The 66,397-nt window shown below is 52.2% G+C and overlaps 7 protein-coding genes, 1 long non-coding RNA gene and 1 other non-coding gene across 19 annotated transcripts in view; 6 read left to right on the top strand and 3 right to left on the bottom strand.

Annotated features, from left to right (window-relative positions):
- The first annotated feature begins 4,629 nt into the window (after positions 1–4,629).
- On the top strand, positions 4,630–8,866 carry C22H19orf84 (chromosome 22 C19orf84 homolog). The gene is made up of 2 exons (XM_008988502.6): positions 4,630–6,306; positions 7,612–8,866. Exons 1-2 carry the CDS (start codon positions 6,272–6,274, stop codon positions 8,129–8,131), a joined length of 555 nt encoding a protein of 184 aa, XP_008986750.1. The 5' UTR covers positions 4,630–6,271; the 3' UTR covers positions 8,132–8,866.
- A 301-nt stretch (positions 8,867–9,167) lies between these two features.
- On the top strand, positions 9,168–18,752 carry LIM2 (lens intrinsic membrane protein 2). 2 transcript variants are annotated; one of them, XM_008988501.5, is made up of 5 exons: positions 9,168–9,222; positions 9,702–9,882; positions 15,899–16,048; positions 18,023–18,157; positions 18,400–18,752. In XM_008988501.5, the coding sequence occupies exons 2-5, from the start codon at positions 9,708–9,710 to the stop codon at positions 18,459–18,461; spliced, it is 522 nt and encodes a 173-aa protein (XP_008986749.1). In that variant the 5' UTR covers positions 9,168–9,222; positions 9,702–9,707; the 3' UTR covers positions 18,462–18,752. The 2 variants fall into 2 exon arrangements, with proteins under 2 accessions (XP_008986749.1, XP_002762473.1); XM_002762427.5 differs by having other exon boundaries at positions 9,702–10,008.
- LOC118150325 (U6 spliceosomal RNA) lies at positions 15,330–15,438 on the bottom strand. The gene has a single exon (XR_004738438.1). It is a non-coding gene; the product is annotated as a U6 spliceosomal RNA (small nuclear RNA).
- A 6,584-nt stretch (positions 18,753–25,336) lies between the features above and the next one.
- NKG7 (natural killer cell granule protein 7) lies at positions 25,337–28,229 on the top strand. 3 transcript variants are annotated; one of them, XM_002762426.7, is made up of 4 exons: positions 25,337–25,696; positions 25,773–25,919; positions 26,006–26,140; positions 26,245–28,229. In XM_002762426.7, exons 1-4 carry the CDS (start codon positions 25,540–25,542, stop codon positions 26,301–26,303), a joined length of 498 nt encoding a protein of 165 aa, XP_002762472.2. In that variant the 5' UTR covers positions 25,337–25,539; the 3' UTR covers positions 26,304–28,229. The 3 variants fall into 3 exon arrangements, with proteins under 3 accessions (XP_002762472.2, XP_078215682.1, XP_078215683.1); XM_078359556.1 differs by having other exon boundaries at positions 26,006–28,229; XM_078359557.1 differs by having other exon boundaries at positions 25,773–26,140.
- Positions 28,230–29,433: 1,204 nt separating this feature from the next.
- On the top strand, positions 29,434–31,410 carry CLDND2 (claudin domain containing 2). Of its 6 annotated transcripts, XM_035283465.3 has the most exons (5): positions 29,434–29,468; positions 29,839–30,017; positions 30,395–30,535; positions 30,841–30,960; positions 31,184–31,306. In XM_035283465.3, exons 2-5 carry the CDS (start codon positions 29,849–29,851, stop codon positions 31,255–31,257), a joined length of 504 nt encoding a protein of 167 aa, XP_035139356.1. In that variant the 5' UTR covers positions 29,434–29,468; positions 29,839–29,848; the 3' UTR covers positions 31,258–31,306. The 6 variants fall into 6 exon arrangements, with proteins under 6 accessions (XP_035139356.1, XP_035139354.1, XP_054106589.1 ...); XM_035283463.3 differs by having other exon boundaries at positions 30,841–31,410; XM_054250614.2 differs by having other exon boundaries at positions 29,434–30,017; positions 31,205–31,306.
- A 571-nt stretch (positions 31,411–31,981) lies between these two features.
- ETFB (electron transfer flavoprotein subunit beta) lies at positions 31,982–48,098 on the top strand. Its single transcript, XM_035283470.3, has 6 exons — positions 31,982–32,100; positions 35,454–35,612; positions 36,166–36,324; positions 38,345–38,407; positions 42,162–42,320; positions 47,890–48,098. Exons 1-6 carry the CDS (start codon positions 32,044–32,046, stop codon positions 48,058–48,060), a joined length of 768 nt encoding a protein of 255 aa, XP_035139361.1. The 5' UTR covers positions 31,982–32,043; the 3' UTR covers positions 48,061–48,098.
- A 35-nt stretch (positions 48,099–48,133) lies between these two features.
- LOC144580751 (uncharacterized) lies at positions 48,134–53,909 on the bottom strand. 2 transcript variants are annotated; one of them, XR_013530877.1, is made up of 2 exons: positions 51,925–53,909; positions 48,134–48,373 (listed from the first exon to the last, which is right to left on the bottom strand). It is a non-coding gene; the product is annotated as an uncharacterized LOC144580751 (long non-coding RNA). The 2 variants fall into 2 exon arrangements; XR_013530878.1 differs by lacking the exon at positions 48,134–48,373 and adding an exon at positions 51,505–51,590.
- Positions 51,709–63,019, top strand: VSIG10L (V-set and immunoglobulin domain containing 10 like). Of its 2 annotated transcripts, none has more exons than XR_013530875.1 (10): positions 51,709–51,825; positions 51,903–52,757; positions 53,223–53,516; positions 53,633–53,917; positions 54,783–55,037; positions 56,028–56,306; positions 56,773–56,890; positions 59,820–59,933; positions 60,173–60,327; positions 62,068–63,019. XR_013530875.1 is itself a non-coding variant. In XM_035283461.3 (10 exons), exons 1-10 carry the CDS (start codon positions 51,786–51,788, stop codon positions 62,137–62,139), a joined length of 2,646 nt encoding a protein of 881 aa, XP_035139352.1. In that variant the 5' UTR covers positions 51,709–51,785; the 3' UTR covers positions 62,140–63,019. The 2 variants fall into 2 exon arrangements, 1 of the variants encoding a protein (XP_035139352.1); XM_035283461.3 differs by having other exon boundaries at positions 56,594–56,890.
- Positions 63,020–64,318: 1,299 nt separating this feature from the next.
- The window catches only part of IGLON5 (IgLON family member 5), a 21,479-nt gene continuing 19,400 nt past the window's right edge, over positions 64,319–66,397 (bottom strand). The window contains exon 8 of the mRNA XM_078359554.1: positions 64,319–65,955. Within this exon, the coding sequence (XP_078215680.1) occupies positions 65,867–65,955 (89 nt within the window). The 3' untranslated portion in view covers positions 64,319–65,866. The remainder of the gene's footprint in view (positions 65,956–66,397) is intronic.

Here is a 66,397-nt window from a genome sequence, read left to right as displayed (position 1 = left end):
GGGACATCACTGAAGCACTTCAGTTGCACTCCTCACCCATGATCTGTACTTTCTTGTACTTCCTCTCCTTATGACAATGAAGAACTAAGGCTTAGGCCGGGCGCGGTTGCTCTCGCCTGCTATCCCAGCACTTTGGGAGGCCCAGGTGGGTGGATCACTTGAGTTCAGGAGTTTGAGACCAGCCTGGCCAACATGGTGAAACCCCATCTCTACTAAAAATACAAAAATTAGCCAGTCCTGGTGTCGGGCGCCTGTAATCCCAGCTACTCGGGAGGCTGAGGCAGGAGAATCACTTGAATCCAAGAGGAGGAGATTGCAGTAAGCTGAGATTGCACCATTGCACTCCAGCCTGGGCAAAAGAACGAGAGTCAGTCTCCTCAAAAACGCAAACAAACAAAGGTGACCCCCAAAACTTGATGCCTTGACGGGGCTGAGAGGGGAGAAGCTGGGTGAGGGCCAGGGCCTCTAAATGTGGGGAGATTTTAGGGAAGGAAGCAAAGATGACCTCCTAGACCTAAAAGAGGAGAGGTCATGAGGTTAGGGGAGGCAGTGGGAGGCGCCCACCTTGCCCTTGGAAGTGTCCCCAAGTGTAAGGGGTTGATTGGGAAAGAGCAGGAACCTCAGGATCTCCAAGGAAGAAGGGGGATAGGGGAGGAGGGGGAGTTAAGGAAATCTGTGAGCCCCTGCATAAGGTCGAAGCTTGGAACTTTGAGGGTCTAAAAATCAGTAGGGATGGGGTTTGGGGAGTGAAAGGAAAGGGCTGGTTCTAAGCGGTGGATGGGTCAATGGGACTCCCCATTGGGCCAAGGAGATGCAGAGAGGGATTCTCCCCTCAATAACACAGTGTCCTCTCTCCATCCAAGCTCCGCTCCGCATCTCCAGGTCTGGACCGGGTCTCCCGGACGCTGCCGTGACCACCCGGAACAAGCGCAGACAAAAACCTCAGCAAAAACGCCTGAAGAAGGCGCAGAAAGGCGCTTGCCCACCAGAGGGAGAGAGCGAGGCTGGCGGAGTCCGCCCGGTGGGGGTTCAAAAGCGACGCGACCTCTCTGGCCAATCAGAGCCGAGGATAGTGGCTCGCGTCGCCGAACAAGAAGTGGGCAGGGCTCTAACCAGTGGCCGCCGGGTTCCCTACAAATCGGAAGTCTCGCTCCCACCACCTTACGCAGAAGTTGATTGGTCGGTTTTCAGAACTAACCTGTCAATTTTGGAAGCTGAGTAAAGGGCATTTCCTTAGCGACGTAAGGTCCCGCCTCCTTTCTTCTAGCGCTGCGGGGGCCTAGGGGCCGGGGCCCGGGCAGAAAGAGCCTTAAAGGCGGAAGTACGTGGTAAGCAAAGAGGTCAGACCCTTGGTTTCCAAGTGGAGTCAGACCCTGATCTCAGTAACAGGAGACGCAGTGAAAGAGCAAGCTAGAACAACCCATGACGCTGGACTTGAGCAGTGAGCGCCATCTGCCTCTTTGGGATCTAAAGTAACCGGATGGATAGACCCAGACTTGAAATCTGAAAATCGGGGTTCTCATCCGTCTCCAGGAAAGAAAAGTAAGCCAGCTCTCTTGGCAAAAATTCTATTCCAATCAGTCGGTGCCAGCAACATCGTCCAGCATAGGGCAGTCCTGGTGCTAGGGATTTCTCCTCCTCAAAATGCAATGTTGTGGGCCAGTCATGGTGGCCCACTCCTGTAATCCCAGCATTCAAGGCGGCAGGATCACTTGAGGCCAGGAGTTCGAGAGCAGCCTGGCTAACATGGGGAAACCCCATCTGTACTAAAAATAAAAAAAATTAGCTGGACGTGGTGGTGCGCGCCTGTAATCCCAGCTACTTGGGAGGCTGAGGCAGGAGAATCGCTTAAGCCAGGGAGGCGGAGGTTGCAGTGAACTGAAATTGTGCTACTGCACTCTAGCCTTGGCGGCAGAACGAGACGGTCTCTAAATAAATAAATAACAATTTAAAAATAGCCTGTAATCCTAGCACTTTGGAAGGCCCAGGTGGGAAGATTGCATGCGGTGAGGAGTTTTAGAACAACCTGGTCAACACGGACAGACCTCTATTAAAATAAATAAACAATTCTTTTAAATGCAGGTTAAATGAATTCAGCTTATTCATTAAAATAGACCTCCAGTCTGGTCAACATTGTGAAAGCCTGTCTTTACCAAAAATACAAAAATTAGCTGGACGTGGTGAGGGGCTTCTGTAATCCCAGCTACTAAGGGAGCTGAGGCAGGAGAATCACTTGAACCGGGGAGGTGGAGGTTGCAGTGAGCTAACTGAGATAGTGCCACTGCACTCTAGCCTAGGTGACAGAGGGAGACCGTGTCTCAAAAAAAAAAAAAAAAAAAAAAACCCCTCCATTTTACAAAATAACTTACATTCCCCAACACTCAAGCTTGTGAAAAACAAGGAAAGACTTAGAGAGCACTGCATATTAGAGGAGCGTAGGGAGAGAGGATGACTAAATCCAGTGTGGTAGTCCAGATCGGATCCAGGACCAGAAACGAAGGACATTAGTGTAAAAACTGGTAAAATCCAAATAAAGCCTGCAGTTTGCCTAGTAGTCCTGTCGGTTTCTTAGTTGTAATGGACCACCACAATTTAAGATGGCAGCATTAGGGGAAGCTAGTCAGGAGTAGATGGGAACCCTCTGTATTATCTTTGTAACTTCTCTGTAAATATAAAAGTATTCCAGGCCAAGCATGGTGGCTCATGCCTGTTATCCCCTGGCACTTTGGAAGTCCAAAGCAGGAGGATGTTTTGAACCCAGGAGTTTGAGACCAGCCTAAATAAGGCATCCCATGTGGTGGTGTGCGCCTGTGGTCCCAGCTACTCGGGAGGCTAAGGCTGAGGAGGATGGTTTGGGCCTGGGAGGTTGAGGCTGCAGTGAACCATGATCACGCCACTGTACTCCAATCTGCCTGGGTGACAGAGGGAGACCCTGTCTCAAAAAAATACACAAAAGAAGTATTGCAAAATAAAGCATTTATTTAAAAATATAAAGACCTGTGCCTCTCCACTTAGCTGATTTTTTCCAGTCCCTGAATCACTATGCTTGTTTTACTTTCAGAAGCTGTTCCCTCCCCAGGAATATTCAACTTCCAGTCTTCCCCTAACAGCCTTTCCTAACCACTTTATCTCCTTTTTTTTTTTTTTTTGAGACGAAGACTTGCTTTGTAGCCCAGGCTGGAGTGCAATGGTGCTATCTCAGCTCACTACAACCTCTGCTTCCCAGGCTCAAGTGAATCTCCTGCCTCAGTCTCCCAAGTAGCTGGGACTACAGGCACTTGTCGCCATGCCCGGCTAATTTTTGTATTTTTTTAAATTTTATTTTATTATTATTATTTTTTAGATGGGGTATCACTCTCTTGCCCAGGCTAGAGTGCAGTGGTGCAGTCTCAGCTCACTGCAACCTCTACCTCCCGGGTTCAAGTGATTATCCTGCCTCAGCATCCAGAGTAGCTGGGATTACAGGCATGTGCCACCACACCCAGCTAAGTTTTGTATTTTTAGTATAGATGGGGTTTCACCGTGTTGGCCAGGCTGGTCTCAAACTCCTGACCTCAAGTGATCCAACCACCTCGGCTTCCCAGAATGCTGGGATTACAGGCGTGAGCCACCGGCTTCCGCCCCAATCACCTTATCTACTGTATCTCCCTGCCTTGGTGCCTCTATACCCCCTTGCCCTAATTTGACATCTTCAGGTATTTTACAGAATATATGCTACAGATGTCTTGTCTGCCTCCCTTACAAGCATGCAAGTTTCCGGAGGGTAGGGACCATATCTCTTCTGTCCCCAGTGGGCAGCCTGGAGCCCTGAGCATAGCAGGCATTGAATAACTATTTCTTAAATGAATGCATGTAAGAATTACAGCTTCTCAGCAAAATACTGTCACAACTACCAGCACTAACAATAAGTCTCATTTGTTCAGACTAATTGTCCAGATTCTTTGTTTACTAATTCACACATAATATCACAATAAGCTGGACAGTAAGATTAGCCCCATTTCTCAGATGGAGAAACTGAGGCATAATGACTAGGACCTAGAGTTACAAAGCAAGTTAGAGACATGGCACCTCGAATGGCTAAGACTCCCAAACCATCCACCATGGCCTCTGTCCTGGGGAGTGTCCACATGTCCAGATTTCCCTACCTAAAATGTCCCTTGAGTCCTAAAGAATGTGCCTTGAGGATATGGCAGGAATAGAGACAGAGAGAGAGAGAGGAGGCGGCCAGGGTCTCAGGACTACTGGATCTGAGAGAGGAAGGGGGCTGGGGACCCAGAGTCGGGGGTCTGAGGGAAGAGGGGCTGGAGGAACCTGGGCTCCCGGGCCTGAGGGAGGAGGAGCTGGGGATCTGGACTCTGAGGGGGGAGGAGCTGGATGGGGATCTGGACTCCTGGTTCTAAGGGAGGAGGGGCTGGATCTGGTCTCCTGGGTCTGAAGGAGGAGGAGCTGGGGATCTGGACTCCAGTCTGAGTGGGGAGGAGCTGGATGGGGATCTGGACTCCTGGTTCTAAGGGAGGAGGGGCTGGATCTGGTCTCCTGGGTCTGAAGGAGGAGGAGCTGGGGATCTGGACTCCAGTCTGAGTGGGGAGGAGCTGGGTGGGGATCTGGACTGCTGGTTCTAAGGGAGGAGGGGCTGGATCGGACTCCTGGGTCTGAAGGAGAAGGAGCTGGGGATCTGGACTCTGGGGTATGAGTGGGGAGGAGCTGGATGGGGATCTGGACTCCTGGTTCTAAGGGAGGAGGGGCTGGATCTGGTCTCCTGGGTCTGAAGGAGGAGGAGCTGGGGATCTGGACTCTGGGGTCTGAAGGGGGAGGAGCTGGATGGGGATCTGGACTCCTGGTTCTAAGGGAGGAGGGGCTGGATCTGGTCTCCTGGGTCTGAGGGAGGAGGAGCTGGGGATCTGGACTCTGGGGTCTGAGGGAGGAGCTGGATCTGGACTCCTGGGTCTGAAGGAGAAGGAGCTGGGGATCTGGACTCTGGGGTATGAGTGGGGAGGAGCTGGGTGGGGATCTGGACTGCTGGTTCTAAGGGAGGAGGGGCTGGATCTGGTCTCCTGGGTCTGAAGGAGGAGGAGCTGGGGATCTGGACTCTGGGGTCTGAGTGGGGAGGAGCTGGGTGGGGATCTGGACTCCTGGTTCTAAGGGAGGAGGGACTGGATCTGGTCTCCTGGGTCTGAAGGAGGAGGAGCTGGGGATCTGGACTCTGGGGTCTGAGTGGGGAGGAGCTGGGTGGGGATCTGGACTCCTGGTTCTAAGGGAGGAGGGGCTGGATCTGGTCTCCTGGGTCTGAAGGAGGAGGAGCTGGGGATCTGGACTCTGGGGTCTGAGGGGGGAGGAGCTGGATGGGGATCTGGACTCCTGGTTCTAAGGGAGGAGGGGCTGGATCTGGTCTCCTGGGTCTGAAGGAGAAGGAGCTGGAGATCTGGACTCTGGGGTATGAGTGGGGAGGAGCTGGATGGGGATCTGGACTCCTGGTTCTAAGGGAGGAGGGGCTGGATCTGGTCTCCTGGGTCTGAAGGAGAAGGAGCTGGAGATCTGGACTCTGGGGTATGAGTAGGGAGGAGCTGGATGGGGATCTGGACTCCTGGTTCTAAGGGAGGAGGGGCTGGATCTGGTCTCCTGGGTCTGAAGGAGAAGGAGCTGGAGATCTGGACTCTGGGGTATGAGTGGGGAGGAGCTGGATGGGGATCTGGACTCCTGGTTCTAAGGGAGGAGGGGCTGGATCTGGTCTCCTGGGTCTGAAGGAGAAGGAGCTGGGGATCTGGACTCTGGGGTATGAGTGGGGAGGAGCTGGATCTGGACTCCTGGTTCTAAGGGAGGAGGGGCTGGATCTGGTCTCCTGGGTCTGAAGGAGAAGGAGCTGGAGATCTGGACTCTGGGGTATGAGGGGGGAGGAGCTGGATGGGGATCTGGACTCCTGGTTCTAAGGGAGGAGGGGCTGGATCTGGTCTCCTGGGTCTGAAGGAGAAGGAGCTGGGGATCTGGACTCTGGGGTATGAGTGGGGAGGAGCTGGATCTGGACTCCTGGGTCTAAGGGAGGAGGGGCTGAAGAGGGCCTGGAGGCCTGAGGTAGCGGTCCTGGGGAGCTAGAGCCAGGTTCCGGCCTGCGCTCTTTCTTTCCGGGTTCTGGAGCACTCCGCGAGCCACGCCCCGTTTCGAACCCGGCCAAGCCCCGCCTCTCTCGGCCTGGGCCACTCCCCAACCTTCCCGGGCCCTGGAAGGATCTCGGAGGCGAAGTTGCTAGAAGAGACTTCTAAGGATCACAGTGGAGATGGAACAGCCGAAGGATGGGGCGGGGCCCGAAAGGTGAGACCAACGAAGACCTCCTGAGAAGGGGCACAGAGACCCAGAGAGAGGAGGAGATAGAGAAAACCCGAGGGAAATGCGCGCTAAGCAGACCCGCGTAGAGAATCAGAAAAAACAAAAAAGTCCCAAGTACCGTCCTAGAAACAGAATCTTGGTGAAAGAGTTGAACGAGATATTTAGAAACAGGCGGAGAGCTAGAAACGGATACTCATCAGACAGAAAATTTTTTTTTGTTTATTTTGTTCCCCGCCCTCCCCCCCCAAGATGGAGTCTTACACTGTCTTGCACCCGGGCTGGAGGGCGGTGACCTGATCTTGGCTCACTGCAACCTCCCGGGTTCAAGAGATTCTTCTGCCTCAGCCTCCCCAGTAGCTGGGATTACAGGCATGTGACACCAGGCCCAGCTGATTTTTGTATTTTGAGTAGAAACAGGGTTTCACCATCTTGGCCAGGCTGGTCTCGAACTCCTGACTTCAGGTGATCCGCCCACCTCGGCCTCCCAGAGTGCTAGGATTAGAGGCGTGAGCCACTGCACCCGGCCCAAACAGACATTTTAAAGAATACACCAAGAAATGTGAAGACTCCAGGGACCACCAGAGGGCTAGAGAAATCGTAGCTGTCCACTGTTTTAGCACTTACCAGACCCAGCCCTGTCATACCCACCTTTGATACCACCCAGAGCCATCTGTGGCGATAAACAAGGTTTGGAATAGGAAAACGACTTGTCCAAAGATACGTCGCCATAAGCGAGGCAACCAGAAATTGGAACCGACTTGTCTGATGCTGAAGTTAATGGCAGAGCTGTTTGTTTCTCTATAGAGAGATACAGATTAGAAAGAAAAAGGCCGGGCGCGGTGGCTCAAGCCTGTAATCCCAGCACTTTGGGAGGCCGAGGCGGGTGGATCACGAGGTCAAGAGATCGAGACCATCCTGGTCAATATGGTGAAACCCCGTCTCTACTAAAAATATAAAAAAAAAAAAAAATAGCTGGGCATGGTGGCACGTGCCTGTAATCCCAGCTACTCAGGAGGCTCAGGCAGGGGAATTGCCTGAACCCAGGAGGCAGAGGTTGCGGTGAGCCGAGATTGCGCCATTGCACTCCAGCCTGGGTAACAAGAGTGAAACTCCGTCTCAAAAAAAAAAAAAAAAGAAAGAAAAAGACAAGCGGGTGAGGAAGTCCCAGGGGGACACTGAGGATGGAGAGAGATGGCTACTCTCGGCAGAGGTCCAGAGACAGCCCAGCAGCAAGAAGGAAGGAAGTAAGGAGAGGCTGAGTCCCACTGATGTGTCTTTTTGCCTTTGTAGGAACAACCTGTCCCTGCCATCATCTGGGACTGAGCCATGGACCACTTCAACTGTCCCAGCCCTGCCACTCCTGGACGTCACAGACCCCACCCACCTGGGGCTCCCAGAGAGCGTGGCCTCTGTCACCGTGCCCATACGCCTGGACACCCTCTCCTGCCTCCTGCACAGTGCCCTGCTTGGGGTCTACACCCTCCAACAGTCCTTGCCCTCTTGCCCCTGCTATCCCCAGGCAGGCCACACCCAGCCAGGCACAGTCAGGAGGCCTTCAAGGGGACGCGGGGGCTGGGAAGTCAGGCACAGGCCAGGCTGGGGCCGGGGCCCACATCGATGGGGTCCCGGGAGAGCTGAGCAGCCAGAAAGGGGCCGGGCGGGGGGCCTTGGGGCTGGCCCCAGGACCCCGCCAATGACGCTGCCCTCACCACCAACACCATCTGCCCAGGATGGGAAGAAGGAAGCTCAAGATCCAAATCCACCCCTGGAAACACCACCAGCTGCTGAGGACTGGGAAACAGAGTACTAGGATCCCAGAGGGTCCAGCACCTGGTATCACAGTCACCCAGGAGGCTTTCCCTGGAGCCCGGAGTGACCTCAGCTCTGTCAGAAGAACCCCAAGAAACATCTTGTTCCCATCCTTCTCTGTCCCCCAAACCATGGTCCCAGGAATAGTTCCTGTGAGCCACTTGGTGAACCTGACCTAAGTCACTCGACTTAGAATCCCAAGCCAGAAGAAAACCTTGAACGCCATGCCAGGCCTGTCTCCTTGATGGCCTCAACCCCATGCCCAGTGCCATCCCCAACCACAATCACAATCCTTGCCTGATTCGCGACCCCCAGTGCTCCTCCAACCCTGTCCCCTACCCTCTTCCTAAGTCCAAAGCCACTCTGCCTCTCTTTTCCCCACTCTCAACACCCTATTCCCAAGTCCATTCATTCCCATCCCTGTCCCCAATCCCAGCTCCGCTTCTGCGCCTCAACCCAAACCCACCCTCGTTACCAACCCCTTTCTCATCAGCCCATGTTTAATGTCCTCTGAAACTACAGCCCTGAAGAGCCCCATCCTCAACCTCAGCCACAACTCTGTCCATCCTCATCTTCCTTCCTGTCCCAGCCCCAACTGTGATAGCCCCATGATGCCACCCCACAAAGAAGCCCACTCGTCCAACACATCCAGACACCTGTGACTCCCCCTGACCCCACTGCCTGCTCTTCAGGTAGGAAGCCCTGGTTGAACAATAAACACGTGATTGTCCCTGTATCTTGTGTGTCTGTGTCTGTGTGTGCATGCGCACTTACACAGCTCGGCCAAAGCCAGGATTGCTGTGAACAAGGCTGGCGATAATGGAGTGTGTCCAGGGGAGGTTCACAGAGGTCAGTGAGCAGCGGTTGGGGGCAGGGAACCCCCTGGATGCCTGCTTCAGCGAATTCCATTTGAGGCCTCTGCCACCGCTGCATTTCTGCCTGCTGGAAGCTGCTGGGTCGTGGGACCATTGTATAGGGAGGCTTAAGGGATTAGGAGAACCTAAGGGGGCCAAGAGGCCAGTGCCCAGGCTCAGCTCAGTCTGCACAGAGGGGCTGTGGCAGAAGGAGGGCTCGGCAGGCTCTGCCACTCAGGTAGGCACCAGGCATGGGAGCTGTAGCCCCCTCTTTCCCAAGTCCCAGGAGTCTGGAGCCCCAGCTCTTTCTTCTCCCAGGACCTGATGTCCCACCTGCTATCTCCTAGCTCCTTCCTTACCCAGCACCCAGGAATCCAGGTCCCTGGGCCCCTCCTCCCCTAGGACTCAGGAATCTAGGCCTCCAGCCTATTCCTTGCTCTGAACCTGGCCCCTGCCCTCTCTTTCTCAGGATGCAAGGCTCCAAGGATCCAGCCCCTCCTCCCTCTCATCTTTCCAGGATCCCTACCATCCTCCTCCCTCAGACCTAGGAGTCCAGGCCCCCAGTCCCCTCCTCTCCCAGGACCCAGGCGTCTAGGTCTCCATCTCTTTCTCCCAGGCACCCGGCATTCCATTCCCGAGCCCTCTCTTCCCCCGGTTCCTTCCTCCATCAAGTCCCAGGAATTCAGCTCCCAACCCCATCTCTCCCCTTCCCCACAGATCACCATGTACAGCTTCATGGGTGGTGGCCTGTTCTGTGCCTGGGTGGGGACCATCCTCCTGGTGGTGGCCACAGCAACAGACCACTGGATGCAGTACCGGCTGTCAGGCTCCTTCGCCCACCAGGGCCTGTGGCGGTACTGCCTGGGCAGCAAGTGCTACGTGCAGACAGAGAGCATCGGTGAGCCCCCCGGCCAGGGTCCAGGCCGCACCTGGGTAAAGAGCAGGGCGAACCTCGGGGCCCAAGGACACCTGTATTCCAGATGGAGAACTCTGCGGCTCAAAGAGGGAAAGGGAGCAGTCCAAGGTCACTCAGCATGGAGGGGGGCAGGACTGGGACTTCAGGGTTGCTTTCTAGCTGCTGTTATTGGGGTGCTGGTTTAGAGGTTAAGCTGGGAGAGGTGGCATTTTTTGACGCCTCAAAGGTGTCATGTACAGCAGTTGGGGTACTGTCACGGAGCAGCATTTTCCAAATATCTACTATGGACCAAGAACTATGTTAGGTACTGGGGGATACAGAAGAAATATGGGCCCTGAATTTGCTAAATACTGAGTAAAGTGTTTTTTCCTACTTACGGTGCTCCAGACCATAGAGAGAGATACATAGAGATATATAGTATATCGCATGCTACATAGCATCTCTAATATATTAATAAGTGAATATATACTACATTATAATATATGCAATTTATATTATTACATATAACATAATGTATAATATATGCAATATATAATGTAATATATAATGTGAGCATATTATAGCACACTTATTACATATATACATTAACAATATACAATATAGTATATATACATGCACCTATATTATATAATAAATTACTAATACATAATATATTGTATATAATATGCTACATATTATATAATGCATATATAATATATTGTATGTAATATATAATGTAGAATCCATTATATTACATATTCATTAGCTGATAGCATATATTATGCTATGTCTTGTATAATAAATTAATAATGTATATATTATACAATATATTTTATAATAAATTAATATATAATGTAGAGCATATTATATTGTACACTTGTTATATGATATGTCAATAAATTTGGCCGGGCGTGGTGGCTCACACCTATAATCCCAGCACTCTGGGAGGCCAAGGTGGGCAGATCACCTGAGGTCAGGAGTTTGAAATCAGCCTGGCAAAAAAGGTGAAACCCTGTCTCTACTAAAAACACAAAAATTAGCTGGGCACGGTGGTGCGCACCTGTAATCCCAGGAGAATTACAGGAGGCTGAGGCAGGAGAATTGCTTGAACCTGGGAGGCGGAGGTTGCAGTGGGTTCAGTTGGCATCAAGAGAATTGCTTGAACCTGGCCGAGGTAGGAGAGAATCGCTTGAACCTGGGAGTCAGAGGTTGCAGTGAGCCGAGATTGTGCCACTACACTCTAACCTGGGCCACAGAGCGAGACTCTAACTCAAAATACATACATACGTACATACATACATACCGGCAACTAATTCAGAAACTTTAAAAACACCAAGCAGACCCAATAAAACCCATCTGCACTTGGGTTTGGTCCCTGGGGAGCAAGTTAAGGCTCCTGCTCTAATTTTGGTGAGTGAATTACAGTTGGTGAGCAAATTAAGCCAGCTGTTTTGACAAATACCCAAGAATCCAGAGGACTGAGGCATGTTCCTGAAGTTTTCGGTTTTGTGGTTGTGATATTGTCCAACGGAAGGCCTTCATGGTGGCTCACGCCTGTAATCCCAGCACTTTGGGAGGCCAAGGTGGGGATCACCTGAGTTCAGGAGTTCAAGACCAGCCTGGCCAACATGGTGAAACCCCATCTCTATTAAAAATACAAAAATTAGCCGGGTGTGGTGGTGGGCGCCTGTAATTCCAACTACTCGGGAGGCTGAGGCAGGAAGAATTGCCTGAACCCAGAAGGCAGAGGTTCCAGTGAGCCGAGATTGCACCATTGCACTCTAGTCTGGACAATAGTGCAAGACTGTCAAAAGAAAGAAAGAAAGAAGGAAAGGAAGGAAGGGAGGGAGGGAGGGAAAGAAAGAACAAACAAATGAAAGAAAGAAAAAGAAAACAAAAAACAAGGAAAATGAAAAAAAGGAAAAAGCAACAAACAAACAAAAAAAAAAGAAAACAAAAAACGGAAGACCTTCACCAAGCCTCCCTGTCTCCTGCATCCTGGGGAGAGATAAGACAGGTGACTCAGGGCTGTCGCTCAGGGAATTCCCAGTGTGAGGCAGGAGAAAGGTAGAGGTGTCCGGAGTGACACAGCCAGAAATGAGAAGGAAGTGTGGAGTCAGACCTGACTCTGAAGCTTGTGGCTCCAGGCAAGCCTTTCCACTTCTCCCTGCCTCAGTCTACCCCTCCAGGAAACAGGGATCATACTGCCTCTCTCTCAGGCTTTGCCTGGTGAGACGGGTGGGCTAAGTCTCCTGTGCCTGTCACATCCAGCACAGTGGGGCTCAGCTCTTCCCCTCAACTACTCAAGTGGATGTGTGAGTTTTGAGGTCAAATCTCATGTCTCATTCTTTTTTTTTTTTTGAGACAGAGTCTCACTCTGTCACCCAGGCTGAGGTGCAGTGGCACAATCTCGGCTCATTGCAACCTCCACCTCCTGGGTTCAAGTGATTCTCCTGCCTCAGCCTCCTGAGTAACTGGGATTACATGTGCATGTCACTGTGCCTGGCTAATTTTTGTATTTTTAGTAGAGATGGGGTTTCACCATCTTGGTCAGGCTGGTCTTGAACCCCCGACCTCGTTATCCACCTGCCTTGGCCTCCCAAAGTACTGGGATTACAGGCCTGAGCCACTGTGCTTGGCCTCATGTCTCATTCTTACATACAACTGAACTACCCTTAGTGTTGTTAGGAGATGGGAGGGAGATTATCCATGTAAAGTGCTTAGAATAGCACGTAGGGCATAGTAAGCACTCAATAAATGCCAGGTATTATTATTAATAGTACTAGTAGTAATACTCAATGTATTCTATATTATTAATGAATGAATGAATGAATGAATGAATATTTTTTATTTATTTATTTTTGAGACAGAGCCTTTCTCTGTCATGCAGGCTGGAGTGCAGTGGCATGATCTCGGCTCACTGCAACTTCTGCCTCATAGGTTCAAGCAATTCTCTCCTGCCTCAGCCTCCCAAATAGCTGGAATTACAGGCACTTCCCACCACGCCCAGCTAATTTCTGTATTTTTAGCAGAGACAGGGTTTCACCATGTTGGCCAAGCTGGTCTTGAACTCCTGACCTCAAGTGATCCACCCACCTCAGTCTCCCAAAGTGCTCGGATTGATTATAGGAGTGAGCCACCGTGCCTGGCCAGTTGCTGGTATTTAAAAATCTGGAGTTTTTAACCTAAAAATCTGGATTTGCAGCTCTTTTCGGAAAAAATAAAATCCGAACTTTCATGCCACAAGGACCACATGTCAGCTGGGTATGAGCAGCAGCTATGATGCTTCCTTCAAGAAACAGAAACCACATGACAATGTGAACAGGAAAAGTTTTCTGTGATGATAGACTGATAGGCAGTACACTGGCAATCAATATGTGGGGCACACATGGCCAGTTCATCCCTCCCTCCACCCCAGCTGGTTGTGACCCCCAAGATCCCCTGCCCTGATCACAACTGAAGCCAGGCCTCAAAGCCATTTGCATTTTTCACTCTTAGCGTAACTATGGGAAACAAATAAACTGTAACGTGCCCCATAAGTCCTCCAGACTCTTAAACACCCAGAGATACCTGTATTCAGTATTTCTTTTGTTTGTTTGTTTTAATTGAGATGGAGTTTCACTATTCTCACCCAGGCTGGAGTGCAATGGTGTGATTTCAGCTCACTGCAACCTCTGCCTCCTGGGTTCAAGTGATTTTCCTGCCTCCACTTCCCGAATAGCTGGGACTACAGACATGTGTCACCACGCCCAGCTAATTTTTATATTTTTAGTAGAGATGAGGTTTCACCATGTTGGCCACAATGGTCTCGATCTCTTGACCTCATGATCCCCCTGCCTTGGCCTCCCACAGTGCTGGGATTACAGGCATGAGCCACTGTGCCTAGCCTCTTTTTTTTTAATTGAGGTGGAATTTCGCTATTGTCACCCAGGCTGGAGTGTGATGGTGCAATTCTGGCTCACCGCAACCTCCTCTTTCTGGGTTTAAGTGATTCTCCTGCCTCAGCATCCTGAGTAGCTGGGACTGCAGACATGCGCCACCTCACCCAGCTAATTTTTGTATTTTTAGTAAAGACAGGGTTTCATCATGTTGGCCAGGCTGGTCTTGAACTGCCGACCTCAGGTGATCTCTGCCTCAGCCTTCCAAAGTGCTGGGATTTCAGGCATGGGCCACCGCACTCAGCCTCATTATTTCATTTGATTTGATTTTTGTGGAGACAGCATCTCGCTGTGTTGCCCAATCTTGTTTTGAACTCCTGGCTTCGGATGGACATGGTGGCTCAGCCTGTAATCCCAGCACGTCGGGAGGCTGAGGTAGGAGGATCACTTGAGCCCGGGAGTTTGAGACCAGCCTATGCAACATAGGGATATCCCATCTCAACAAAAAATAAAAAATTAGCTGGGCATGGTGGTGTGCTCCTGTGGCCCCAGCTGCCCAGGAGGCTGAAATGGGAGGATCACTTGAGCCCGAAAGTTCAAGGTTGCAGTGAGCTAAGATGGAGCCACTACACTCTAGCCTGGGCGACAGAGTAAGACCCTGTCTCAAAACATAATAATAAGATGTAAATACTTTTAAAAACCCTCCTGGCCTCAAGCAATCTTCCTGCTTCGGCCTCCCACAGTGCTGGGATTCTAGGCCTGAGCCACCATGACCAGCCTGAATTAGCGTGCCAGGGCTGCCATGTCAAAGCCCCACAGACTGGGTGGCTTGAAAACAGCAACGTGTTGTCCCACAGTTCTGGAGGCCAAAAGCCCAAGATGAAGATGTGGGCAGAATCAGTCCCTTCTGAGGGCTGTGAGGGACAATCTGTTCCATGTCCCCCTCTCCCTGGCTACTGGTGATTTTTCTGGGAATCTTTGGTATTCCTTGGTTTGGAGATGCACCATCCCGATTCCAACCTTCCTCACACATGGCGTTTTTCCTGAGAGCATGTCTGTGTCCAGATTCCCCTTTTTATAAGGACATCATTCTTTGTTTTATGCTTTCTTTTGTTTTGAGATGGAGTCTTTCTCTGTTGCCCAGGCTAGAGTGTAGTGGCACAATCTTGGCTCACTGCAACCTCCACCTCATGGGTTCAAGTGATTCTTCTGCCTCAGCTTCCCCAGTAGCTGGGATTACGGGTGCCTGCCATCACACCTGGCTAATTTTTGTATTTTTATTAGAGATGAGGTTTCACCATGTTGGCCAGGCTGATCTTGAACTCCTGACCTCAGGTGATCCTCCTGACCAGTGGTGAAACCCTGTCTCTACTAGAAACACAAAAAATATCTGGGCATGGTGGCACACACCTATACTCCCAGCTACTCCGGACCTGAGGCAGGAGAACTGCTTGAACTCCGGAGGCGGAGGCTGCAGTGCGCAGAGATTGTGCCACTGCATTTCAGCTTGGGTGACAGAGGGAGACTCAGTCCCTTTTTTATTTTTATTTATTTATTTTTTTTTTAATTAAAAAAAATATGGAACACTTTGGGAATCTGCGTGTCATCCTTGCGCAGGGGCCGTGCTAATCTTCTCTGTATTGTTCCAATTTTAGTATATGTGCTGCCCAAGTGAGAGCAAGACTCAGTCTCTAAAAAAAGAGAGAGAGAGAGAGAGAGAATAGTAATTAGCAGAAAAACATAGGGAATCACCATTCATTCATTCATTCAACAAACATTTCCTGAGGCCAGAATGCAAACCAAATGTGTGGTGGGGTGTTTGTGACACAGAACCAACCCAGTGCCTGTCCTCAAGGAGCTATCAGGCTGGAGGGAGAGACAGACAGAGTCACAAGCCTTAGCCATGGGTGAAGATAATGACTGAGGGGTGGGTAGATCCTCCCTAGAGGAGGGGTCTTGGCAGCTCGGCTTTGGAGTATAAGTAGGAGTTTGCCAGGTGAAGAAGAGGGCATTTACAAAGAAGGGAAGGACAAGCTGGGTTAGGAATATAGAAAGGGGCAAGGCATTTTCATCTTAGAGGGAGCAGCAGATCTTACTTGGAGCAGCGGAGGCATGGGAGTGACCATGGGGTGCCCTCACAGCATACTGGAATGCCACTCGGGCCTTCATGATCCTGTCCGCCCTATGCGCCACCTCTGGCATCATCATGGGCATCATGGCGTTCGCTCAGCAGCCTACCTTCTCCCGAATCTCCCGGCCCTTCTCTGCTGGCATCGTGTTTTTTGCCTCAAGTGAGTAAGCCCACCCTCTCCCTATCCCTCTCCTTACTCTCATCTCAAACCCCAATCTGTCCCCACCCCTCAACACCGTTCTCACCCCTTACTCCTCCTCACACTCAGTCCCACCCCACCCTAATCCCAACCCCACACCCAAAACCAACCTCATGACTAGTTCCAGTCTATTCCGACACCAGCTGGTGTTCTACAGTTCAGTTCTGGTACTATTCACCTAAAATTAGTGTCAGACTCCAAAGGTTAAGAGCACAGTCCCTAGCAAGATGCCTCCACCTCAGATACAAGCTGCCAGTGGGGTCCCTGGGCCACCCATGTGTTTGATCCATTGGCTCCCAAGACCCACTCAGATTCAAAAATTTGCTGGAAGTGCGATACTTACAATGATGGTTCCATGATAGAGGACACAACTCAGGCCCAGGCAAATGAAGAGACACAGAGGGCAGAGTCTAGGAAAGGCCAAAATGCAGAGCTTCCAAGCCCTCTTCCTGTGGAACCAGGGGTCACCCTCCCAGCACACAGATGGTTTCACCAATGGGGGGCCCCACTGAGCTTCGGTATCCAGAGGTTTTTATTGGAGTCTTGTTAAACAGGCATGACTGATTGAATCATTAGCCAGTGATTGAACTCAGTTTCCAGGTTCCTTTCTTCCCCATATCAAGTGGTTCAGAGTCCCAACCCTCTAACATCGTGGTTGGCCTCCCTCCCTCCCTCCCTCCCTCCCTCCGTCCCTTCCCCTTCCTTCCTTTCTTCCTTCCTGCCTGCCTTCCTTTTCCTTTTTTGAGATGGGGTCTCGATCTGTCACCCAGGCCGGAGTGCAGTGCTGTGATCTCAGCTCACTGCAACATCCACCTCCCAGGTTCAAGTGATTCTCCTGTCTCAGCCTCCTGAGTAACTGGGATTACAGGTGTCCACCACCATACCCAGCTAATTTTTGGGTTTCTTTGTTATTTTTTATTTTTATTTTTAACTCACTCAAGTGAGATACTTTGCTATTTTTGAGACAGATTCTCATTCTGTGGCCCAGGCTGGAGTACAGTGGCATGATCTCAGCTCACTGCAACCTTCACCTCCTGGGTTCAAGCAATTCTCCTGCCTCGGTCTCCCAAATAGCTGGGACTACAGGCGCCTGCCACCACTCAAGGCCAGTTTTTGTATTTTTGGTAGACATCGAGTTTCACCATGTTGGCCAGGCTGGTCTGGAACTCCTGACCTTGGGATCCGCCCGACTCAGCCTCCCAGAGTGCGCTGGGATTACAGGTATTAGCCACTGTGTCCGGCCTGGTTGGTCTTTCTGAAGATCACACCCAACGCTGAGTCATCTCATTCATTACATAAATTCAGGTTGGGCCCAAGAGGCTCAAGAATAACAAAGATGCTCCTATTATTCAGGAAGTTCCAAATATGGATTCTCCCTCCCAGGAACCAGAGACAATGGCCAGTTATAATACAAAGCAGAAACCCCATCCCAACCCTATCCCCCAATCATCTTTACCCCTGCTTTCTTTTTTTTTTTTTTTTTTTTGAGACGGAGTTTCGCTCTTGTTACCCAGGCTGGAGTGCAATGGTGCGATCTCGGCTCACCACAGCCTCCACCTCCTGGGTTCAGGCAATTCTCCTGCCTCAGCCTCCTGAGTAGCTGGAATTACAGGCATGTGCCACCATGCCCAGCTATTTTTTGTGTTTTTAGTAGAGACAGGGTTTTACCATGTTGACCAGGATGGTCTCGATCTCTTGACCTCGAGATCCACTCGCCTCGGCCTCCCAAAGTGCTGGGATTACAGGCGTGAGCCACCGCGCCCGGCCTACCCCTACTTTCAACTCAACCCCCATCCTCACTCTTATCCTCATCCACAACTTACTTCGACCCCTTTCCCTAATCTTACTCCCCACCCCCATCGTTAGTTCCCTGCCGGTCTCCAAAACCACACCCAGCCTTAGTCCCACCTGTGTCCTACCGCCCTCTCTCCCCAGCCCTTTTTGTCTTGTTGGCCTTGGGCATCTACACTGGAGTCACCGTCAGCTTCCTGGGCCGCCGCTTTGGGGATTGGCGCTTTTCCTGGTCCTACATCCTGGGCTGGGTGGCAGTGCTCATGACCTTCTTTGCAGGTACTGGGGACAAGGGGCAGGAAGGTCAGTGTCCGGGGCAGGATGGGCAGCAGATCCAGTAGCAAGATGATAGGGTGTCTCACCTGGGTCCCACAGCACTGGGTCAGGACGAGACTCCAGGCCTCTGGAGTCTGGGGGCTGTGGATACCCAGGGAGAAAGGGAATAGAGTGTTGGGCTCTCTTGGGGTGGAAATGGGGCTGGGAGGAGTTTTGGGGGTCAACTGTAACTTTTTCTCATGCAGGGATTTTCTACATGTGCGCCTACCGGATGCATGAATGTCGGCGCCTGTCTACACCCCACTAAGCCCGATTGTGTCCCCCCCAACTTCATCTGGAAGTTAAAGTGAGGCCACTGAAGAGGAGGAGGAGGGTCTAGAGGCCTGAAATCCTGGTTCCTAGGGGAATGAAGGGGTCAGTTCTGGACTCTGGGTTGGGCGGGAGGCTGACTCCTCGTCCTAAGCTAGAAGGAGGAAGAAGGGGGCCTGTGGGAGGGAGCTGAGAGGACTCAAGTCCCCATCTGCCTGGCAGGTTGTTAGAAAAATGGAATCTCCATTAGAGCAACTTTCTGGGGTCGAATAAAACTGATGTGAAACTACTCAAGTGCTCATCCTTGAGGGACTGGGATGGGAGGAACAGCTGTGAGAGTGGTGGGTGTGGGCAGGGGTGCTGTTTTTGTGGGTGTTGTTGCTGTCATTGTTTTGAGACAGAGTTTCACTCTTGTCACCCAGGCTGGAGTGCAATGCCTTGATCTCAGCTCACTGCAACCTCCGCCTCCTGGGTTCAAGTGGTTCTCCTGCCTCAGCCTCCCAAGTAGCTGGGATTACAGGGGCCCACCCCTACACCTGGCTAATTTTTGTATTTTTAGTAGAGACGGGATTTCACCATGTTGGCCGGGATGGTCTAGAATTCCTGACCTCAGGTGACCCACCCACCTCGGCCTCCCAAAGTGCTGGGTTTACAGGCGTGAGCCACCGTGCCCAGCCAAGGGGTGCTGTATTATGGAGGTCCGAGCTTCTCAGTTTCTCCAGGGAGGGAAACAGAGCTAAATCACACAGTCCCTGCCCAGAAGCTAACCACACTTCAACTTCAGGATATGAATGTGTAAGATAATTGGACAAATGAAAAGATCTCTGAAGAAAACTCCCTGCCCACCCTACCTGCAGTTGGCTCTCCCCAGCCTCCTCTCTCCTCCCCGCATGGGCCCCCCAAAGGAAACACCAGAACCCTGAGCCTTCACCTTCTGCACCTACTCTTCACACAGTATTCCTCACTGTGATCTTCTCTTCATTCACTCATTAGTGGTTCATTCTATTGATTGATGCTGGCTGGGTTCGGTGTCTCACACCTGTCATCCCAGCACTATGGAAAACCAAGGCAGGTGGATTAATCAAGCCCAGGAGTTCCCCAGGCAACATGACAAAACCCATCTCTATGAAAAAAAATTAGCTGGGCATGTTGGTGTGTGCCTGTCCCAGCTTCTCAGGAAGTTGAGGTGGGAGGGTTGCTTGAGCCCAGGAGGTTGAGGTTGCAGTGGGCTGTGATTGCAACATTGCACTCCAGCCTGAGTGAGGGTAAAAGTGTCTCAAAATAAAAAAATTAAAAAGCAAAGTAAAATAAATGGTTGCCAACTGCCATGAGATTTACTGATGTCTATCATAAAATAAGGCCATTTCACAAGGCTGATTCTAATAATGAGACTATTTACTACAGCTATGCTAATAAATGTTACGTTTATAGAGGCTTATTCCCTAAAATAATACTTACTGGGGCATCCTCAAATAAAAATGTTACTGTATTTATAGAGGCTTTCTCTAATAACAATGGCCATTGAAGCTTTCTTTAAGAATGTATCGAGGCCTATTTAAATAGAAATATTTACTGAGCCTTATTCTAGTAATCATATTTATAGGGGCTTACTCTAGCAATAATGATATAATTATAACTCCAGACTCATGTTTCCAACTTACCTACTCAACCTACTTACTTACTCAACATTTCCACTTGAAGAGGCATCTCAAATCTCGCATATCCAAAAATAGGTTCCTGATCTCACACACACCCCATGTGTGCCTCCCATGGTCCTCCCCAGCTTAGGAAATGACAACCCATTTTTCTCCAGCTGCTCAAGCCACCAACTTTGGGATTCAATGTCGGCTCTTTTTTTTTTTTGAAACAGGTTCTCACTCTCACCCAGGCTACAGTGCAGTGGCGTAATCACAGCTCACTGCAGCCTCCACCTCCCAGGCTCAAGCGAGGCTCCCACCTTAGCCTCCTGAGCAGCTGGGACCATAGGCATGCACCACCATGCTTGGGTAACTTTTTTACTCTTTTGGAGAGACGGGTATCCTTATGTTGCCCAGACTGGTCTCGATCTTCTGGTCTCAAGTGATCCTCCCACCTCAGCCTCCTAAAGTGCTGGGATCACAGGCATGAGGCGCCCCAGCCAATCTGTGTCTGCTTTTGGTTTCCTGTAGATCCTCAGAGACAGCACCTGGCACAGGGGAATCACTCAAAAGGACATTTGTTGAACAATAAATATTTATTCAGGCCAATTGATAGTGCTGTTTGTTGGCTTACATGAAGTATTATTCATTGGGATGTACTCTAGTGATACTGAGATTTAATATATTTTTATCATTACAATAATAGCCATTAAATATTATGACTAGAGTGGGCCTCAAAAGAAATGATGATGCCTTCCATAATAACTGCTTACCGGCCAGGCGCGGTGGCTCACGCCTGTAATCCCAACACTCTGGGAGGCCGAGGCGGGTGGATCACAAGGTCAAGAGATTGAGACCACCCTGGTCAACATGGTGAAACCCCGTCTCTACTAAAAATACAAAAAATTAGCTGGGCATGGTGGCGCGTGCCTGTAACCCCAGCACTCGGGAGGCTGAGGCAGGAGAATTGCCTGAAGCCAGGAGGCGGAGGTTGCGGTGAGCTGAGATCATGCCATTGCACTCCAGCCTGGGTAACAAGAGCGGAACTCCCTCTCAAAAAAAAAAAAAAAACAAAAAAAACTGCTTATCATTATCATTCATTTCTTTAATAGAATGTAGGTTCATTGAAAATTAGTCTTTTGTTTTTTTGAGTTGGTGTCTTGCTCTGTCACCCAGGCTTGAATACAGTGTGCAGTCTTGGCTCACTACAACCTCCACCTCCTGGATTCAAGCAATTCTCCTGCCTCAGCCTCCTGAGTAAATGGGATTACAGGTGCATGCCACCACACCCAGCTAATTTTTTTTTTTTTGTATTTTTGGTAGAGATAGGGTTTCGCCATGTTGGTCAGGCTGGTCTCGAACTCCTGACCTCAAGTGATCCACCCACCTCAACCTCCCAAAGTGGTGGGACTACAGGTGTGAACCACCACACCTGGCTGAGGATGAAAGTCTTATCTGATTTGTGTAATGCTCTATACTCAAATTAATTGGGGGGACCCAAATTAATCAGATCTTGTTTCTGCCTTCAAGTTCTTGAGGTCAGAAAGAACACAAGGGAAGTGGGAGAAGAAGAGAAAGTTTGGATCAGGCCAAGAAAAAGAGGGTCCAAGAAATAATCACTGGGATACAGATGTGGACAGAGGGTCCAAGACTGGTGTGGAGTCCTGGGACTGCAGGGTGAAGACAGCAACACTGAAGACAGAACCAGCAGCAACAGAATATAGACCTGCTCTCTGGGTGTTCAGGGTGGGCCTCAGGGCTGGGCAGAACCTCAGAAACAGCAGAGCCCCTTGGAGTGACCCCCACAGGGGTCTTCCGTGGCTGATGGGGACTACTGAGGAGCTTTCAAGCCCAGGAGAGGTTGGAAGGAGCTGGAGAAAGTTGAAAGAGACCTGAGGTGATTAAAAAAAAAACTGACAGTGCTTAGACAAGACTGATAGAGACCTAAGAAAACCAACATTTTGAACTGTGTGGCCAAGCAGGTGACATGAGCTATGAACCCCAAAAATCTGAGGCAGGTCTCAGTTAATTAGAAAGTTTAGGCTGGGTGGGGTGGCTCACATCTGTAATCCCAATACTTTGGGAAGGTGAGGCTGGCGGATCATGAGGTCAAGAGATCAAGACCATCCTGGCCAACATGGTGAAACCCCATCTCTACTAAAAATACAAAAATTAGCTGGGCGTGGCGGCATGCGCCTGTAATCCCAGCTACTCAGGAGGCTGCGGCAGGAGAATTATTTGAACCCAGGAGGTGGAGGTTGCAGTGGGCTGAGATCGAGCCACCCCACTCCAGTCTCGCAACAGAGTGAGACTCCGTGTAAAAAAAAAAAAAAAGAAAGTTTATTTTGCCAAGGTTGAAGACTTTCGTCCATGACACAGCCTCAGGAGGTCCTGACGACATGTGCCCAAGGTGGTCGGGGCACAGCTTGGTTTTATACATTTTAGGGAGACATGAGACATCAATCAATATATGCAAGAAGTACATTGGTTTGTCCAAAAAGTCAAGGACAATTCCAAGCAGGGAGGGGCTTCCAGGTCACAGGTAGGTGAGAGACAAATACTTGCATTCTTTTGAGTTTTTCTTACTTTCTTCTTCTTTTTTTTTTTTAGATGGAGCCTAACTCTGTTGCCCAGGCTGGAGTGCAGTGGTGCGATCTCAGCTCACTGCAACCGCCACCTCCTGGGTTCAAGTGATTCTCCTGCCTCAGCCTCCTGAGTAGCTGGGATTATAGGCATGTGCCGCAAGGCCCAGCTAATTTTTGCATTTTTAGTAGAGAGGGGGGTTTCACTATGTTGGCCAGGCTGGTCTTGAACTCATGACTTCAGGTGATCCACCTGCCTACGCCTCCCAAAGTGTTGAATTTGGAGTAGGGTCTGGGGTTAATAATGGAGAGGGGCTGGGTTTGGAGATGGGGTAGGGTTTGAGAATGAGAATAGAGTTAGATTTGAGGGTAGGAAGGGGTTGGAGCTGGGATTAAGGATGGTGTTGAGTTTTGGAATTAGAATGGCATCAGGTTTGGGAATGGGGTCAAATTGGGGGATGGGGTGGAGGGTGTAGTTGGGACTGAGAATGGAGTTCTATTTGAGACGGGGATGGGCTTAAATGAGGGGTCAAAGCTGGGGTGGAGATTACTAACAGGGATGGGATTCGGTTTGGAGTTGTGTTCGAGAATGGGAATAGGGTTAACTCTGGGGATAGGGATGGTTTGAATTTGTGCTTGGAACTGGACTTGAGACTGAGTTTGGGATGGAGTTGGGTTTGGGGTTAAAGCTGCGGTTATGGATGGCTTTGGGTTTGGGAGGGGGTCAGGGTCACAGATGAGCTGTGTTCTCTGACTACTCACTGCACACCATGGCAGATTTCTGGAAGCCTTTCCGGACACCTGGCCCGCTCATGGCCTCTGCCACCTCTGGGAGTTTGTAATCATTAATGTGTTCTCAGAGTGGTGCAGATGTGAGTGAGGGATGAGGGCTGCCAATTGGAGTCTCTCTCATACAGGAGAGGACTCGGCCTCCCAGGTCATTTCCCATTCTCCGCATTTGCCGGCTGTCCTGGGACTGCTGGCCCAGTTCATCTTCACCACAGAGGTCTTCTTCCAGGCTGCTCCCTGTTTTAGTCCATTCTCACACTGATATCAAGAACTGCCTGGCTGGGTGCAGTGGCTCACGCTTGTAATCCCAGCACTTTGGGAGGCCAAGGCGGGCAGATCACGAGGTCAGGAGTTCAAGACCAGACTAGCCAACACGGTGAAACCCTGTCTTTACTAAAAAATACAAAAATTAGCTGGGCATGGTGGTTTGTGACTGTAATCCCAGCTACTTGGGAGGCTGAGGTAGGAGAATTGCTTGAACCAGGACCCAGGGAGGCAGAGGTTGCAGTGAGCCAAGATTGTGCCACTGCACTCCAGGCTACAGAGCAAGACTCCATCCACTCCCCTCAAAAAAAGAACTGCCAACATGGAGAAACCCTGCCTCTACTAAAAATACAAAATTAGCCGGGCATGATGGTGCAAAAAAAAAAAAAAAAAAACTGCCTGAGACTGGATAATTTGTAAAGGAAAGAGGTTTAATTGATTCATAGTTCTGCATGGCTGGGGAGGCCTCAGGAAACTTACAGTCATGGTGGGAGGTGAAGGGGAAGCAGGCACCTTCTTCAGAGGGTGGCAGGAAGACGTGTCAAGCGAAGGCAGGAGGAGCCCCTTGTAAAACCATCATGCCCTGTGAGAACCACTCACTAGCATGAGAACAGCACGGGGAAGCCATCCCATGATTCAATTACCTCCACACGGTCTCCACCTAGACACACATGAATTACGGGGATACAATTCAAGATGAGATTTGGGTAGGGACACAAAGCCTAACCATATCACCCTGTTTCACAGAGGTCAGGTTTTTCTGGGCCTTCTTCCTGGGCTGTGGCACCTTCACCTTATACCTGCTCACGGGTGAATGTCGCCAGGACCTGATGTTGGTGTGGATGGAAGAAGCTAGCGTTTGGAGGGCTGGAGAACCCTGGACTGGAGTCCTTATGTCCCCCAACAACCCCTAAGCCCCCAGTCCTGGTGATTAAAGGCCACCAGGCCCACCCAAGCAGAGATGCCACTGAATTCATTAATCAGATGAAGATGTGGGCATGTCTGCAACTCTGCAAACCTTTCAGAATTGTGAATCTCTGCTGTTTACCTGCCCTTAGCATATGTTCCAAACGGGCCCAGGATTCTGAGCTTCTGCCCGCTCCTTCCTCCCTCAGGACCTGGAGTTCAGGCCCCCAGTTCCTTCTTCCTTAAGCCCCAGGAGTTCTAACTCCCAAGCCCCCTCCTTTAGCAGAGACCCTAGACTTGGGGCCTTCCCCTCCCAGAATGGAAGACTGCAGAACCCACAGGAAAGCATGACACATCCCCAACTGTCCCCTCTGGCCACATCTCCCCACCCACTTAACACACACTCTAGCCTGGCTGGCTTCCTCCCACCTCAGGGCCCCCAAGCCTCTTTCTCTCTCTCACCTCTTCCTGGAAGCCCACACTTGGTGTTGAGGGCTCCACAGGTGGGAGTCATAGGACCTGTGACAGAGGCAAGTTCTAAACCACCACCCAAACCACTGACGATCTGACACCCTCCGTGTCCTCCCCCACCACACATGAAGGAGGGAACCGGACCCCGGGGAGGGGAGGGAGGACGTTGCCTGTGCAATCCAGGAAGGGAGGGTATGTGAAAAGAGTCAGCTACCGGGAACTGTGTGAAACCAAACCAGCCTCATTTGACAAAGCACAGGACCCCTTGCTGCCCCAAGACTGCTTCCTGGTCGCTCTTTCTTGAGCTCAGAGGACCCAGGAGTCCAGGTGCACAGCCTCCAGGTGTACAGCTTCCTCCTCTCTGAGATTCCAGTCCGATCAGCAGCCTCTTCCTCCCTCAGGACCCAGAAGCCCCGAGCTTACCCCCATGGAGCCCTTCCGGTCCCTAGCCCTGCTTACGGGCTCCCTGGGCCTGATTTTCTGCCTGATTGCTTTGAGCACCGACTTCTGGTTTGTGGCTGAGGGTCCCACCTTCTCAGCTCACTCGGGCCTCTGGCCAAATGAGCATGGGGACCCCGTAGCAGGTAAGGGGAGGGGGTGTCCTGGGGTGGGGGAGGGTTGCCAGAGGAGACGGTTGCTCAGTGGTCTCCCCGTGATCAGGCTACATCCATGTGACGCAGAGCTTCAGCATCCTGGCTGCCCTGTGGGCCCTGGTGTCTGTGAGCTTCCTGGTCCTGTCCTGCATCCCCTCATTGTCTGCTCCTGGCCGAGGCCCCCTTATCTCAACCATCACAGCCTTTGCTGCAGGTAAGGACTCTGAAGTGCACTGGGGCATTGGGAGCCAGCAAATTCCTGCCGAGGGACTGAACCATCTTTCTTGTCCTTGTCTCCAGCCCTCTCCATGCTGGTGGCCATGGCGGTGTATACCAGCGAGCGGTGGGATCAGCCTCGAAACCCCCAGGTCCAGACCTTCTTCTCCTGGTCCTTCTACCTGGGCTGGGTCTCAGCTATCTTCTTGCTCTGCACAGGTGACTATCCTGCCCACTGCCCTGGGGAGCTTGGGAGGGCCCAGCTGGGGTCGCTGAGGATGGAGGGCAGGGGGCAAGTGCTTAAACTCTTTCTGACCACCCAGGTTCCCTGAGTCTAAGTGCTCACTGTGGCAGCCCCAGGCCTGGCTATGAAACCTTGTGAGTGGAAGGCCAGAACAGCAAGACGAGTTTTGATTGCTGTATTCAAAGGCCTCATCTGGAGCCTCGGAAAGTCTGGTCCCACATCGGTCCCGCCCTTCCCCAGCCATTTCTCCTGTTTCTTCATTCATTCAACAAAATTTGGCTGGAATCTGGCTATTTGAGATTAATTCTGCCAAGACATAAGCCAACCGTCTGCCAGCTCCATGGTGGGTGATGCCAGGCACCCAGGGAAGGTGAGGGCCCACCAGGCCGACCACCTGCAGGGCGCTCCTGCCCAGCAAGAGGGCCTGACCTGTGTCTGTCTCTCCCCTTCTCCAGTGCTTTTCTTTCTCCTGGTGTCTTTCTCCCTTTAGCCGGCTCTCTTTCCTTCTCTCTCCCTCTCTGATTTCATCCCCCTTGCCAGAACTCGGTCCTTCCTTGCACTCAGTCTCTCTCAGTTCTCTTTGCACATTTCCCCATGCTGGGGACACAGGCACGGGCCAGACTCAGACCCTGCCCACCACGGGCTCAGTCTGTGAGGCAGTGGGGAGAAGGCACTTACAGACCAGAAGCAGCTAATACAGGTCAGACAGCAGGCCCAGTGCAGGCAGGACACTGGAACAAGACTGACCATATTGTGGAGGGATGGAGATGACTTCTCTGGAGAGAGAATGTTTAGGGGCTTCTTAAGGGCCAAGTAAAGGAAATATCCAGGCAGAGGGAACCAAAGATGGATGCACAGAAAGGTCAAGAATCTTGTGGGGATGAAGAATGGTAATTTATGGCCAGGACATAGAATGTAGCGGGCAGGGGATGGAAAAGGAAGAGGGAGAGGCAGGTGGGGGCTGTGTCCTCTAATGTCACACTGGACTGTCTCCTGAGTGTGATGGGGAGTTCAGAGAAAACTGGGCAGGCGAGAGACAGTGTCAGCTCTGGGTGCCAGAAAGACCCCCTTGTAGACATGGAGGGGAGGCCAGAAGGTCAGGGAGGAACCTGGCAATGTAGTAGGTGAGACAGGACAAGGCCTGACCTGGGACCAGGAAAGGAGGGAATGAGCCAGATAGATTCAAGGGCAGGAGGAGCAGGACTTGGGGACCCAAGACTTTTCAGGGTGAGAGGCAAGAAGAGGGCAAGGACAGTGCCCAAGGGTCTGGCTCAATGAACTGGATGGGACGGCAGGGCCATCCCTCATATGGTGGAAGACACTAAGCTCAATTGGGATATGGTGGACTATTAAGGCCCTGAGGGGCAGCCAGGAGCAGAACTTGAGTCTGGGGCTCATGGGAGAGACCTTGGGTTGGGGATGGAGTTTGGGAGGCTGTGACAGCATTAAGCGGCACTGAAGCTGGTGGTGAGGAGGCTTTCCTGGCAAGGGAGTTCAGGGTGGAGCTTCAAGGGATACCCAGATTTACAAGTGAAGGGGAGAAGGCAGAGGAACAGAAGTCTGTAAGACAGCTGGGGACCTGGAGAGCTTCTGGGGTGCCTGGAATGTCAAGTTTCTTTCTTTTTTTTGTTTTTTGTTGGAGTTCAGTGGTGTGATCTCAGCTCACTGCAACCTCCATCTCCTGGATTCAAGCAATTCTCCTGACTCAGCCTGCCGAGTAGCTGAGATTACAGGCATGTGCCACCATGCTGGCTAATTTTATTTTGTTTTGGCATTTTTGAGATGGAGTCTTGCTCCGTCACCCAGGCTGGAATACAATGGCGTAATCTCACCTCACTGCAACCTCCATCTCCTGGGTTCAAGTGATTCTCTTGCCTCGGCTTCCCAAGTAGCTGGGATTACAGGTAACTGCCATCATGCCTGGCTAACCTGACTAATTTTTGTATTTTTTTTTTCTTTTTTTTTGAAACAGTTTCACTCTTGTTGCCCAGGGTGGAGTGCAATGGCATGATCTTGGCTCGCTGCAACCTCTGCCTCCCAGGTTCAAGCAATTCTCCTGCCTCAGCCTCCCAAGTAGCTGGGATTGTAGGCATATACTACCATGCCTGGCTAATTTTGTAATTTTAGTAGAGACAGGGTTTCACCATGTTGGTCAGGCTGGTCTTGAACTCCCGACCTCAGGTGATCTGTCTACCTTTTCCTCCCAAAGTGCTGGGATTACAGGCGTGAGCCACAGTGCCTGGCTAATTTTTGTGTTTTTAGTAGAGACAGGATTTTGCCATGTTAGTCAGGCTTGTCTCAAACTCCTGACCTCAGGTGATTCGCCCGCCTCAGTCTCCCAAAGTGCTGGGATTACAGGCGTGAGCCACAGTGCCTGGCTAATTTTTGTGTTTTTAGTAGAGACAGGATTTTGCCATGTTAGTCAGGCTTGTCTCAAACTCCTGACCTCAGGTGATTCGCCCGCCTCAGTCTCCCAAAGTGCTGGGATTACCGACGTGAGCCGCAGTGTGCCTGACCAAGGGAAGAGAAGTTTCAAACCCATAATGTCAGCATTTTGGGAGGCTGAGGTAGAAGGATTTGAGCCCAGGAGTTTGAGACCAGCTTTAAAGACGAAGTTTCACTGTTGTTACCCAGACTGGAGTGCAATGGCATGATCTCGGCTCACTGCAACCTCCGCCTCCTGGATTTAAGCAATTCTCCTGCCTCAGCCTCCCAAGTAGCTGGGACTACAGGCATGCACCACCATGCCCAGCTAATTTTTGTATTTTTAGTAGAGATGGGGGTTTCACCTTGTTGACCAAGATGGTCTCGATCTCTTGACCTCGTGATCCACCCGCCTCGGCCTGCTGGGATTATAGGCGTGAGCCACCGTGCCCGGCAAACAAAAAATCTTAAAATTAGCCAGGTGTGGTGGCACATGCCTGTAGTCCCAGTTACTCATGAGGCTGAGGCAGGAGGATTCCTTGAACCCAGGAGTTCAAAGCTGCAGTGAGCTGTAATGATGCCACTGTACTCCAGCTGGGAGAGAGAGACACTCTCTCTAAAAAAAATAATAAAAGAAAGACTCGGCCTACCATGTAAGGGCCCTCAAGCTGCCCCCCGAGCTGCTGTCTGATTCTAAGCTGTCACTCAGTTCAGAGTTGCTGGGATGTATGTGTACTGATGGTGGGGGAGTGATTATCCCTTTAAACAATCACTGGGGGAGGGAGTTCTGGAACCCCCTGCCTCACAGAGACCCAGCCTCCCTCCCCCCATCTTTCTGGGCTCTGTTTGTCTAAGGAGCCCTGGGTGTGAGTCACTTAGGTGGGTGTATGTGGAGGGGTGTCTGGGGAGGGTACTGAACAGGCTGAAGGGGCATTCTGCTGTGTGGGAGGGTCTCTGGGAAGACAGGGTGCTCACAGCAAAGCCTGTGGTGAGGGTCTCAGGGTCCCCAGTAAGGAGAACAAGGGAGGAGGTTGTGGGTCCCCAGGCAGGGTTGTTGAGGACCTGCCCCCCCCCCAGGAGGGGCCTGGGACACCCGTGGAACTGAAGGAGGGGTCTTCAGGTCCCCAGAAGCAGGGGCCTCTCAGGCAGGAGTGCTAGGGGAGAAGTGGGGAGAAGGCGGGCTCCTAAGCTGGGGGCCTGGGGTGGGAAGGGCCTCGGCCCATCCTGCCCTTGTGGCCCCCGGCTGCAGCCTTAGCGGCATGGGGGTGAAGCGGAGCCTCCAGAGCGGGGGCATTCTGCTCAGCCTCTTGGCCAACGTCCTCATGGTGCTCTCCACGGCCACCAACTACTGGACTCGCCAACACGAGGGCCACAGTGGCCTGTGGCAGGAATGCAACCACCGCATTTGCTCCAACATCCCCTGCCAGAGTGAGGAGGCTCGGCCCGCCCGGTCAGACGGCACTTCAGACCCCCAGGGCTCAGGACACAGAACCGGGCCCACGGCAAGGCGCCCGCCCCTTCCACCTCATGCTCAGATGCAGCTGTCCCTTCTCGACCGAGGCAGCCACGAACCCCTCCCCCAGGCTTGTGGGCTAATCCCCGAACCCCTTCCCATCCCGGTAGCGGCAGTAACCGCAGGTCCTGATGTGACCTCCAAGGCCCAAACGCCTGACTCCAGGTCGGGGAAGCCGGACTCCAGGCCAAGTACCGGGTGGGGGGAGGAGCCAGGAGAGCTTCCGGTTGCCGCCGAAGCCGTCGCGGCTGGGGGCGGTACCCGCGGGGGCTGAGGCGCCCGCTCTCCTCAGCCACGCTGGCCGTGATAGCGGCGTGCATGGTGCTGGCGGCGTGCTTCGGCGTGGTGGGCATGGTGTTGGGACTATGGATTCGGTGCCACGAGGGCGAGTCGCGGCGGGGCCAGACCACGATCGCCATCCTCTTCCTCGGCGGTGAGACGGCAGCCCGCCCCAGGCGCGCAGGCAGGGGTGGGCCCGGGGTAATGGAGGGGCCTGGGTACCAGGGGCGGGGCTTGAGGAATGCGGCTGGGATTCAAGGGGCGGGGCTGGAAGAAGCCGCGAGATGGGGGCGGGGCTCGAGATGGAGTTCAGAAGCGGGAGGCGCCGGAAGGGGTCAGGGCCAGAGGCGGGGCTGAGAGGGAATAGGCGTGGTCTGACAGAAGTGGGCGGTCTGAATGGGCAAGGCCTGGGCGCAGCCCCACTTGGCCCAGCTCACACGGCGGCTGGGCGGGGCCCAGGACTGCTGCTGCTGACTGCCTTGATAGGCTACACGGTGAACAACGCGTGGAAGAACAACGTCGTCTTCTCCTGGTCCTATTTTTCTGGGTGGCTGGCCTTACCCTTCTCAATTCTCGCGGGTAACCTGGACAGAGGGAAAGGGTGGAGACTACCCAGAAGGCTCCCCAGCTGCCTTGCAGGAAACCCCGGGGACCTCTCAGGGACTCCCCAACACACTCCCGACTCCCACAGACCCGGCAGAGACCCCCCTTGGAGCCCCAAAACCCCAGTCCCCGGGGCCTGCCTGGCCATCCGCCCCAGGGCCCACCTTCCTCTTCCCGCCCCGCGCTCCCGTCCCCCCAGGCGTCTGCTTTCTACTGGCAGACATCATCATGCAGAGCACCGACGCCATCAGTGGATTCCCCGTGTGTCTGTGACCGCAGCCTGTCTGGGGCAGAATAAAGGAACGGCTTTTTTTGTTTTTTAGCGCCGTGGTTCCGCGTGCTTTTCTGGGGGCCGTGGGGACGCAGGCACGGGGTTGCATAGAGGCTCAGGGAGGACTCAAGGACATGAACCTATAGGGAACGAGGTGACACGAGTGACATGGATTGGGATGGGAACAGGGACATCGGGGAGGGGAGGGACCAGGAGGGGACGTGGGCTTTTGGAGAGGTTGTGGAGACGCTGTGGGGACCACATGAAGATGAAGTGGAGACACGAACAGGGGAGGATAAGGATATGGAAGGGACAGGGAACACGGGAATGGAGAGTGGAGAGACCGACACGAGAGGACTCAGAGGAGTGGGACACATGAGCACCGCGACTTGGAGAGGTCGGGAAGAAGTGGGGGATCTGGAGGGAGAGAATAGATCCCTGGGACACTGGGAAACGTTTATAAGACCAGGAGGATCCTCACTCTGAGCGCGCTTCCCTCCAGTGCACGACCTTTCCCCTAGTTCCCTGCCCCGCCCCCTCCTCCAGGCCTTTCCCTCCCGCTCCCGGTCCACTTGGCTCCCCGAGATCCGCTTCCCATTGGTTTGCGTTGCTTGTTACACCGCCCTTCCTTCCGGCTTCTCGATTGGTCCTCTGTCAGGGGGCGGGCTCTGCAGTGGTTGATTGGCTGACCGTGCTGCGCGCAGGCGCAGAGAGGGGCAGGGGGGCGGGGCGTCTGGACGGAGCGGCGGAGGGTGCGGGTTAGACCCGCAGGTGGCTGTGGCTGGAAGATGGCGGAGCTGCGCGCGCTTGTTGCTGTCAAGAGGGTCATCGACTACGCTGTGAAGGTGACCGGGCCCCCTTCTCCCACATCCCCGAGTCCCGCAGCCGTGTGCTTCCGGGGCTACGAGCGCACACTGGGTGGGGGTCTTCTTGTAACCTCCGACCTCTGCCGCTCTAACCTCCAAACGTCAAAGTCACACCTAGGGGCAAAGATCAAAGACTGAAGTTCTGACATCCGATCCCTCCGGGGTCACGGCCCTGTTCTCTTTTCCCTGGTTCTGGACTCACTTTCTGTTAACTGTTCAGAGCGAGTTGCTTTCTCCATTTCTTACCCATTGGAAGAAGTCATGGTCCCTGTTTAACGCACTGAGAAACTGAGGCACAGAGCGGTCACCCAGCTAAAGAAGGGCAGAGCCGAGAGTTCTATCCAGGTTCCTCTGACTGCTTTCACCCACTGGGATGCATTGCCTCCCATTGGGCTATTACCCGAAATGTTCTATAGTGGGAGTCAGACAGGGCACTGTGGGGTGGGGCCCCAGAGGCTGCCTTCCACCCTCCATATGCACAGTGTGAGCCAGGAGACTCTAGCTAGGGAGAGAGAATTGTGTTTGCTAGAGATGAAAGTTCAAAGAGCCAACCTGACTGAGCTGGGGGAGTAGCTCACATTCTCCATGAAAGAGGTGGGAAGGGCACCTTCTGAGCGCCTGGCTTGTCCCCAGAGGGAAGCTGGTGTGGGCAGAGGTGAATCAGACACGGTCTCTCAGGCCGGTTTCTCTCAATGCTTGGCCTGAACTGGACTGAAGATGGTGACTATCCGTCCATGTCTGTCCTTCCCATAATCCTGGGCACTTACCTCCGTGTTCCCAGCATTGCCTAGTACTGGGCCTGGCACCCTGGAGGCCTCGGGGTGGGTGAAACCAGGGTCACAAAGTTGACACTGCTACTTCCTCTGCCTGTGTGGGGAGTGGGCTGGGGAAGAGGGTATTGGACATGAAGGCATCAGTGATCATAGCAGATAGCATTTAGGTACTTATGTGCCAGGCATCCTTCCAGGTCCTTTGCAGAGATTGACTCATTCAGTCCTTTCAGTACCCTCTGCATTATTAATCCCATTGGATAGATGAGGAAACGGAACCCTGTGGAGGTTGTTAGTTGCCAGATCTCCCAGCCAGTAAGTGGCAGTTAGGATCAAAACCTGGGTAAGTCTGGCTTTAGACTGCTCTCCAGTCTCCACTCAATGCCCCCTGTCCTAATACACCTCTGGCAGCACATGGCAGGGATGTCACCTTCAGCCCTTTTGAGACACATTCCTCTTGGGGTCCTGGGACCCGACACTTGGTTTCCTCCCGCCTCTGACTGTTCACTACTGTCACGTCTTTGGACTCCGAGAGCTCCCTGGGCCTCCTCTCTCTATCCCAGCCCTGGCCTTTCCTGCCTGGCATGTCTGGGATTGGATCTGTTTCCCCTACGATGCAGGCCCATGTTTGACTCAGCTCTGGTCCCAGCGTCACTCAGCACAGAGCCTGGCACATGGCTGTCTCTGGTGTGCTCAGGGAAGCGTGAAGGCAGCGTTGAATCAGCTCCTGTCTTTTCCACAGTGGGGTGCTGCCTTCCTCTCTCGAAGTGCCCCAGGGCTCCGTGACTCACTGGATGTGTCTGTTGATGTCCTTTTCAGAACAAATAAATGATTCAGACCCTGCCAGCTTCCTCAACACCAGATTCGAACTGGGCACTGTCCCATCCCTTTCCCTTCTCCTCCCAAAGCTGTCAGTTCTCCACCCCTCACCCTTCCCGCCCTATAGTCCCTTGGTCTCATTGTCTCGCTGGTTCTCCCTGACTCCTAGTCTCTCCCTCTCAGCCCACCTCTACCCAGCCGTAGGGGTCTTTCTGCACCTAGAACTGACCTTGCTTTCTCCTGATCCCAGCTTGCCTGTGGCTCCCCAGCACCCTCAGGCCAGAGTCCCAGCCCCTCTGCCTGGCATTTGGGACCCTTTGTGATTCGGCCTCCTGTTCATAGTCTGCTTCAGCCATCCATGTCCCTCCTTGGACCATCCCTTACCCCTTGTGTTTCCGCCACTGCGACATGCTCCTCCTGTCTTGACAGAGGAGGCTGTGGCTCACTCATTCCATGCCTTATTCCAGCACCACCCTCCTATCTCTGCTGCCTGTCCTTTGTCCTGCCCAACTTCAACCCATGGATTATATCAAAATCTAGTGATTCTCGGCTGGGCATGGTGGCTCATACCTGTACTCTCTGCATTTTGGGAGGCCGAGGTGAGTGGTTCAGTTGAGGTCAGGAGTTCAAGACCAGCCGGGCCAACGTGGTGAAACCCTCTCTCTACTAAAAAAAAAAAATTAGCCAAGCATGGTGGTGGTATACCTGTGATCCCAGCTACTCGGGAGTCTGAGGCAGGAGAATCGCTTGAACCTACCCTTATACTGCAGTGGCATTTGTGAAACAGGTCAAGGTCACTGGTCATGTTATCTGAGGTGTTATCTGACCTCATTGTCTCACAACCAAGAGAATTAAAGAGCATGAACCACCCAAAGCATGAGTTTGGAGCCAAAGTTTAATAAGTAAAAGAAGAAAGGAGGGTAGCCCAAGTGGGTTGCTGTTTTTACAGTTGAATCCAAAAGCTTTTGTAAGAAACTCCTGTCATCTCTGCAGCTGTTTGAGTATCTTATCTGTAAAGCTATCTGTATAACTCCCTTATCTATGTAGTTGTGGGTGTGTCTCCAGGCAAGCCCAAGGGTTTGTTTCAGGTAAGCCCCGCCCCATCCCTTTGCAAGTTCCCATGGAGCCCACCTTGTATATGCCTGAAAAGGAGAGGGAACTTTTCCTGGGAGCGCATTAATCACACAAAGAACAAAAGCAGGATCTGTGCTGGATCCTGCCTGCTTATCTGTGCAGCTGCAGCCTGAGTTTTCTCCAGGCTGCTCTACTGTTGCCTGTAGCTATGATTTTTCAGGCAGGCTGCTTCTCCGAGTACCAGGCTTTACTGTCTACCTAACTGATTTTTCCTTTTCTTCTCCTCATTTGTATTTATTTATCAGTGTGTTATGTCTTTATATACACTTGGGGATATGGAAAAATGCACCTCTCACTCTGGGTAACCGTAAATACTGTAAATTTGAGAACCACTCTTTCAGGCCTGATAAGGAGCAGTGACAGAGTAGGGATGATCATGTCAGATGTCCCTGGTACCCAGGAATGGCTGGATGAGAGGAGGAGAGAGGGTGACCTGCCCCTGCCTACAAGCTCTAACCCAGCTTGTCCCTGAAGCTGTGTGACCCTGGACAAGGCCCTGCCCCTTTCCAGACTGTTGTCCCCTTCTAACCTGGGAGAGAGATGGCACGGAGGCCCCCACCTTCTGGCCTGTTTCCTCCTGACCCCGCCTCCTGCCCTCCTGCTGAGCAGATCCGAGTGAAGCCTGATAGGACGGGTGTGGTCACGGATGGTGTGAAGCACTCCATGAACCCCTTCTGCGAGATTGCAGTGGAGGAGGCTGTGCGGCTCAAGGAGAAGAAGCTGTTGAAGGAGGTCATCGCCGTCAGCTGTGGGCCTGCACAGTGCCAGGTGCTGAGTCTGGGGAGGGCCTGGTCTCCTGGGTCTGAGGGAGGAGGGGCTGTGGGCCTGCACAGTGCCAGGTGCTCAGAGTCTGGGGAGGGCCTGGTCTCCTGGGTCTGAGGGAGGAGGGGATGGGGGCCAGACTCCTGGGTCTGAGGGAGGAGGGGCTGAGGGCCTGGACTCCTGGGTCTGAGGGAGGAGGGTCTGAGGGCCTGGACTCCTGGGTCTGAGGGAGGAGGGGATGGGGGCCAGACTCCTGGGTCTGAGGGAGGAGGGGATGGGGGCCTGGACTTCTGGGTCTGAGGGAGGAGGGGATGGGGGCCAGACTCCTGGGTCTGAGGGAGGAGTGGATGGGGGCCTGGACTTCTGGGTCTGAGGGAGGAGGGGATGGGGGCCAGACTCCTGGGTCTGAGGGAGGAGGGGCTGGGGGCCTGGACTTCTGGGTCTGAGGGAGGAGGGGATGGAAGCTAGATTCCTGGGTCTGAGGGAGGAGGGGATGGGGTCCAGATTCCTGGGTCCCTCTGGGGATAGTAGCCAAGTCAGGCTCCTCTGTCCTTGGCAGGAGACTATTCGTACCGCCCTTGCCATGGGTGCAGACCGAGGTATCCATGTGGAGGTGCCCCCGGCAGAAGCAGAACGCTTGGGTCCCCTGCAGGTGGCTCGGGTCCTGGCCAAGCTGGCAGAGAAGGAGAAGGTGGACCTGGTGCTGCTGGGCAAGCAGGTAGCTGTGGTCAGCCCCTCCTTGTGCCCCGGCTCATCCCTGCTCAGGAGGAGGGTGCTGGGGATGTGGGATGGGACAGCAGGTGGCCAGGCCCAGGGCATTCAGCCACTCCAGGCTGAGCAGCTTGGGACTTTGCTGTCCCTTCTGATAGAGAATTTGAGTAGGGAGGACAGAGTCCCTCTAGGTGTTAGATCCTCCTGGGCCAGGCACGATGGCTCATGCCTTTAATCCAGGCACTTTGGGTGGTCAAGGTGGGCAGATCACTTGAGGTCAGGAGTTTGAAATCAGCATGACCAACATGGCAAAACACTGTCTCTTCTAAAAATAGAAAAATTATCCAGGCATGGTGGCAGGCGCCTATAATCCCAGGTACTTGAGAGCCGAGGTGTGAGAATCACTTGAACCTGGCAGCCAGAGGTTGCAACGATACAAGATCACCTGGGGGCAGAGTTTCTTTCAAAAAGAAAAAAAAGAGAAAGATCCTCTTGGGTGAGTTTAGAGACTGGGAGACTAAGGTGATGGTCACTTGGGGAGAATGAGGCCTGGGCCAAACCTGATGGGACAGAGCAGAGACATGATATGGCAGGAGAGACTGGGCTTAGCCATGGGGAGGGAGGGCAGGGAGGAGGCAAGGACAGTGCCTGGGTCTGCCTCAGTAACACAGGTAGGAAACCTGGGAAGAACAGGACGTTACAGGCAGATCCTACATGGGGCGTGTGAAGAGCCCAGGAGACATTGATATAGGTTCAGGAGACTTGAGAATTTTGGAGGGCACTGGGGAGCTATGGGAAGTCTATGAGCAGAATAGGGAGGGGATCAGCACTAGATGCAGAAAGAGCCCCCTTGGGCTTCGAGAATGGACTGGAAGCAGAGATTGGAGGCCAGGAATTAGTGAAGAAGGTTAGGGCTGGGTGAGGACCCGACCAGAATCTCCTCTGCCACACTGGTGCTCTCCACTGGGGCAGAGGTGCATGGGGCTCATCTGTTCCCTCAGAAGACCCTGGGACACCATCCCTCCTCAGGGGATCTCATGTAAATCAGGTGCTTCAGGCACAGCTTGATCCAGAGTCCCACATGAGCTCTAGGCTCCCCTCTATCTTGGCTTCAATGTCTGCATCTCCAGGCTCAGATCCCACCAGCCCAGTGACCCCAGCAGAAAGAAAGGAGCCTCTTTGCCAAGGGCTCCAGCAAAGCTCCCAGGGTTGACTCTTCTTTGGTGCAGCTTGAGTAATGTGCTCCTCCCTGAATCAATCACTAGGATTAGGGCTAGGAGGTCCTCGCCAGCCCAGATCCTCTTCATCCAGCTGCCCAGGGGCCACAGGGCAGGACTCCTGAGAGGCTTTATACAGAGGGCAGAGATTTGGTGACAGGGATGCCATGTGGCCCCACATGCCCCTGGACAAGTGGCTGCTTATCTCTGGGCCCAAGTGAGGGGATTTAGACATAAGTCAATGAACTATGGCCCATAGCTACCACTGATTTATAAATAAAACTTTATTGGAACATCACCACATAGGTTCATTTACATATTATTTATGCCTACCTGTGTGCCACAGCAGCAGAGCTGAGTCATTGTGACAGAGACTGTATGACCTGCAAAGCCTAAAATATTTACTACATCTATTCCACCATAGAAAAAGTTTACCAACCCGCTGGGTGTGGTGGCTCATGCCTGTAATCCTAGCACTTTGGGATGCCAAGGGGGTGATGATCATCCGAGGTCAGGAGTTTGAGACCAGCCTGGCCAACATGGTAAAACCCTGTCTCTACTGAAAATATACAATTTAGCTGGGCATGGTGGTGCACGCCTGTAATCCCAGCTATTCAGGTAGCTGAGTCAGGAGAATTGCTTGAATCTGGAGGCAGAGGTTGAAGTAAGCCGAGACTGCACCATTGTACTCCAGACTGGGCAATAGAGCAAGACTCAAAAAGAAGAGAAAGAAAGAAAAACTAGACAAAGACCCGAATGGTCCGTGAGCTCCATTGATCGTCATACAGTCTTCTGTCTCTCCCCATTCAGGCCATCGATGATGACTGTAACCAGACGGGGCAGATGACAGCTGGATTTCTTGACTGGCCACAGGTGAGGCTGGAGTGGGGAGCACCTGCTGAGGGCCAGGCCCTCATCCCTCCGACTTCATTTCTGCCTCAGGCCCTGTGCATTTGCTGTTGTTTCCCTAGAACACTGTTCCCTCAGATTGCCTTGTGGCTTTCTTGTTCCTCTCCTTGAGGTCTCTGCTGAGGTATCACTTCTTCGAAGGGGACTTTCTTGCCACCCTACATGAAATACTCATGCTCACCCCCGCAACTCCAGGTTCCCCAATCCCTATCTATGCCAGTCCAATAGAAATGCAGGCTAGAGCCAGGCACTGTGGCTCACGCCTGTAATCACTGTACTTTGGGAGGCCGAGGCAGGCGGATCACTTGAGGCCAGGAGATCGAGACTGCAGTGAGTCACGATCATGCCAGTGGGCTCCATCCTGGGTGAAAGAGGGAAACTGTCTCAAAAAAAAAAAAGAAACATGCAAGGCAAACAGGCAAATTTAATTTTTTTCACAGCCACATAAAAAGTAAAAAGAGAAAAGAAAAAAAAAGAACATAAAAAAATTTTTTTTAAAAATAAAGTAAAAAGAAACAGACAAAATTACTTTTAATAATATTTTATTTCACCCTACTATGTCTAAAATATTATCATTTTAACATGTAATCAACATAAAAAATATTAAGATCCATCTGCTCCACCAGCACTGGGGTTATGTCCTGACAAACCCATCATAAACTGGAAGTATTATAACTCAAAGAATGCGTTCAATATACTTAATCTCCCAAACATCATAGCTGAGCCTAGTCTACCTTAAACATGTCACAACACCACCGTTAGCCTATAGTGGGGTAAAATAATCTAACATAAAGCCTACTTTATAATAAAGTGCTAAATATCCCATGTAATTTATCGAATACTGTACTGGAACTAAATGGAATGGGCCGGGCGCGGTGGCTCACACGCCTGTAATCCCAGCACTTTGGGAGGCTGAGGCGGGTGGATCACGAGGTCAAGAGATCGAGACCATCCTGGTCAACATGGTGAAACCCCCTCTCTACTAAAAATACAAAAAAATTTAGCTGGGCATAGTGGCGCATGCCTGTAATCCCAGCTACTCAGGAGGCCGAGGCAGGAGAATTGCCTGAACCCAGGAGGCGGAGGTTGCCGTGAGCCGAGATCGCGCCATTGCACTCCAGCCTGGGTAACAAGAGCGAAACTCCGTCTCAAAAAAAAAAAAAAAGGAATGGTTGCATGGGTACTGGAAGTATGGTTTCTACTGAGTGTTTACCATTGCCATGCCATTTGAAAACTGAGAAGTCTTAATTCACTCCATTGTTAGTCAGGGACCACGTGTATTTTACGTATTTTGGATTTTCATTGTATTAAGTCTTCAAAATTCAGCATATATTTTATATTTACAACAAATCTCAATTCATGTGCTAAATTTTTTTTTCTTTTCTTTTTTTTTTTTTTGAGACGGAGTCTTGCTCTGTCACCCAGGCTGGAGTGTAGTGGCACGATCTTGGCTCACCGTAACCTCTGCCTCCCAGGTTCAAGCGATTCTCCTGCCTCAGCCTTCTGAGTAGCTGGGATTACAGGTGTGTGCCACCATGCCCAGCTAATTTTGTGTTTTTAGTAGAGATGGGGTTTCACCATGTTGGTCAGGCAGGTCTCAAACTCCTGACCTCATGATCCACCTGCCTCAGCCTCCCAAAGTGCAGGGACTGTAATTCCATGAGCCATATGCCTGGCCAGGTTCTAAATTTCCATGAGAAACACGTTCCTAGAGATGACAGTTGAAATAGATTGATACACCCAAATTGTTCAAAACAAACTTAAAAGATTTCCAGTAACTGCATTGGGTATCAGTTTTTTGTTTTAAAACAGCTTTATTGAGTTATCATTGACCTATAATAAACTGCACATATCTATGTTCTACGATTCGTTAAGTTTGCTTTTCTTAAAAACGTTTATTTAGAGATGGGGTCCACTATGTTTCCCAGGCTGGTTTTGATTTTCCGGGCTCAAGCAATCTACTCATCTCAGCCCTCCAAAATTTGATAGGTTTTGATATGTGTTCCATCCATAAAATCATCACCACAGTCATGATCATGTGTCTTGAATATCAGTATGCATTTATTTATTTATTATTTTTTTGAGATGGAGTCTTATTCTGTCACCAGGCTGGAGTGCAGTGGCATGATCTTGGCTCACTGCAGCCTCCACCTCCTGAGTTCAAATGATTCTCCTGCTTCAGCCTCCTGAGTAGCTTGGATTACAAGTGTGCATCACCATGCGTGGATAATTTTTTTTTTTTTTTGAGATGGAGTCTAGCTCTGTTGTTCAGGCTGGAGTGCAGTGGCACAATCTCAGCTCACTGCAACCTCCACCTCCTGGCTTCAAGTGATTCTCCTGCCTCAGCCTCCTGAGTAGCTGGGATTACAGGTGCTCACTACCACGCTCAGCTGATTTTTTTCATATTTTTAGTAGCGATGGGGTTTCACTGTGTTGGACAGGTTGGTCTTGAACTCCTGACCTCATGATCTGCCCGCCTCGGTCTCCCGAAGTGCTGGGATTACAAACATGAGCTACTGCGCCCAGCCAATGTTTGTATTTTTAGTAGGGACAGGGTTCACCATGTTGGCCAGGCTGGTCTCGAACTCCTGACCTCAAGTGATCTGCCCGCCTCAGCCTTTCGAAGTGCTGGGATTACAGGCATGAGCCATTGCATCTGGCCTAATTATCAGTATTTAAATCTAAGTAAAATTTAAAAATCCATTCCTCAGCTGCACTGGCCCCATTTCAAGTGCTGGGCAACCACACGCGGCCAGGGGCTACTGGATAGGAGAACACATTCGAGACCATTATCCTGTTTTATTCAAAGCATTTATCACTGTTGGACCAGCGTCTCCAAAGTTGCCCCCTTGTTGCTCTCATGTGTGTTATTTTCTTCTTACCGTCTGATCTGAGCTGATCTCATTTGTGTGTATGTATTTCCCTGGTGACTGGTTGTCTTCCTTGGCAGTGAAGCTGGTGCTTCACTGGTCATGTTCATAGTGTGTCTCCAGGGGCAGGCTCATAAGGGCACTAGGAGGAGGCTCTGAATGAAGAAATGTGGTGTTCACACTAAGACCTTAAAGATGTGTCCAGTTAATAAGTGGACAGGGAGAAAAGGTCGTTAGACTAAGAGGAGTGTAGCTGATGTCAGTTACCAGAGGAGGAAATGTTGATTCAGGACTGAGAGGCAAAGGGACCTGGCCAGAGCATGGGGTCCCAGAAGGTGGTTTAAGGATCAATGTGGGCACACACAGTTGTGTTGCTGGCCCAGTGGAGGGGCCTCACGGGGCGCTGTTGGGAGCCAGATTGTCAGCTTTTAGATTCATCAGCTGTGGGCGGCAGTGGGCACGTAACTCAGCATCGTGCTGCCTCAGTTTTCTTCATCTGTAAAGCAGGGATAATAACATTTACCTCATAGAGTTCCTATGAGGATTTGATGATTTGACAGGTCAGTTGCTTAGCATAGGCCCGGAACTCAGAACATGTCCACTGTTAGGAAGGCTGGGGGGCCTCACTGGCACATGAGGACATAGGACATCAGGACGTACATCGTGGGTCCCAGGGAAAGGAAAGACACCCCCAGGTGTTCGAGATCAATTCTGAATCTCTTGAGACCCTGCATTGTTCGCTCCCTCATTCATTCACTTGTTCATGTATTCAGTAGTGGCATAAGCAGACTGCTCCGGCCAAACTGAATTAGCCTCACCCACTCTCCTCCTACACTGTCCCTCCCCAGGGCACATTCGCCTCCCAGGTGACGGTGGAGGGGGACAAGTTGAAAGTGGAGCGGGAGATTGACGGGGGCCTGGAGACCCTGCGCCTGAAGCTGCCTGCCGTGGTGACAGCTGACCTGAGGCTCAATGAGCCCCGCTATGCCACGCTGCCCAACATCATGGTGAGTGCCTGGCTGGTGGGCACTGAGGGTCTGGGGGTGGCAAGCACGTTGCAAGTTCAGTGCCCCCTGGTGGTTGGATGCGAGGAAGGAAGGATCCACGGGAGGTCTTGTGCAAAGGAAGCTGTCACCTGGTCATTTGGCTGATAGAGAGGGTTTGTTGGGTCATCTCTGCCAATATTGAGAGTTCATGGGTGCTGCTTTGGCTAACAGGGAGGGCTTGCTGGTATCTAGGCCAGTAGAAAGGCTTCACTGGGCAGCAGAAAGCGTTCCCTTTGTCATTTTCGCCAGTGGAACAAGTTCATTGAGTCATCCCGGCAAATACAGAGAATTCACTGGGTCATCTCGGTTCATTAGGGAGGGACCCCTTGGTAATCTTTGCTGATGTCAAGTTATCATCTTGGCTAATTAGGAAGGCTGCATGGGGTCTCTTGGCTAACAAGGAGAGATCACTAATCATCATGGCCAGTAGGCTGGGTTCACTGGATCATCTTGACCAATATTAAGAGTTTAGTGGGTCATCTCAGTCAATAGAGAGCATTCAGTGGGTCATCTCAGCCAACAGGGAGGGTTCACTGTATTATCTCAGCCTATAGGGAGGGTTCACTGCATCATCTCAGCCTGTAGGGAGGGTTCACTGCATCATCTCAGCCTATAGGGAGGGTTCACTGCATCATCTCAGCCTATAGGGAGGGTTCACTGCATCATCTCAGCCTGTAGAAAGGGTTAACTGCATCATCTCAGCCTATAGGGAGGGTTCACTGCATCATCTCAGCCTATAGGGAGGGTTCACTGCATCATCTCAGCCTATAGGGAGGGTTCACTGCATCATCTCAGCCTGTAGAAAGGGTTAACTGCATCATCTCAGCCTATAGGGAGGGTTCACTGCATCATCTCAGCCTATAGGGAGGGTTCACTGCATCATCTCAGCCTGTAGGGAGAGTTCACTGCATCATCTCAGCCTATAGGGAGGGTTCACTGCATCATCTCAGCCTATAGGGAGGGTTCACTGCATCATCTCAGCCTATAGGGAGGGTTCACTGTATCATCTCAGCCTATAGGGAGGGTTCACTGCATTATCTCAGCCTATAGGGAGGGTTCACTGCATCATCTCAGCCTATAGGGAGGGTTCACTGCATCATCTCAGCCTGTAGGGAGGGTTCACTGCATTATCTCAGCCTGTAGGGAGAGTTCACTGCATCATCTCAGCCTGTAGAAAGGGTTCACTGCATCATCTCAGCCTGTAGGGAGGGTTCACTGTATCATCTCAGCCTATAGGGAGGGTTCACTGTATCATCTCAGCCTATAGGGAGGGTTCACTGCATCATCTCAGCATGTAGGGAGAGTTCACTGTATTATCTCAGCATAGAGGGAGGGTTCACTGCATCATCTCAGCCTGTAGAAAGGGTTCACTGCATCATCTCAGCCTATAGCAAGGGTTCACTGCATCATCTCAGCCTATAGGGAGGGTTCAGTGCATCATCTCAGCCTGTAGAAAGGGTTCACTGCATCATCTCAGCCTATAGCAAGGGTTCACTGCATCATCTCAGCCTATAGGGAGAGTTCACTGCATCATCTCAGCCTATAGGGAGGGTTCACTGCATCATCTCAGCCTATAGGGAGGGTTCACTGCATCATCTCAGCCTATAGGGAGGGTTCACTGCATCATCTCAGCCTATAGGGAGAGTTCACTGCATCATCTCAGCCTATAGGGAGGGTTCACTGCATCATCTCAGCCTATAGCAAGGGTTCACTGCATCATCTCAGCCTATAGGGAGGGTTCACTGCATCATCTCAGCCTATAGGGAGGGTTCACTGCATCATCTCAGCCTATAGGGAGAGTTCACTGCATCATCTCAGCCTATAGGGAGGGTTCACTGCATCATCTCAGCCTATAGCAAGGGTTCACTGCATCATCTCAGCCTATAGGGAGAGTTCACTGCATCATCTCAGCCTGTAGAAAGGGTTCACTGCATCATCTCAGCCTATAGCAAGGATTCACTGCATCATCTCAGCCTATAGGGAGGGTTCAGTGCATCATCTCAGCCTGTAGAAAGGGTTCACTGCATCATCTCAGCCTATAGGGAGGGTTCAGTGCATCATCTCAGCCTGTAGAAAGGGTTCACTGCATCATCTCAGCCTGTAGGGAGGGTTCACTGCATCATCTCAGCCTATAGGGAGGGTTCACTGCATCATCTCAGCCTATAGGGAGGGTTCACTGCATCATCTCAGCCTATAGGGAGGGTTCAGTGCATCATCTCAGCCTGTAGAAAGGGTTCACTGCATCATCTCAGCCTATAGCAAGGGTTCACTGCATCATCTCAGCCTATAGGGAGAGTTCACTGCATCATCTCAGCATAGAGGGAGGGTTCACTGCATCATCTCAGCCTATAGGGAGGGTTCACTGCATCATCTCAGCCTATAGGGAGGGTTCACTGCATCATCTCAGCCTATAGGGAGGGTTCACTGCATCATCTCAGCCTGTAGGGAGGGTTCACTGCATCATCTCAGCATGTAGGGAGAGTTCACTGTATTATCTCAGCATAGAGGGAGGGTTCACTGCATCATCTCAGCCTGTAGAAAGGGTTCACTGCATCATCTCAGCCTATAGCAAGGGTTCACTGCATCATCTCAGCCTATAGGGAGGGTTCAGTGCATCATCTCAGCCTGTAGAAAGGGTTCACTGCATCATCTCAGCCTATAGCAAGGGTTCACTGCATCATCTCAGCCTATAGGGAGAGTTCACTGCATCATCTCAGCCTGTAGAAAGGGTTCACTGCATCATCTCAGCCTATAGCAAGGATTCACTGCATCATCTCAGCCTATAGGGAGGGTTCAGTGCATCATCTCAGCCTGTAGAAAGGGTTCACTGCATCATCTCAGCCTGTAGGGAGGGTTCACTGCATCATCTCAGCCTATAGGGAGGGTTCACTGCATCATCTCAGCCTATAGGGAGGGTTCACTGCATCATCTCAGCCTATAGGGAGGGTTCAGTGCATCATCTCAGCCTGTAGAAAGGGTTCACTGCATCATCTCAGCCTATAGCAAGGGTTCACTGCATCATCTCAGCCTATAGGGAGAGTTCACTGCATCATCTCAGCCTATAGGGAGGGTTCAGTGCATCATCTCAGCCTATAGGGAGGGTTCACTGCATCATCTCAGCCTATAGCAAGGGTTCACTGCATCATCTCAGCCTATAGGGAGAGTTCACTGCATCATCTCAGCCTGTAGAAAGGGTTCACTGCATCATCTCAGCCTATAGGGAGGGTTCACTGCATCATCTCAGCCTATAGCAAGGGTTCACTGCATCATCTCAGCCTGTAGGGAGGGTTCACTGCATTATCTCAGCCTGTAGGGAGAGTTCACTGCATCATCTCAGCCTGTAGAAAGGGTTCACTGCATCATCTCAGCCTATAGGGAGAGTTCACTGCATCATCTCAGCATAGAGGGAGGGTTCACTGCATCATCTCAGCCTATAGGGAGGGTTCACTGCATCATCTCAGCCTATAGCAAGGGTTCACTGCATCATCTCAGCCTATAGGGAGGGTTCACTGCATCATCTCAGCCTATAGGGAGGGTTCACTGCATCATCTCAGCCTATAGCAAGGGTTCACTGCATCATCTCAGCCTGTAGGGAGGGTTCACTGCATTATCTCAGCCTGTAGGGAGAGTTCACTGCATCATCTCAGCCTGTAGAAAGGGTTCACTGCATCATCTCAGCCTATAGGGAGAGTTCACTGCATCATCTCAGCATAGAGGGAGGGTTCACTGCATCATCTCAGCCTATAGGGAGGGTTCACTGCATCATCTCAGCCTATAGGGAGGGTTCACTGCATCATCTCAGCCTATAGCAAGGGTTCACTGCATCATCTCAGCCTGTAGGGAGGGTTCACTGCATTATCTCAGCCTGTAGGGAGAGTTCACTGCATCATCTCAGCCTGTAGAAAGGGTTCACTGCATCATCTCAGCCTATAGGGAGAGTTCACTGCATCATCTCAGCATAGAGGGAGGGTTCACTGCATCATCTCAGCCTATAGGGAGGGTTCACTGCATCATCTCAGCCTATAGGGAGGGTTCACTGCATCATCTCAGCCTATAGGGAGGGTTCACTGCATCATCTCAGCCTATAGCAAGGGTTCACTGCATCATCTCAGCCTGTAGGGAGGGTTCACTGCATTATCTCAGCCTGTAGGGAGAGTTCACTGCATCATCTCAGCCTGTAGAAAGGGTTCACTGCATCATCTCAGCCTATAGGGAGAGTTCACTGCATCATCTCAGCATAGAGGGAGGGTTCACTGCATCATCTCAGCCTATAGGGAGGGTTCACTGCATCATCTCAGCCTATAGGGAGGGTTCACTGCATCATCTCAGCCTATAGGGAGGGTTCACTGCATCATCTCAGCCTATAGCAAGGGTTCACTGCATCATCTCAGCCTGTAGGGAGGGTTCACTGCATTATCTCAGCCTGTAGGGAGAGTTCACTGCATCATCTCAGCCTGTAGAAAGGGTTCACTGCATCATCTCAGCCTATAGGGAGAGTTCACTGCATCATCTCAGCATAGAGGGAGGGTTCACTGCATCATCTCAGCCTATAGGGAGGGTTCACTGCATCATCTCAGCCTATAGGGAGGGTTCACTGCATCATCTCAGCCTATAGCAAGGGTTCACTGCATCATCTCAGCCTGTAGGGAGGGTTCACTGCATTATCTCAGCCTGTAGGGAGAGTTCACTGCATCATCTCAGCCTGTAGAAAGGGTTCACTGCATCATCTCAGCCTGTAGGGAGGGTTCACTGTATCATCTCAGCCTATAGGGAGGGTTCACTGTATCATCTCAGCCTATAGGGAGGGTTCACTGCATCATCTCAGCATGTAGGGAGAGTTAACTGCATCATCTCAGCCTGTAGGGAGAGTTCACTGTATTATCTCAGCATAGAGGGAGGGTTCAGTGCATCATCTCAGCCTATAGGGAGGGTTCACTGCATCATCTCAGCCTATAGCAAGGGTTCACTGCATCATCTCAGCCTATAGGGAGGGTTCAGTGCATCATCTCAGCCTGTAGAAAGGGTTCACTGCATCATCTCAGCCTATAGCAAGGGTTCACTGCATCATCTCAGCCTATAGGGAGAGTTCACTGCATCATCTCAGCATAGAGGGAGGGTTCACTGCATCATCTCAGCCTATAGGGAGGGTTCACTGCATCATCTCAGCCTATAGGGAGGGTTCAGTGCATCATCTGAGCCTATTGAGAGCCTTCAGCATGTCATTTCAACCAAAAGTCCACTGAGTCATTACTACCAAAAGGATGGGCTTGCCAGTCTGCTGCAGCCAGTGAAGGGCTTCCTGCATTGGTTACCTAAAGGAAGACCGCTGCAGTAGTTGGGCCTCCCAGCCAGCATGAGTTATTCATACCAGGTGTGGCCCTGTGAGAAGTTTCATATGTCCTGGTCAGTGGGTGGGTCCAGAGGGTTCAGCCCATGGGACTGGTCTGCAGGCATGGCACCCATGGGAATTAGGTGGCAGGAGGGTGGCAGGGCTTCTGAATCCCTGTGAACAGTTGCTTCCCATGTGCAGAAAGCCAAGAAGAAGAAGATCGAGGTGATCAAGCCTGGGGACCTGGGCGTGGACCTGACCTCCAAGCTCTCTGTGATAAGCGTGGAGGACCCACCGCAGCGCATGGCCGGCGTCAAAGTGGAGACCACCGAGGACCTGGTAGCCAAGCTGAGAGAGATCGGGCGGATTTGAGCCCCTTCCAGAGATGGCAATAAAACTGACTGTCCGCATCTGTCTCGTTTACTCATTTCCTAGAGACACATTATTTGGTTCATTCGACATTTACTTGAGTCTTTTGTGCCAGGCCCTGTGGATCCAAACCCTGCCCATGAGGAGTTGATGCGGGGGACAGTGAAGACAAAGGCAGCTGTAATTCGGGTGAAGTATGCTAGGCATGGAGGCGCACTGGGCCCTTGGGAACCCAGCTGGGGGAACTGGCCTGGCTTGTGGGGGCAGAGATTTCCCAGGGAGATGACATCCAAGTTGAGTGTTGGAACACAAATATCTGAGGTGAGTGAGAAGAAGGGCTTTTGTTCACAATGTTTGCAGGACACTGATTCTCTCTTGTATCCCCAGTCTCAGCAGGGACACGAGAGAATGAGGCCAGAAGCTTTGGTTCTGGTCTGAGACACAGACAAGCCACAGACAATCAAAACCTAGTGTGGCAATGAACAGCCTGGGTCTAGAGCCAGATTAATTTTTTTTTTTTTTTTCCAAGATGGGTTTTCACCATATTGGTCAGGCTGGTCTCAAACTCCTAACCTCAGGTGATACACCCACCTCAGCCGCCCAAAGTGCTGGGATTACAGGTGTGAGCCACCATGCCCAACCAGATTAATTTTTTTTTTTTTTTTAATTTGAGACGGAGTTTTGCTCTTGTTACCCAGGCTGGAGTGGAATGGTGCGATCTCGGCTCACCGCAACCTCCGCCTCCTGGGTTCATGCAATTCTCCTGCCTCAGCCTCCTGAGTAGCTGGGATTACAGGCACGTGCCACCATGCCCAGCTAATTTTTGTATTTTTAGTAGACACGGGGTTTCACCATGTTGACCAGGATGGTCTCGATCTCTTGACCTTGTGATCCACCCGCCTTGCCCTCCCAAAGTGCTGGGATTACAGGCTTGAGCCACCGCGCCCAGCCTGGATTAGTTTTTTTTAATTATTTTTTTTTGAGACGGAGTCTTGCTGTGTTGCCAACGTGCACACCACCATGCCTGGCTAAGTTTTGTATTTTTAGTAGAGATGGGGTTTCACTGTATTGCCCAGGCTTGTCTTGAATGCCTGACCTCAAGCGATCCGCCCACCTCAGCTTCCCAAAGTGCTGGGATTACAGGTGTGAGCCACAGCACCTGGCCTAATTTTTTATTTTAAAAATCGTGTTCCATTCCTCTGGCCTTCGAATAGAGTCAGATATATTGATTTCATATCCTCACTCTCAGCTTTGCCAGCTAGGTCTTGGGTGATTCCTTCCTGTCTTCAAGCTTCTGTTGCCTCATCTGCAGATCTAAGTAGTAATAGCATCATGTAAGGGTTAAGGGCATGGGTTCTGAGTCCCAGGCCCTGGATCAAATCCCACTTGACCCATTCCTGGCTCTAGGAGGGTCTTAGGCAGGCAACTACTCCCTGAGCCTGTTTCTTCCTCTATCAGATGGAATTAGCGATACCTACATTCTGGTTGTCTGTTCTGCTGTGACCATCCCAAAACTTGGTGGCTTAAAATAACACTTGCTTATTGTGCTCTTAAGTCTGGAATCTGGGCAGGGCTCAGCAGGGAGAGCTTGTCTCTCCTCCATGCAGGATCAGTTTGGGCGGCTCAAATGCGGTCAGGGGATTGACTTCAATGGGCTCACCCACATGGCCAGCAAGCTGGCTGGGGCTGCTGACCAGGGGCCATGATTCCCCTCCATGGTGCTGCTTAAGTTTCCTCACAGTGTGGGTGCTGGGTTCCATGAGGGAATGTCCAATGTTACAGAAAGTGGCATGTGCTGGCCTAGATGTAGACCCTGACACAGGGTCCCTTCCACGCTGGACCTCTTGGTCTAGCAGTCACAGAGCCTATTCAGATCCAAGGACTGGGGACATAGACCCCGCATCTTAATGGCAGGAGGCTCAAATTTGCGGCCCTCTTTAAGCTACATAATCTACTCCATGGAGTTTTGAAAGGCTAATTTGTGTAGCACCCCCAGAACCACACCTGCTATCCAAAAAATGATAAATATATATTATTACCAGCTTTAGGTCTGGCATGGTGGCTCATACCTGTAATCCCAGCACTTCGGGAGGCTTAGGGGAGCAGATCACCTGAGGTCAGGAATTTAAGATCAGCCTGGCCAACATGGTGAAACCCCATCTTTACTAAAAATACAACAATTAGCCAGGTGTGTTGGTGCACGCCTGTTATCTCAGCTGTTCCAGAGACTGAGGCAGGAGAATTACTTGAACCCACGAGACGAAGGCTGCAGTGAGCCGAAATTGTGCCACTGCACTCCAGCCTTGGCGACAGAGCGAGACTCCATCTCAAGAAATATATATGTTATTACTGGTATGATTACCCCAGCATGGTGAGAACTGTACCGGTAAGCTCAGAGGACTGGGAGCTGAGCAGAGACCCTAAGCTCAGCATGGGATGGTAGGAAAAGCTATCAGGAGTCAATGGTCTGACCATCCTTTTCCCAAGTCCAGCTTCTCCCTCTGACTGTGAAACCTCCTGCAGGTCCCTTGACCTCTCTGAGCCTAAGTCACTTGGCCTGTAAAGTGAGGATAATGACACTCAGCTCATCGGGTGTTTGGAAGGGTTGAGTCCGATGATGCATACGAAACATTTAGCATAGTTCCTGGCGCAAACTAAGTGGTAATTATCATGGTTCTTAGTAAGGTGAGACCTGAAGGACAAGTTGTATTTTAGCCAGGTTGGAGGGAGGTGGAGAGTGGGAGAGAGCATTCCAGGTAGAGGACTGGGAGGTGAGATGGGAGGCAGGATAAGAACGTCAGGATGTTTAAGTGCTGGGGTGGGTGTGTGGTTGGGTTTGCTTTGGAGCTTGGATGTCTCCAGAGGGCACTGAGGAGCCAGGGGAGGGCTGTGAGCAGGGGAGGGCAGGTTCAGCTCCCGGTGAAGGACGCTGGCAGGGACTGGAAGAGGCAGGGAGAGAGGACAGGGCCTGGGCAGTGAGAACTAAGAGGAGGAGAAAGGACAGAGAGGTTCAGGAGGTAGGAGGGGTGGGACTCAGACTGACAGTGGTGAGGGGGAGGGAGGAGATGGGAATGTTTCCCAGCGTTTTCAAAGATGGTGAAGCCATTCTGGAGGTAGGAGGAAGTTTGGGTTAGAGGAAAGATTCTGAGTTTAGCAGGACACAGGCCATATGAGGGCCTTGGGGATGCAGAAATGCAGCTCTGATCTCAGGATAGAGGCCCTGGCAGGAAATAGCACCTGGAGACTTGGTTCTGAGGGCAACAGAGAGCCATGGGAGGGTTTAGAGCAGAGGAGGAGCAGGATTAGATGTGGGTATCTGAGGCTGCAGGCAAGACAGAGTGGAAGGGGCCAGGAGGCTGTGGCCCTCAGAGGTGGGGCTCTGAGAAAGGTCTCCTCACCCTCCTCCAGGAAGTCTTCCTGGCTTTGCCCCACAAATTTGCTACCACATTTTTACCTGGGAATTTTTACTTCATTTTCCACCTGTGGGTGGGGAGTGCAGGGATCAGGCTGAGCCTCCCTGCAGGTGGGACCAGCTAATGAAGAGAATGGGGTGGGGTGGGCAGCTCAGCCACCACATCAGGGTTGGGGATCCTGGCACCTCCCTCTGGGTCTGGCTCCCTTCCCCTCCCAGGAAGCTAAGCTACCAGTCCTGTTAGACTTGTCTCATCCGGGAGGGAGAGGTGCAGTCCTGGGTCTTGCTCCAGTGTCCTTTCAGTAAGGCCAGCACCATGGACACCCCACAGGCTCTGCCACTCTTCTTTCTCCTGGGTAAGTTTCCTGCACAGTCCCCTCCCAGCCAGTCTCCCTGAGCAGCCTCCCCCAATGCCTTCCCCTCTTCTCTGCAGCCTCCTTGGTAGGGGTTCTCACCCTCAGATTCTCTTCTGGACTTCAGCAAACCAACTACTCCTCTTCCTTCTCTTCGGACTCAAAGAGCTCTTCGCAGGGGCTGCGTGCAGAAGTTCCCTCCATCAAACCTCCCAGCTGGAAATTTCCAGATCAGTCCCTGGATTCAAAAGGCTCTGCTGGAATCTCTGATTCCAGCTGGTTTCCTGAGGCCCTGAGTTCCAACAACATGTCTGGATCCTTCTGGTCAAATGTTTCTGCTGACGGCCAGGATTTGAGCCTGGATTCCTCCTCTGAAACCCCTGGTTCTGAAGTATTTCCTGGTGTTTCGGATCCTCAGGTTCCTGCCAAAGGCCCCAAGCCTACCTTCTCCGTTAAGACCCCACCTTCAAACATTTCTATTCAAGTCCCCGATACCAAAGTGTCTGTTGAGGCCCCGGATTCAAAATTCTCCCCTGGTGACATGGATCTTAAACTCTCTGCCCAGAGCCCTGAATCCAGTCTTTCTGCAGAGACCCACTCAGCTGCAAGCGTCCCCCAGCAGGTGGGGGGCCCACTCGCTGTGCTGGTGGGGACCACCATCTGGCTTCCCCTGGTCCCAGTCCCCAGCCCTGGGCCCCCTGCTCCTCTGGTGGTCTGGCGCCGGGGCTCTAAGGTGCTGGCAGCTGGTGGCCTGGGGGCAGGGGCACCTCTGATCAGCCTGGACCCTGCTCACCGAGACCGCCTGCGATTTGACCAGGCCCGGGGGGTTCTGGAGCTCTCCTCTGCCCAGCTGGATGATGCAGGGGTCTACACGGCTGAGGTCATCCGGGCAGGGGTCTCCCGGCAGACTCAGGAGTTCACTGTGGGTGTGTATGGTAAGTGGGCCCTGGGGTCCAAAGTGCAGGAGGCAGGGGCTGCTCTGCTCTGCTAGGCCTTGGGCAAGTCACGGTGCTGTTCTGAGGACGTTTCCTTCCTGGAGAAAGGGGTCACCGGATGGGAGAAGAGGACTCCTGGCTTGAGGAAGCGAGGAAAAGAGCTAGGGGTCAAGGCAGGGGTGTTTGTGCAAAGTTGGACCTGGGATCGAGACTCCTGGGGGCTTGGACTCCTGGGTTTGAGGGAGGAGGAGGAGGCCGGGGGACCCCTCTGGCAAACTCATGGGTCCTGGAGAGGAGAGGGCTGGGGGCTCAGACTCATGGGTTTGTGGGAGGAGAGGGATTGGGCTCGGGACTCCAGCCGCTTAAAGGGAGCAGCTGCTGGGGCCGGAAGTCTTAGGTGTAAGAGAGGAGGGGACCAAAGATGGGCTCCCGGACAGGGTCCTGAGCCCGTTCTCCCTCTCCCAGAACCCCTACCCCAGCTGTCGGTTCAGCCCAAGGCCCCAGAAACAGAAGAGGGGGCGGCGGAGCTCCGGCTGCGCTGCCTGGGGTGGAGGCCGGGTCGTGGGGAGCTGAGCTGGAGCCAGGACGGACGAGCCCTTGAGGCGGCGGACCCCGAAGGAGCCGAGCCGCCCCGGATCCGCTTAGAGGGAGACCAGCTGGTCATCACGCGCCCTGTGCGCAGCGACCACGCCCGGTACACTTGCCGCGTCCGCAGCCCCTTCGGCCACCGGGAGGCTGCCGCCGACGTCAGCGTCTTCTGTAAGTGGGGGTGCCTCGGGTCGGGGACAGGGGGTCCTGGGGGCCGAGTCTCCGGGAGTCCTAGCGGAGTCCCAGGTGACCCCGACACTCGCGGTCCCGACCCCTCCTCTCTCCAGACGGCCCGGACCCGCCGATCATCACGGTCTCCTCGGACCGCGACGCCGCACCTGCCCTCTTCGTCACTGTGGGCAGCAACGTGACCTTGCGCTGCGCCGCCTCCTCGCGGCCGCCCGCCGACATAGCGTGGAGCCTGGCGGACCCGGCCGAGGCCGCAGTGCCCGCTGGGCCGCGCCTCCTGCTGCCCGCGGTCGGGCCGGGACACGCAGGCACCTACGCCTGCCTGGCTGCGAACCCGCGCACCAGCCGTCGCCGCCGCTCGCTGCTCAACCTCACAGTGGCAGGTGGGAGCCAGGGGCGGGAATCCCGGGGAGTGGGGTGGAAAGGGGTGGGAAGGGGCGGGGCTAAACGAAAGGGGCGGGGCCAGCGACCAGCAGTATACCGGTGGGTGGGGCAGGGCCACTGTGGGGGCGGGGTCACCAAGAAGGAGGAAGGATACTTGTTGTGGGCGGGGCCAGCGAGAAGGGGCGGAGATACCTAGTGTAAGGGGCGGGGCCAGAAAGAGGACAAGGGAGGGAATCAAATGGAGTGGCAGGTACGACCAGGACAGAGGGGCCGGCCCAGCACTGAGAGGTCGGACATTCCTAGGCAAGGGGCACTCTCAACAAAGTCGACAGCGGAGTTAAATGGTAAAGAGTGGGAGTTAGAAAGGGAAAGAACTAAGTTGCCTGGGCCGGTAAGTGGGATCAGCAAAGGGAGAAGGTACCTGCGAAGAGGGGCGTAGTCACAAGGGAAAGGGGCGAGGTCATTTGGAAAGCGGGTAGAACTATCTTAGAAAGGGGACGGGGTCCATAAGGAAGGGCGAGATATCTAGGAAAAGAAGGGTTCTCGGAGAGCAATCCAGGAGGCGGCGAAGAAACCTGGCAGAAGGAGTGGAGCTGGAAAGGAAAAGGCTGAGTTACGTTTAGGAAGAAAAAAATCATTGTATGAAGATGCAGTTTTCTTAAGAAAGTTGAGCAGTCAGCGGGGCTTCGGGCTACCCACTTAGCGGAGTAGTTAACTGGGAAAGGGAAGGGGATCGCAGGTGGGAGGTGTGAGCACCTATAGGGCGAGGCTAGTGGAGAAGGGTGGGGTCACCGCGCGGAGAGGCGGGGCTGGAGAAGAGACGGGAGAGGGACTCTGTCTTCGTTCTTACCCTTCCCTCCGCAGACCTGCCCCCCGGGGCCCCTCAGTGCTCCGTCGAAGGGGGTCCCGGGGACCGCAGCCTCCGCTTCCGCTGCTCGTGGCCCGGCGGGGTCCCTGCCGCCTCTTTGCAGTTCCAGGGTCTTCCTGAAGGCATCCGTGCCGGGCCGGTGTCCTCCGTGCTGCTGGCCGCCGTCCCCGCCCACCCCCGGCTCACCGGCGTCCCCATCACCTGCCTTGCTCGCCACCTGGTGGCCACGCGTACCTGCACAGTCATCCTGGGTGAGAGGGCGCGGGGCTTTTGTGCTGTCTGTTTCTCGAGGAGGAGAGAGACTTTTTCTTTGGTCCTTTGGAAATTCTGAAGGGGTATGGGGTACCTCCTTAGACCAAGAAAGAGGTAGGACTAAACTTTCTTCAAACTAGAAAAGGGACGTTTTTTCTATACCTCATGGTGGGGGGGTGCAGGGACGGGTGTAGAAGGCCATCACTTTCCCACGTGTTCAGAGGGATAAAGCAGTGATGGTTTTGTTTTTTATTTTGTTTGTTTTGATTTGTTTTGAGAGGGAGTCTTGCTCTGACGCTCAGGCTGGAGTGCAGTGGCTCAATCACGGCTCACTGCAACCTCCACCTCCCAGGTTCAAGTGATTTGCCTGCTTCAGTCTCCGTGGTAGCTGGGATTACAGACAGATGCCATGATGCCCAGCCAAGTTTTTTTTTTTTTTTTTTTTTTTTTTGTATTTTTAGTAGAGACGGAGTTTCACCATGTTGGTCAAGGCTGGTTTCAAACTCCTGACCTCCCTTGCCTCGGCCACCCGAAGTGCTGGGATTACAGGCATGAGTGCCCAGCCAAAGCAGTGATGTTTTAGAGAGTAACTAGGCTGGGGGCCATAATCGAAGCACTTTGGTAGTCGGGGGCGGGGGGTGGGGGGGCGGATCGCTTGAATCTCGGATTTCAAGCCAGCCTAGGCAGTGTGGCAAGACCCAGTCTTGTAATTATTATAACTATAAAATAATAATAAAGAAGAATGAATAGCTGAGAAGAATATTAGTTTCTCAGTACAGGGCCCGCCCCTATGGTATGTGTTCAATCAGTGTTTGATGAGGAAATTAGATAATGAATAAATGAGCTAATGAGTGAGCGAATTGGCAGTTCTTTCTCAGGTGGCCAGAGCACCAGGGCTTATCACCATCTGATTTAAAATAGGGCATAGGACCTGTTCTTTGAATCTAAGGTGAAGTCGACTTTCTTGACTCGGCTTCTCCTACCTGCAGAGGCCCCCCGAGAGGTGCTGCTGCATCCGCTGGTGGCAGAGACACGGTCAGGGGAGGCAGAGGTGGCACTGGAAGCCTCTGGTTGTCCCCCACCCTCACGGGCATCCTGGGCCCGGGAAGGGCGGCCCCTTGCTCCAGGAGGCGGGAGTCGCCTGCGGTTCAGTCAAGACGGGCGGAAGCTCCTCATCGGCAACTTCAGCCTGGATTGGGACCTGGGAAATTACTCCGTGCTGTGCAGTGGGGCGCTGGGTGCTGGCGGTGACCAGATCACCCTCATTGGTGAGCCAGGTTATTTCCAAGAACCCAGAAGTCCAGGCCCCTCTAGCCCTCAGACCCAGAAGTTCAGGCCCCAGACCTTTCCTCCCTCAGATCTCGGATCCAGGCCCACAACCCCTCCTCTCTCAGACCCAGGAGTCCAGGCCCCCAGGCCTTCCTCCCTCAGACCCAGAAGTCTGGGCCCCCAGCCCCTCCTCCTTCAGACCCCTCCCTTCAGGACCACAGCTCCCTACCTCCCTTCCCTCTCCCCTCTGGGACCCACGAATCCAGCCTCCCCCACATCTCTCTAGGACCCTCCATATCCTCATGGAGGCTTCAGAGAGCCCAAGATGCAGCTGTGCTGACTTGGGATGTGGAGCGAGGGGCCCTGATCAGCAGTTTTGAGATCCAGGCATGGCCAGATGGGCCTGATCTGGGCAGAACTTCCACCTACAAGGACTGGGTCTCCCTGCTTATCCTGGGGCCTCAGGAGCGGTCAGCCGTGGTGCCCCTTCCGTCTCGGAACCCAGGGACCTGGACTTTTCGGATCCTGCCCATGCTGGGGGACCAGCCAGGGACTCCAACGCAAAGCCAGGTCTACCGGGCCGGTGAGTGAGCTGGGGCTGTCAGCACTTTCTCCTGGGCATCCTGGTAGTCCAGTTAGCCATTCTCAGTCTGTTGTGCCAGATCCTCCCTCTCTCCCTGTTGTAGTGTCCTGGGGCCGGCCCTAACAAAGTACCATGAACTGCATGGCTTGAGACGATGGGAATTTCTTCTCTCCCAGCTCTGGAGGTCAGAAGTTTAAAAATCAAGGTGTTGACGGGGTCCTGCTCCCTCTGAGACCCTGTGTAGAATCCTCCTTTGTCTCTTTTCAGCCCCGGGTGGCAGCTGTTTCGTCCTTGACATTCCTTGGCTTACAGCTGCATCACTCCAAACTCTGCCTCCAGGTTCACAGCTTTCTTTTCCCTGTGTGTGTCTCTGTCCTCTTTTTTTTTTCTTTTTGAGATGGAGTTTACTCTTGTTGCCCAGGCTGGAGTGCAATGGCATGATCTCAGCTCACTGCAGCCTCCACCGCCTGGGTTCAAGAGATCCTCCTGCCTCAGCCTCCCTAGTTGCTGGGATTACAGACATGTGCTACCACGCCCAGCTAATTTTTGTATTAGTATTAGTAGAGATGAAGTTTCACCATATTGGCCTGGCTGGTTTCAAACTCCTGACCTCAGGCGACCCACCCACCTCAGCCTCCCAAAGCATTGGGATTACAGGCGTGAGCCACTGAGCCCAGCCTCAGTCCTCTCCTCTTCTTCTAAAGACACCAGTTTTATTGGATTAGGGTCCACCCTCATGACTTCAAACTGACTTGGTTACATCTTCAGGGACCTTCTTCCAAAATAAAGTCACATTCACAGGAACGGGGTCAGGACTTCAACCTAGGCTTTTCTTTTGGGGCGGGCACAATTTGGTTGATAACGCTCCTCCACTGGAGTGTCTCAGGATTTAGTCCTCACTCCCCGAAGTGTCTGTGCTCACTCTCATGGCCTTCAATACTCTGATGACTCCCAATGTCTTATCCTCAGCCCTGACTTCTCTCTTGAAAAGGATGCTCCCTACTTAAAACCTTCACAGTTTTTTGTTTCTTTGTTTTCTGGGACAGAGTCTCACTGTCACCCAGGCTGGAGTGCAATGGCGTGATCTCCGCTCACTGCAACCTCTGCCTTCTGGGTTCAAGCAGTTCTCCTGCCTTAGCCTCCCAAGTAGCTGGGATTATAGGTGTGAGCTACCATGCCCGGCTAATTTTTTTTTGTATTTTTAGAGACCGGGTTTTGCCATGTTGGCCAGACTGGTCTTGAGCTCCTGACCTCAAGTGATCCACCCGCCTCGGCCTCCCAAAGTGCTGGGATTAGAGGCATGAACCACCATGCCCAGCCAAGATCTTCACTTGGGATGTCCAATTATCATTCCAAATGTCATGTGTCCAAAATAGACCTTTTGATGTTTTCCCTCAAAACTGCATCTCCCAACCCTCCGGTCTTCCCTATCCTCATAAATGTCACTATTCACAGGCCAGATCACCCCCAACATCCTAATTGCCAGCAAGTTCAGTCCATTTTCCTTCCAAAATATTTTTCATCTTCAGTCCAAGCCTCTGGTCAGAGACAGCATCCTCTCTTGCGTGGACCGCAACAGCTGTTTATCTAGTCTCTTTATATTCTCTCTTACTTGCCTGTAATTCATTCTCCATGTAGAAGCCAAATTTATGGAAATCAGATTATGCGGCTGCCCTACTTAAAAGCCTTCCATTAATTTCTGCAGGACCCTCTCAGGATCTGGTTCCTGGAAACCTTTTCTACTTCACCCTCCACCTCCAGCCCCTTCCTTCCATATCATCCACCCACACTGGCCTTCATTGAACAGAGAAAGCTCTTTCCTAGGTCTAGGCCTTTGCATTTTACACCCTTTCCCACCAGGTTTAGTATGACTGCCTCTGGTCTTTATTCTATTTTTTTTTGAGACTGAGTTTCGCTCTTGTTACCCAGGCTGGAGTGCAATGGCGTGATCTCGGCTCACCGCAACGTCCGCCTCCTGGGTTCAGGCAATTCTCCTGCCTCAGCCTCCCAAGTACCTGGGATTACAGGCACGTGCCACCATGCCCAGCTAATTTTTTGTATTTTTAGTAGAGATGGGGTTTCACCATGTTGACCAGGATGGTCTCGATCTCTTGACCTCGTGATTCACCCGCCTCGGCCTCCCAAAGTGCTGGGATTACAGGCGTGAGCCACCGCGCCGGCAGTCTTTATTCTTAAGTCTCTTTCAAATGTTACTTTCTCAGGGACCTTAGCTCATCTCTCTTTGTAAATGTCTCATCCCTTCCCACTATTTCTTTTTTGTTTTTTCTTTGTTTTCTTTCTTTGAGACAGGCCTCACTTTGTGGCCCAGGCTGGAGTGTAGTGGCATGATCTGGGCTCACTGCAGCCTCGACCTCCCCAAACTCAGGTGATCCTTTTACCTCAGTCTCCTGAGTAGCTAGGGCTACAGGCCCGGCCACCTCACCTGACTAATTTTTCTATTTTTGCAGATATGGGGTCTTGCTATGTTGCCCAGGCTAGTCTCTAACTCCTGGGCTCAGGTGATCCGTCCACCTTGACCTCCCATGGTGTTGGGAATCACAGGTGTGAGCCACCACGTCCGACCCCTATTATCTCTATCACATCACTTTTTCTTTCTTGGCACAATCTGTGATTATGTTATGTGTTACTCATTTATTTCTGACTTCTCCTAGAATTAAACCCACAAAGGTAGGTATCTTTCCCCTTTGGCCCACTAATGAATCCTCATTACCTGGCTGAGAGCCAGGCACACCATGGTCACTCAGTAACTGTTAAATGAGAGTGCTGGGGTCCCACATTCCCGGGTTCTGGGAGGGGAGGGGCAGGCGGGGCTGGACTCCTGGGTCCCTGCACAAAGTTAGGGGGCTTAGGAAACTTGGGTCCAACCTTGGTTCCTGCTCCCCTTCTCTCCATTCTTTGTTTCTTCCAGGCCCCACATTGAGCCACGGGGCCATCGCTGGCATCGTTCTGGGCTCCCTACTGGGCCTGGCACTGCTGGCCGTACTCCTCCTCCTTTGCATCTGCTGCCTGTGCCGCTTTCGGGGTGAGCTGGGGGACCGGGTAAGGGGCAATCACAGGAAACTGGGAGGGACCCTAGAAAGAGGCCCATAGAAGACCTGGCTGAGCCAATCGGCGCCATCATAGGTCATCCATCCTGCCTTCCTACCCTCAAATCAGCCAAATAGCATAAGGCTTCACTTCTCAGATCAGCTTCCCTTGCTATTGGCTGGGTTGGCATGTTGGGTCAGCCAATCACATGCTTTTCCTCCTTCTCTCAATCAGGAAAGACTCCTGAGGAAAAGAAGCATCCCTCTACCTTGGACCCCGTGGTCACCCCCTCGGAAAAGAAGACGCACAGTGTGACCCCAGTGGAGATTTCATGGCCTCTGGACTTCAAAGTCCCACTGGAGGACCACAGCCCAATTAGGGCCCACCAAGTGAGTGTGGGTGCCCCCATTTCCTTCTGGAATCAGGGCGGAACTTTGTGTATTATAATCAGGGAGATGAGAAGGTCTCGATCATCTGACAAGTTTTGCTTGTCAGTTTACAGTCTGTGTAACTTTATCCTTTAAAAGTGCATCATAGTTGGACAGAGCTTCCTGCCCAACTTTGATGTATATTAAAATAAGCGAATTCCAGTTTCTCTTCCAAAGGAGGATGAGGTAGGATATCCTTTTTATTTTTATTTTTTTGAGATGTTGTTTCGCTCTTGTTACCCAGGCTGGAGTGCAATGGTGCGATCTCGGCTCACCGCAACCTCCGCCTCCTGGGTTCAGGCAATTCTCCTGCCTCGGCCTCCTGAATAGCTGGGATTACAGGCACGCGCCACCATGCCCAGCTAATTTTTGTATTTTTAGTAGAGATGGGGTTTCACCATGTTGCCCAGGATGGTCTCGATCTCTTGACCTCGAGATCCACCCGCCTCGGCCTCCCATAGTGCTGGGATTACAGGACTGAGCCACCGTGCTCGGCCAGATATCCTTTTTTTTTTTTTTTTTGAGATGGAGTCTCACTCTGTCACCCAGACTAGTACAAGGGTGCGATCTCGGCTCACTGCAACCTCTGCCTACCGGATTCAAGTGATTCTCCTGCCTCAGCCTCACGAGTAGCTGGGATTACAGGTGCACATCACCATGCCCAGCCATTTCTTTGTACTTTTTAGTAGAGATGGGGTTTCACCATGTTGGCCAGGGATGGTCTTGATCTCCTGACCTTGTGATCTGCTGATCTTGGCCTCCAAAAGTGCTGGGATTACAGGCATGAGCCACCTCGCCTAGTGTTTTTTTTTTTTCTTTTTTCTTTTTTTGAGAGCGAGTTAGGCTCTGTTGCCCAGTCTGGAGTACAGTGGTGCCATCTCCACTCACTGCAGCCCCTGCCTCCTGGGTTCAAGCAATTTTCCTGCCTCAGCCACCTGAATAGTTGGGATTACAGGCAGGTACCACCACATGTGACTAATTTTTGTACTTCTAGTAGAGATGGGGTTTCACCATGGTAGGTAGCCTGGTCCCGAACTCCTGACCTCAAGTGATCTGCCCACCTCGGCCTCCCAAAGTGCTGGGATTATAGGCTTGAGCCAGTATTCCCGGCCCCTCCTTTTTTCTTTTCCATAAAAATTGGGCAAGGCCAATTTTTCTCTATGAAGTAGGGTGGAGTTTTCTTGTTTCCCTGTAAAAGTGGGGTTGTGACTGGGCGTGGTGGCTCATGCCTGTAATCCCAGCACTTCAGGAAGTTGAGGTGGGAGGATCACTTGAGCCTAGGAGTTCGAGACCAGCCTGGGCAACATAGGGAGACCCCATCTCTATGAAAAAATTTTAAAGTATTCTGGCATGGTGGCACCTGCCTGTAGTCCCAGCTACTAGGGAGACTGAGATGGGAGGATTGCTTGGGTTTGAGAGGTCAAGGCTGCAGCGAGCTATAACGGTACCACTGCACTCCAGCCTGGATGACAGCGTGAGACCCTATCTCAAAACAAAAACAACAACAACAACAAAAAACTGAGTTGTTGCCTGGCTTAGCTCCACCAAAGATAGCCAAATTTTTTTTTTCCTTCTGCAAATGGAAGGTGCTCAGATAATTTCTAAAAAGTTCAAGCAAGAGCTGGAAAAAGTTAGGTGGGTGAATCATGTCACATCAGGGCACCTACTGAGTTATCCCCCCACCCCACCTCTCTCTTCCAGGCCATAGACCCCAGTCCAGTTGTCTCTGTAGGTGGAGGCCCAAAGACTGTTCGGGCAGCCACGCAGGTGTGATCAGAGCCAGTGGCCTGCCCTGCACAGGGCATTTTGGGCCAGCACTTCCTGTGTCACTCCAGCAGTGGACAGGGCCTGCTATGGCTGACGGTTGGACCCTGAAAGTGGGACTTTCTGTCTCCGTCTCATGCTGCAGAAGAGGAGTCTTCCCGTATTTGTGCAAGTAAGGAGATGTGACTGCTTGGCTGGAAAAGTCCTCCTGATCTAACAGTGTGGTTTGTACAACCTCCAAGGCTCTGCAGCAGACAGGCAGGGTTGCTGTGTTGCTCTGAACTAGGGAGGGAGCTTGGCCTTGTTCTCTAAAAAGATCCCCCTACATTCACTTTGCCACAGGTAGGCCACACCCCATCCAGCTCCCAGCATCTTCATTTTAAAAACAGATCAGATCATGTCTGTCTTCTCTTTAAACCCTTCTGTGGCCTGTGCATTTCCCTTCAGATACTACCCAAAGTCCTCATCGTGACCTTCGGAGCCTTGTGGTCTGGCTTTTGTCAGCCTCCCTGACCTCCCTTCCCAAGATGTTCTCTGTCCCCTGACTCCAGTATCACAGTCTGTCTCTCAGCCGCAGTTGATTTTGTCCCTGGAATTTGCTCTGCTTAGAACATTTCTTTTTCCCGTATGTTATCCATTTCTCAAGTCTAAGGGTAACAGTTGCCATCTCAGGTGACGAATCCCTTACCCCTCCCTTAGTCTTGGGTTAAGTCCCAGAATCCTTGAATTTGCTGTGCCTGATACATAAATATGTAATTACTTGTGTGGCCTCAGACTCTCTCTCTAAACTAAGGGCTTCACGAAAGCAGAGACCACATCATTATCTCAGCACTTAACCCAGAGCCTGGCACATAGTAGGCAATCAATAAATATTTGTTGACTGATCAAATGTTTTGATGCCAGTGAAGAGTTGGGCTTGCTACCGCTGTCTTCAGCATAAATTACGCTTTTTCAGCTGAGTTTCTAATTGAGAATTTAGAGAGTGCATTGCTGAGGATTCTTTTGACTGCAAGGAACAAAATAAAATGCTGGCAAGGAATATGGAGGTGGGTGGTTTCAGGCTGGCTCAGCAACTCAGTGATGCCTTTAAAGACATGGGCCCTTTGCATCCATCTGCTCTGCCACCCTCAGTGGGTTGGCACATTGTCTCCAAGCATGTTGCCTCATGTAGCAAGATGGTTGCTGCAGCTCCAGTCATCACATCTTCATACAACTGTATCCAAAGATAAACTGAAGGAGGCAGAACTTCCTTCTTATATATCTTCCCCACCCCCCTACCTCCCCCTATCACTGCCTTCTTCCCTCGCATAGGGTGGGAGGAGGGCTTTCCTGGAAACCTATGAGCAAACTTCCTTTTATGTCTCTTTGACCCATATTGACCTCATAGCTGCAAAGGAGGCTGGGAAACCAAATATCTAGCCTGTATCATAACAGGTAGATCTGCCAGCAAAGAACAAGGAACCAAACAACTCAAATTTGGGCACCCAGCATCTGTCTCAGGGAAGGAAAGCATGTGAGAGAACTTCTGTTCAATGACTGGGGTAGAAAAGGCCATTGGGAAATAGAACCCCTGGGTCCTTTTGGAAAGGTGAGGGCTGGAGTTCTGGGCCCTCTACATCTCTTCTGTATCTATTTCATTTTCCTTTTTGTTACTAGAGATAGAAAACCCAATGCAAATTGGTTTAAATATACAGGGGACTTTATTGCTTATATAAATGAAGATATGGGCATCAGTTAAGTTTTGATCCAGCTGCTCAAATGATACCATCATGGACTCAGTTTCTCGAAGGTTCCCACTACTTCTTAGCGTTCCTGTTATTCGCAGGCTCCATGTGCTGTCTGCTTTACCACTGCTATCCCCACAGACCCAAGATGTCTCCATGTGATGGAGAAAAGCAACTCTGCAGATACAGACCTCACATCACAGAGCCACATCTCTTCTCAGGAATGCATTCACTTTCTCATTAGCCTTACTGGGTCATGTGCCCATCTCTAAGCCAATCACGGTGGGAAATGGGATATGCTGAGTGGCTTAGGCCAATCACAGGGCATCTCTGTAATGAGTCAATTCCAAGCCTACCGATGAGAAAGTAGGTGGTAGGAAGGATGCTGGAGAGGCACCAGTTGATGCTTCCCTTTGCCCTTCATTAACTCAAATCCTTAATGACACTGACACCTGCAGGCAGACTTTGGAAAAAGGCGTTTATTGGTGTGGTGGTCTCAACACTCCCCATGAATTGGAACACACGGCCCCCAGGGCCCCCCACCCCCTCCCTGGCATCCCTCCCCAGTCCCACCCCATCCCCTGGACCCTGGGAATGGAAGACAATGTGGGATGGGGCCCGTGCCCCTGTCTGAGGTACAGTCACTGCGCCTTGCCCTCTCCTCTTCTCCACCAGACTCTGGGTGGTGTGGTTTGGGGTGGGTGTTTATATAGAGGGTCTCCTGGGAGTCGAAGCTGTTGACATGGCATCTGTGTCTGGGCTCAGGATCTGTGTGATGTGTCTCTGTCCCCTACTTGGTATGGTGTGGTGTACCAGGGTGGTGTATTCCTACAATCAGAGCTGAGGCTGCAGCCTCTCAGCATCGCTTCCTGACAACAGATGCCAACCCAGGAGGAACTACAGCTAGTCACCAGCTACAGGACAGCTGGAGCCAGGGGGCTATTGGCTGGTCACAGTCGCTGGTGTGTGTGTGTGTGTGTGTGTGTGTGCGTGCGCGGTCAGGTAGCCTTTGGGAGGTACAGTTGGTGGAGAGGCCAGGGAGTGATAGATCAGCAAGCCCACACCTGTGGGCCGGCTGTAAAGGCCCCAAGGGCAGCTGGCTGGTGCCACAGGTGGGGAAGTCAAGGCCAAGGGGAGTGGTGGCAGGGGTAGGGCAAAGCACTGAAACAGACAGGTGACTCCTGCCACCAGTCTGACAGTTGGATGGAAGCACCGATTGGCCCAGGAGGGGGCCAGAAAATCCAGAGTGGGGAGGGACAGGGAAAGTGGGAAGATCTCAGGCTACTGAGCCAGCAACGGGGCCTCTGGCTACAGGAAGCTGGTGGTTGACAGCAGGGAAGCCCAGAGCCCAGATGGAGGTCCCCCACTTACTCACAAAGGCTGAATGACAGCTTGACAGGTGAATACGACACCTCTCCCCACTCCCAACCTGCTAGGAGATGCCCTTTCAACAGGGGGAGGGTAAGTGTGTGTGCATATGTTGGGGAAGCAGAGAGCCTGGTAAGCCTCTCTTCACAGCTTCCACTGCAGAGCCCCACGCCTACGTCCAGCCACAGGTGAGAGGCAGTAGGGTTGGGGACAGTGGACATGGGGTGTCGGGGTGGGAGGATGGCTGAGTCCCCTCCCCCAGCCCACCCACCCACACACACAAGAGACACAGACACCTACACACGCATGCAGGCTCACACTCACACAGTCACACCCACACGAGCCAGTTGACAGCCTGAGCTAAGAGAGAGGGGTATGGGGTGGCGGGAGTGGGTCACAATCGGAAATGTGAACGGGTGGCGAGAATGGCTGTAGAAAGATGCATAATTTTGCGTTATCCCTCACAGTGACGGGTTCTCTAAAGATCTTTCTTCCTCTGCCTCCTCCTCTTCCTCCTCTCCTCTTATTCCTCGGTGGCCGAGAGCTCTTCTGCCCCCACGAGACCCATGGCTCCCGCTCCCCCTTTTCTCTCACTCTTGGCCTGAGGCCCCCTGTGGGGGGAGGCGAGCTCCACTGGGTTGCGCCTACATTCTCCACCACAGCCAGCCCAGGGCGAAGAGGAGGGCCAGGGGCCCTGGGGGCCTCGGGGCTGAGTTCTCCAGGGATCCTGGGCCTGTGGGAAGAGAGGGGGTCATGGAGGGAGGCCTGAGAGTGGGGGACCCCTTGTGTGTTTCTCCAGGGGACCTGTCTTCTGAACCCACCTCTTTAGGGGCCTTTCTGGATCTCTCACTAGGTGTGCCTGCTTTTCTGACTCTTTATTTTATTGTTTTTTTGAGATGGATTCTTGCTCTGTTGCCAGGTTGGAGTGCAGTAGAGTGCGATCTTGGCTCACTGCAAGCTCTGCCTCCCCGGTTCAAGCGATTTCCCTGCCTCGGCCTCCTAAATAGCTGGGATTACAGGCGCATACCACCACATTTGGCTACGTTTTTGTATTTTAGTAGAGATGTGGTTTCACCCGTAGACCAGGATGGTCTCGATCTCCTGACCTCGTCATCCGCCTGCCTCAGCCTCCCAAAGTGCTGGGATTACAGATGTGAACCACTGAGCCTGGCTTT

This window comes from Callithrix jacchus, chromosome 22, assembly GCF_049354715.1.
Source record: "Callithrix jacchus isolate 240 chromosome 22, calJac240_pri, whole genome shotgun sequence".
Lineage (NCBI taxonomy): Eukaryota > Metazoa > Chordata > Mammalia > Primates > Cebidae > Callithrix > Callithrix jacchus.
This window is presented reverse-complemented; position numbering and strand designations above follow the sequence as displayed.

Bases quoted from the DNA above. Each gene is read 5' to 3' on its own strand.
- LIM2 (XM_002762427.5), top strand. From the start codon at position 9,708: ATGTACAGCTTCATGGGTGGTGGCCTGTTCTGTGCCTGGGTGGGGACC. The intron at 10,009-15,898 runs GTCACTCAGCAT...GTGCCCTCACAG, and splicing joins GGGAAAGGGAGCAGTCCAAG to CATACTGGAATGCCACTCGG. The intron at 18,158-18,399 runs GTACTGGGGACA...TTTCTCATGCAG, and splicing joins GCTCATGACCTTCTTTGCAG to GGATTTTCTACATGTGCGCC.
- C22H19orf84 (XM_008988502.6), top strand. From the start codon at position 6,272: ATGGAACAGCCGAAGGATGGGGCGGGGCCCGAAAG. The intron at 6,307-7,611 runs GTGAGACCAACG...TTGCCTTTGTAG, and splicing joins GATGGGGCGGGGCCCGAAAG to GAACAACCTGTCCCTGCCAT.
- VSIG10L (XM_035283461.3), top strand. From the start codon at position 51,786: ATGGACACCCCACAGGCTCTGCCACTCTTCTTTCTCCTGG. The intron at 52,758-53,222 runs GTAAGTGGGCCC...TCCCTCTCCCAG, and splicing joins GTTCACTGTGGGTGTGTATG to AACCCCTACCCCAGCTGTCG. The intron at 53,918-54,782 runs GTGGGAGCCAGG...TTCCCTCCGCAG, and splicing joins GCTCAACCTCACAGTGGCAG to ACCTGCCCCCCGGGGCCCCT.
- NKG7 (XM_078359556.1), top strand. From the start codon at position 25,540: ATGGAGCCCTTCCGGTCCCTAGCCCTGCTTACGGGCTCCCTGGGCCTG. The intron at 25,697-25,772 runs GTAAGGGGAGGG...CCCCGTGATCAG, and splicing joins GCATGGGGACCCCGTAGCAG to GCTACATCCATGTGACGCAG. The intron at 25,920-26,005 runs GTAAGGACTCTG...CCTTGTCTCCAG, and splicing joins CATCACAGCCTTTGCTGCAG to CCCTCTCCATGCTGGTGGCC.
- CLDND2 (XM_035283463.3), top strand. From the start codon at position 29,849: ATGGGGGTGAAGCGGAGCCTCCAGAGCGGGGGCATTCTGCTCAGCCTC. The intron at 30,018-30,394 runs GTGAGGAGGCTC...CGCTCTCCTCAG, and splicing joins CTCCAACATCCCCTGCCAGA to CCACGCTGGCCGTGATAGCG. The intron at 30,536-30,840 runs GTGAGACGGCAG...GGCGGGGCCCAG, and splicing joins CGCCATCCTCTTCCTCGGCG to GACTGCTGCTGCTGACTGCC.
- ETFB (XM_035283470.3), top strand. From the start codon at position 32,044: ATGGCGGAGCTGCGCGCGCTTGTTGCTGTCAAGAGGGTCATCGACTAC. The intron at 35,613-36,165 runs GTGCTGAGTCTG...TGTCCTTGGCAG, and splicing joins GTGGGCCTGCACAGTGCCAG to GAGACTATTCGTACCGCCCT. The intron at 38,408-42,161 runs GTGAGGCTGGAG...GTCCCTCCCCAG, and splicing joins GATTTCTTGACTGGCCACAG to GGCACATTCGCCTCCCAGGT.